This window comes from Haemaphysalis longicornis, unplaced genomic scaffold (assembly GCF_048455015.1).
Source record: "Haemaphysalis longicornis isolate Haplotype H1 unplaced genomic scaffold, Haemaphysalis longicornis Haplotype H1 scaffold_2, whole genome shotgun sequence".
Classification (NCBI taxonomy): Eukaryota; Metazoa; Arthropoda; class Arachnida; order Ixodida; family Ixodidae; genus Haemaphysalis; species Haemaphysalis longicornis.
In genome coordinates, this window is record NW_027526295.1 from 228,213,215 (window position 1) to 228,285,303 (window position 72,089).

The 72,089-nt window shown below is 47.1% G+C and overlaps 2 protein-coding genes across 6 annotated transcripts in view; both read right to left on the bottom strand.

The window, feature by feature from the left end:
• Nucleotides 1–5,206, bottom strand: part of LOC144170047 (uncharacterized) — a 299,096-nt gene extending 293,890 nt beyond the window's left edge. The window contains exon 1 of one of the 2 annotated variants that reach the window (XM_077699564.1): nt 4,802–5,206. The gene's annotated coding sequence lies outside the window, so the exon portion shown is untranslated. The remainder of the gene's footprint in view (nt 1–4,801) is intronic. The other variant, XM_077699562.1, reaches the window with a different exon arrangement.
• Nucleotides 5,207–13,973: 8,767 nt separating this feature from the next.
• On the bottom strand, nt 13,974–55,767 carry LOC144170049 (arylsulfatase B-like). 4 transcript variants are annotated; one of them, XM_077699566.1, is made up of 11 exons: nt 55,409–55,767; nt 46,091–46,314; nt 29,155–29,267; nt 27,492–27,651; nt 26,312–26,424; nt 25,312–25,422; nt 23,883–24,008; nt 21,604–21,730; nt 18,898–19,191; nt 16,477–16,928; nt 13,974–15,832 (listed from the first exon to the last, which is right to left on the bottom strand). In XM_077699566.1, exons 3-11 carry the CDS (start codon nt 29,242–29,244, stop codon nt 15,698–15,700), a joined length of 1,608 nt encoding a protein of 535 aa, XP_077555692.1. In that variant the 5' UTR covers nt 29,245–29,267; nt 46,091–46,314; nt 55,409–55,767; the 3' UTR covers nt 13,974–15,697. The 4 variants fall into 4 exon arrangements, with proteins under 4 accessions (XP_077555692.1, XP_077555694.1, XP_077555691.1 ...); XM_077699568.1 differs by lacking the exon at nt 46,091–46,314; XM_077699565.1 differs by lacking the exons at nt 46,091–46,314; nt 55,409–55,767 and adding an exon at nt 36,178–36,249.
• Nucleotides 55,768–72,089: the final 16,322 nt, after the last annotated feature.

Here is a 72,089-nt window from a genome sequence, read left to right on the forward strand (position 1 = left end):
GAGGTATACAGACATTTCCTAAGGGACCGCAATGAGTATTGAGACACGGCAGTTTTGTGCCTGTTAGGGGAGCGGCTCGGGGTAACATCTGAAAAATTACGTCACGCACGGTAAAACACAAAATAAATACGTTCGCCTATTGGTCAAAAACATAACAATAATCATCTTTTTCGTGCTCCTGCACTCCTTCCGTATCGCAGTAATTGGAATAAGGAACGTGGTCTCTGACATGAGACGACGTTTAGGGAACTCAAATGATGCTACCAACATTTCCCAGCAGGCTGAATCTCAGCAAGCCGCCACTTCTGGTCAGAAGGCTTTGAGTGCAGCGGCGGCGACTTTTCCTACCAGAGAGAAGTTTTCCCATCTTGCGGTTTCGTGAGGCCAACCGCATAACTCCCAACCTTGAAAACATTGGAATGTTTTCAAGGTTGAAAACATTTCAAAACATACAATAGAACAGAACCCATTAATAAATGGGTTCTGCTTTTGATGATGATGATGCTATCTGGGCTGTACCCTCTGAATCGGGTGGGTGTGCACCGAACACACTAGCCAGGACAAACAGCGAGAGAAATGCATGACAAACATAACACCATTGTACCCTAACGTTCCATCTAGCGAAGTTGGTGATGACTTGGCCATGGCTACACCGCAATAATCCGTGTTGGTCCATACAAAAATGCCAGAGACGAGAAAAAAAAAACGCTCCCCATATATAGTAATCGGTGAATGAAAACTGATTTAATCCCGATCTACAAGGGGGAAAAAGAGCAAGAGATGGGAAAGAGGCAGTAAACAGCTAAAAAGAGATAAATCTCTTCAGCTCAAAGATCGTGGACAATGTGCCCCAAAATAGAGCCCGCTCACTTCCGATGCCTGCCGTCTCAAGTGGCCGGCATAGAAGGGCTGCCGCGCAGGCTGACGGGCGCAGACCCGCCAAGTGCTTTGACTGGAGCCGTGCACTGACTTCCGCACTGCCGCCGCAACCCGACCGGGCGCGCGTGGTGGCCTTTGCACCCCGTTAGCCCCGGAACAAACAACAAACGAAGAGCGGGAGCAGCACGAGAAGCACCAGCAGCAGCACCCACGGTAGCAGCGGAGGGGACGCGCTCGCGCATGATGAGGCGCGCTCGGGTGCAGGGGGAGAGGCGAAAAACTCGTTTGGAACCATAATGACTAGGAAGTGTCAAGCTCCCCACGGAAGACGGCGCAGGCATCGAAGCGTGGCGGCGGCTGCAGCGTCGGCCGCAGGCGTACCGCTCGGCGATCTCGGGAGTCAAGGAGCGACTCTTGCGCGACACTGCTGCGTTCGGCAAACGATGTCGGGGACGACGCCGTCGGCCCGCTCTTCTGCTTCTCGCTTAGGGTCAGGCCGGTGCTCGGTTCGTAGATGAACGATGCAGGATACCCCGCGGTTTACGGGGGAGAGCGTACCAGTCACTCGAGGATCACCGGCTGACGCCAGCGTTGACTGGCGTGGGAAAGTAATCGCGATGTTTGCTTTTGGCTGAGACTGGTTCAGTTTATGGGGTTTGAGTATTCGGTGGAATGTTCGGGTTTATCGCGCGCGTGGTACATCTAGACGTTACCTGATGGGTTGTTCCGTGTTGCCCGCCACTTTGAGAGCTGGTACGTGGTAGGTCGGTAGGTGCGGAAGCAGGCGGTTACGTGTTTTACGAAAGGTAATCCGTTTCCTGCTAACGCCCTTCCTTCAACTGATTCCCGGCACCGAACTGCTAGCACGCATATATACATGCGTTCTGGTCATAAATTTTGCAGTTAGTTTTGACGACAAAGTCGCAGTAAGTGTCAATATAAGAAGAGCCAATAAGCCCAAGCAAAAACTTCATGAAGCTCCGCTCTTTGTGGCCGATAAACCAGATGACTATAAATGCACCACAAATTATCGATGACGTTTTATTCGCGGAGAACATGAGTCTATAGATGAAGATGTATCGTGCGTTATTTTGTTCGATTTGTCTGTTCACAGACAACATACGCACAGTGCTGAAAAAGCAATGCAACGATCGTTTTAGCAGACATTTTCAACACGCGATGCCTATATGCGGCTACTCAGCTTCAAAGAGAAATGCTGTTTACGTCACTTCTTTTTTTGGCCATTCCCTATCCGCCTAGTCGTAAGTCGGTGTTGATACTCCGTCAAACCTTTCGGCTTTCTCCTCTAATAAAGTCTTTGCTTTCTCTCTCTCTCAGAGTCCCCTTAAACATATGGGGCAGGAATAGGCGTCTACCTATTATCTGTCTTGAGGCTTCAGAAAACGTTAGAACGTCGCGCACCAATGTGTTGCCTGTCTTTTAACTTGCCCAAGTACTTCGTCTAACTATGCAGCGCACGCTTTATTTAAAATGTACATAAAGCAATGTACATCATTCAGTTATTTGAAAGAACTTGCGTTAGGTAATTCGCTCAACTACATTCCTGCTGCAGACGTAAAAAAGGTTGCTAATATCAGACTCAGTGGTGTAGCCAGAAATTTTTTTCAGTGGTGTTATACCCAACTAGTAAAAAAAAAGTAGAAAAGTTAGTCTGCGCCCAAACAATACCCATTTTTGTTTTTGAACATACATACATACATACATACATACATGCATACATACATACATACATACATACATACATACATACATACATACATACATACATACATACATACATACATACATACATACATACATACATACATACATACATACATACATACATACATACATACATACATACATACATACATACATACATACATACATACATACACACATACATACATACATACAGAAATAAGGGTAGGCAGCCAAGAAAGCCAAGGAAAGCAAAGGGGAGAATGTGGTACGTCATTTTATTATCGGTGAAACAGATACTATAGAATTTTCAAAGAAACAAAGAAAGTGGAGAAAAACACGCCCACCCGGCGGGCATGTTTTTTGTCATACATTATTATGACATTATTATACATTTGTCATACATTAGGTATGGCAAATAATTTACTCTGAGATTTATTGGAGCGTGATGGTAAAACGCTGTCTCAAAATATAATTTTATTCCTGGCCATGTCGCCTACCTACATTAGGAAAATAATAAAGATAGGCAAGGCAGAAATAACCCTTTGGCATGCTGTTAACAGCTGACTTCCTAGTAAGGATTACGGTTCCCTGAAGGAAAGCAGCTGTGATAAGGAGACCGCTCCGTGGCCTGGACAGCTGACAGCAAGCAGTGAATGACGCAGCCATTCCACGAATTATCTCAGGCCTATTTAGGCCTCGACAGCCGAGGTCGTATGTCGCGCACAGAGCGCACGCCACCAAACAAATTTCCGCAGGGCTTTAGGTAAACGTTAATTCGACATTTCGTGGGAGAAAACCGGAGAAAACCCCGAGGAGTGGCGTACTGTTTATTTTTATTTCGCTGCTGCATTGTCCCAGTAAAGAAAAGGTAGTGGAAACAAAAAAGTAAAGCCAGAAATGGCGTTGTTCGAAAGACGGTAAGAAAAGCCTCGTATCGCTATTTAAGACGATTGGTAAATATACGAAAGGAGTCAACGCAAGTAACTTCGCTGTTCCAATGCTTCAGTGGAACAGCGAACAATTCCCCAATTTTGCGATCCACTATAGATGCATGGAATGGCCCTACTCATGTAATGTCTGGAGGTCTAATTGCGGGCTAGGAATTAAATAAAGATATAACAAATAAAACAACTACGCAAAAGTATCAAGCCTCCTTGATGAATTATAAATGATTGGAAGCGTAGTTATACCACAGTGGAACGACTTAGCGATGTTTTTTTGTTTATGTTGACTTAAATTACTGTTACGACATGGCGCGATTTATTTTCTTTTCAATGATCAGTCGTGTGTTATCTGGTTCGTTGTTTAACCAGACAGAAACGCGGAAGTTTTCGAGTGGGCGGCAACAACCATGCTCCAGAAAACGCGGACAGGTCAGTGGGAGGGGATGTCCTCGCGGATGTGTGACTGGATCTTCACAGCCTGGTTTGGTTTCTTTGAGTGCCGGAGAGGAAAGCAGCCTAAACGGGACCGTAATCGAACAATCGCGATAGGACGGAAGATGACCTAATCTCAAACAGAGACGTCAACGCCATCTCCGGAGCGGAAAATGTGGGCAAGTGATGACGCCTTCTTACTTCTCTGAAAGCGGCAATGACGTCTTTATTTTTGAATCTTTTATGCAAATACGAGTGAACACTTACAACTACAGGTTGAACATCAACAAGAATTGCCATTAAGGCAATTCTTATTTAGTTTGTCCCCGTGAATGGGAGCATCAAAAAAGTTGCTGCCTTTACAAGCTTCTATAATAAGAAAACTGTTTTTGGTAACCTGGAGCTAGTAAACTGCGAAGATGTTCCAAGAAAAAAAAAGAAAAGAAAAGAAGTAAAGTAAGCCTACTTGACGGCTACATGGTAGCTTCAATTAATTGTTTCTGAGTTGAAGACATGCATCGAAAGGCATCACCAGGATTATGAGCCCTTTAAACCCTACAGCATAACACTTTGAACTCATGATTTTGTCGAAAGTTTTGAAAGGGTGTAGAAAAGCACTTCCTGGTTGATGCATTCGGGCCCCATTTCTGACATCTCAGGTTGAAATTCGTCATCAAAAGAGACTCTTTCTCGCTGGTTCACCCGGTCTCCCTAGAAATGTGTACCACACAAGTATTTTACCTTTTTTGACTTAAAAACAGATACCGGCTGACAAAAAGCTTTTAAAATACCCGAGAATGATAACCGCATTGAAAATAAGCGCTGGTATTTCGACTCACGTTGGTGTCGGCGATAATCACAGGGTTCTGTCGACTGCGCCAGAAACGAAGCTCCGCACGAACAACTCGGTGTCGAGACCGCCCAGGAAGCGGGGGGCGACGGCGATGGGCACACAATCCAGTGATGCGGCGGGAGCGGCACAAGCGACTGCTGTTCGCGCACCGGCTCAGGCACACAGCGCGGGATTCCGACGACGCACGGGGCGCGGGGTGGTGAGCGGGTAGAACGAGCGAGGGATGCGAGCACCGACTTCCGTACAACACTGCGCGCGCGTGCGTGCGTGCTTCTTTTGTTTTTTTTTTTCTCGCCCGTTTTTTGTGTGCGTTTGTTTGTTGCGTGCAGCTCGACTCCGTCGTCGTCTGGAGTTTTGCAACTTCAGCGGCGGCGGCGGCGCACGATGAGGAGGACGACGTGCGGACGGCCGGCGGAGGGGAGTCAGTGGCCTTCGCTGCCGGCGGCAGGCAAAAACAAAAACAACGGTGCCGGCCACGCGGCGAGGCGAGCTGGCTGCTGCTGCCGCCGCCACAGGTTCCGTTCATGCGAGAGAATTCCCGTCCACCTGGCGGCGCTGCCGTGAAACTCGTTCTGGAGCGAGGACTTCTGCTAGTTTTGCCCCTTCGCTTCCACCTCTTCCCTCCCCCATCGCTGCCCCTCTCTATCGCTGATTGCGCGGGTGGTGAGACAGTGCTGACGAGGAGAGGAGTTCGAGCGGTCTGCACAAATGACTCCGAGTAGGGGCTACTCCGCCACCCAAATGCAACTGACTAACTCATTTCTGCAATTCTTTACGCGAAGGAATTAAAGAAACCCTGCATCACTTTCATCAACTTTTTTTTTTGAAATCTTAAATGCTTGCAGAACGCAGTCACCCAACACACCCAGTAATTAGATTAGCGGGTCGCAAAGTACCTCAGCGAAAAATTACTGCTCTATGCCCATCAGATAAATTGTAAACTCGCACGAAAGATTTTTCTCTCTTTTTCGGTCTTGAAATTCTTCGACGGCTCGAATTACGTCACTAAGGCCATGCAGCGGCTGTTCGTCGGTTTTCCTTCCGTCACAGTGCAGCAATGAACGCTTTTCGATAGCAACTTTGAAAATAAAGCCACAAGAACAAAGCAGAAATAAAGGACGTATCTGGTGCGACGAGCAAATCACGCAGTGCCGCTCTCTGCTGGCGATAACTATAGCTTTCGCAGTGGTTCCAGACGCGAAGGAAAGAGTGAAAGCGCTTAACGGAAGTGTTGCAGGGTCCCTTTAAGTGTCCCATTATGTGAAAATTTGTCGTAGGCGTTGCCCAAAGAGGGAATACAAGGAAATTAGGTGAATTTTGGTCTGGTATTTGAACTCGGGACCTACGGGGTGCAAGTCCAACATGCTTCTTCGGCACAGTGCCCAGAAATTGGCTGCAGCAAAGAAATGGTAGGCTTGGTGAATGCGTCGTGGCCTTCGACTTAGTAACGACAGGCAGGCGTACTGAGGTCTTCAGGAGTAATTTGAGTGTAGTAATTACAGAAGCGGCGATGTTGAATCCAAATCACCGTCTGTCTCCCCTTCTCCACATGTGGGCGTAGCTTAGTCGGCAAGACGACGGGCTCTCTCACTCCGCTTCTCTTCGGCCCAGGTTGGATCCCTGGCGGTGCCAGTAATTTCTGTGGCCTGGGTGCAGCCACTAGCCAATAGTAGCCTGGGAGTTTTCTGCTGACGCGGACACGAAAATTTCCTTGCCTGGGTAGAAGTATACTGGTTCGCAGTTAATATGTGACACGCCGAACAAAGATGTAGGCGCTCACTACAGATAAAACCGTCCTCCCCCGCCGACACTAGTGCAACCATCACTCTCTCATGACGAAAACATCATAGCAGCAAAAATGACTTAATCACTACCGACCTGCCATTAGAGATGCAGGATCACATAGATTGAAATGAAGTGTAGTGATTTTGCATTCCCGCATGTAGGCAGCTTTAAGGGGCCGTGCAGACTAAACACAAGTTTGGTTCATTCGAAAGATTGCCTCGTTAGAATCCTACTGGCACCATAAGCTACATAATTAGGAAAACAAGGGAATGACCATGCGACCCACTAGCTCATTCCCCGTAACAGAACATATGATGCCATATGCCCGGCTGTGCAATTGACTGAGGCCGACAAAAGCAAACGCAAATAAGGCAGGGCTTATAAGCTCGCCGAACGAGCTATTCTCGCTTAAATGTAGGGCACGTTCTTTTTATAGCAGTAAGAAGTGTGGGGTGAACAATTGAAGTTACGAACGAACACGTAAACACCGAAGCAGTTAGTGCGGCACTTTGCCGGCTGGCACCGCTAACACAGCCGTCGGGCGCGCTGGACTGTTTCGGACGCGTTGGTCTGAAACAACACTGACTAACTGACACAAGCGGCACGGTCTCTTACGTGACCATGTTTGTCGAGTCATAGCTTAAATTTTAGGAAACAATTAGTATGAACCGTAATCAAAATACGGCGGGTGTAGAAGTCCGGTAAGAAGCAAAGTGCGAACACTGGCACTTCAGCTAGAGTGCCTCGATGCTTGCGTCGCCGCACGGCGGACGCGCGTGAATCGAGGCACCCTTATTTCAGCACTATTGCAGCACCATCTATGAAAGCGGGCGATGAACAAGATAACCAAACGGGCGCCTGCGAGATGGCAGCAGGTCTGATCAGCAGGCTATATTTAGCTTTAAGGCCCTGCTCTTAATACGTCATTGGCGACGTCATGAAAACACGCGACCTAGCGGGATAATTGAAATTTTGGCTGAAAATGTTTAATTTCTCAGTGAATAAAGTATCGTTTGCTGACGAACAAGTGGTTAGGGCCCTATAAAACACCAAATATTTCGAATAAAAGAAACTTGTATTTTGTCCATATGGCCCCATTAGTGTGTCTCCGAACTTTGTTTTCGAAAGCGAGCAAAACCTGCTTTATGAAGCAGCGGCCATGATTGTTTAATTCATTGGTGTCGGCCTGTCACTCAAATTTATGAGCTTCATATGGGGCAGTAGCTTACATTTTAGCTGCTTAAGGGGAACGTGATGAAAGGAACGCGAATGGGGGCACACTAACACTGATGTTAACCCTGACAACAACACTCGAAATGTATCTGTAAACTTAAAATTAGCCACAACGAATGTAACAGCCCTGGCAGGAAGTGTATATCAGCTTACCGCAACTCGCATTAGAAGTTTGCTGATTATTGTAATCTTTCACAGTCGATGAGTCTACTACCGGAGACAGGTGTACTTTTTTAACCTTGAAGAGAAACGTTCTTGGACCAGTCTGGAAATGCTCGCAATTTTGAGGTGACTTTGCTTGGTGTAGTTTTGTTTAGATACTGTTTTAGGTTTTCTCCCTTTATCCTGGCTTGCAAATTCGGCTTAGTTTACAGCCTTATGGTGCTTTCCGTAAGAAATAAAAAGTAAGCATGACAGCGTGATTTGCCAACTTTTATTTTTCTGCAATTTCGGGTATTTCCTAACACAGCTTCTACGCTCTAAGGCAATCCGCTCGTTCACCTTGACCAAAATACACTCGAGTGACCAGTCCATGCGGCCGTCAAAGCAAATTCAGCGAATGGCAGCAACGCCTATACTATTTCACGCAAAGGTGTGATCTGCGCTATGCGTTGCGTGATGCCACAGCTCAAAGCGAACTTTTGAGTCAAATCGTATACGAGGATTGTCTTTGTGTGAAACATGAAAAAGCTGCGTCAACTTAGAATGCAGAGAGGTGGCTACAAAAAAAGGAAGCTAGACTCTACAGGTATTCATGAAGCAAAAAAAAAAAAAAAAAACAACTATCGCAGGTGCAGAAATATTCTGCCTTTTTCCGGATGGAACATGGGACCGCCGCCCTTATACAGAGGTCACGCTACCAATTCAACTAACGCGGATGGTAGGTTTTCCAGTACGACAGAGAATTAATTCATAACTGTGACCAGGAGTTGGTCGCATATTTAGGGGATTCCCCCAGGGTGAAGTAAATTTTCCCATGGGATAAGGTGACTTCCACCTCAAATGGAGTCAAATGAAATCAGTAGGAACACACTGCACCATCTGGCGGGTATTGGGGATGTCACTTAAAAAAAAACAAGAAAACTCGACCTCGCCTAGGGACTTCCCTATGTATTTGGCTAGCGCTTTTGCCCTCTTACGATTAATTTGCTGTTGTGCTGGAACCGGCTGCCGTCCTGCTTAGCTCAGTTGCTAGAGCTGCAATGTTTGGAACGACGGCGGTACTGGATTGGACGGCGGTACTGGACGGCGGTACTGGTACTGGACGGCGGTACTGGACTTGGAAGGGTTTCTATTCAACTGCAAATGAGTTTTCTGAGGAAGCAGTAGAGCGTTCCTGCTTTCACATTTTGTTGTATACGACGTCGATGTCAATTTTTCTTTCCGCTGAAACTTGGACCACCTTGGGGGCGTTCCCTAATTACAGTAATACCGGCTTGTGAGCTACAAACTTTTTAATTTCGTTCGCTCAAACGATCCTACGGCCGCTCCAGTCGTGCGGCAACTTAAAGCTCCCATTTTCCACCGTTTCGCTCTCCGGTCCGGCAGCGGGCGGTGGAGGAGGCGGGAGTTGTTTCGTTCCTCTGTTTCTCACCTGGCCGCCAGACGGCGTGACTAAGCAGGCCGTCACGTGGTCAACAGTTTGTGTGGCGGGCGGCGGTAGCAGCACCTGTTTGCAGCGCAGTAGTGCGTGCACGACGGAAGGATGACGGTACGTGCCGCTGCCGCCTTTTGTGTTCTTTTTCGGGTCACTTTGTTCCGCTGCGGTGGCCGACCGGCCGCTATTCTTTTATTAGACTGCATGCCGCGGCGAGGGAGGCTGAGTGAGTGATGACACGCCTCTACAGACCAGTCTGAGACGGCGATGCACACCTTGATGGGCCACTGAAGTCTGCTATTGCGATCAGTTAATACTGTATTGAGTGTCTCCCCACAGATTCCAGTAATATTCTTAAGAGAAGTTGTGCACTCCTTTTTCCCTGAACAAGGTTTGGCAAACGAAGGAGAAAATATGGCCTTCATTGTAAAAACCGCTAGTACGCGCATTTTATTTTACCCTGCGCAATGAATTTGTTTTTTAAAATAGTTGTAGCATTTAACAGTCACGCAGTACACACTGAATTGAAGCAAGCGCTCGGGTAAATCTTTACTACCTCTTTAGTTGAATTAAGACAAAACGAATAGTGCCCAACGCAAGCAGAAAACAGCGTAAGAAGTCTTCTTATTATTAAGCTCGTAGATTTTAGACGAAGAAAGAGCGGGCAGCAGACTTCAACATTTGTCATGCTGGCGGGTTCCCGTAGCAAAGGGTGTTTTGATAAGTGGTGATATTTTAATGTGACGTGAGCATCAGGAATGTTTTAAAATATTTTAGTGACACGCAAAGCGTTTTAAAATATAAGGAGCCGTCGGCTGTCACACGCGGCATACGTGGCTGCTGACTTCAAGGTGGTGATATATAAATTACAGTCGAACCGTGTTATAACGTAGTATCGAGGCAGTAAATTAGTTCGTTATACCCGATATTCGTTGTAACCGTATAGGTAGAAATCGACTCTAATAAATCGGCAATCTGGCTCGCGCAACAATCTTAGATAAAAAACGCATTGTTCTAGGCTTCGAGCCCAGTATAAACGAGGTAATCCTTATCTGTCTCCTTGTGGCATTTCAAACTAGACAGACCGGAACGTGAGAACGTGAAATTACAACAGAACAAAGTTCGTTCGGCAAAAGAGGCCTGCGTTCTTTTCTTGTACTTGAAGGAGGATGTGGCCTTCGCCTGGTGGCTTTTCACAGCCTGAGCAGAATGAAGTTTTTCACAATGTTCACGCTAATAAAGGGCCTTTTTTACTTCTAAGGTTTTTCATACTACTGAAACATGGTTGTTTTGTCCCCCCCTTTTTTTAAAATTTTGCTTTTAAATGCTAACTGTTGAGTTTTGAGCCTCGCGGAAACCAAATATTTATACGTTATAGCCGGTATCGCGCGGCTCTCGAGACTTCGGTTTCGTTATAAAAAGAATAGGTGTCATTGGAATGAAGCGTGACCAAACAAACTTCGTATTTAGTTTGCTATATCCGATAATTGGCTGTAGCAGTGTTCGCTATAACGAGGTTTGACTGTACTGTACGTAATATCAGGGCATTCAGTGTTGTGCGGTCACCTATTGGTTCAAGCATTTAAGGTGCCCTAAAAATACGACATATGTTGTTCTGCCTCATTAGATTAAGATCGACCAGTTCACAAGCAGAAGAACATTTGCACCAAGAGCTCTGATAAATTATAAAATGGCGAAACGCAAAACATTCGAAGTTCATCGTTATTTCATCCAAGTGATTTAGCGGGGACAGCACGCAGTGGTGGTGAACGCGCGAATCGTAAAGATTATTCTGTCAGCGGCGTTTAGGCTGCCTTCCAACAACCTTTTATATCCCATTTGATCTTCATGCGAGCCGACATATGATTAACTTACCGCACTAGAGGAACGTCCTTGCCAGCTCGTGGTTTGGCCCGCATTTTTTCTGGTAGCGTGCTTTGCCTGATACCTCATAAGGGTAAGGGGAAAGCCCTCCACACGGCGTTTATTTTTCCCAGTTAAGTTGGGTACCGCCGGTCTGCTTCCGTTTATTTCCTTCTCGCAGAATACCTAACGTAATAAGGGCAGTAATATTCTCGTTACAAAATGACTTTCGTAGTACCCAGCTCATTCCGAAAATTTTCAGCGCACATGACCACGTGCGGGGACGTTTTACGGCGAAACTGTACAAGGCTAGGTTCCGACCAAACCTGCGTCCGTCGAGGGAGCCTTGTAGAAACAGTATTTTGGTCCCCAGAGCTAGTGTAAAATGCCCTGTAGCTCTCAATGTAATTAACACTCTTAAAATTCGCCGCAGGTGGGCATAAATCACCCCAACACTCCAGGACAACCAATCATTGCGACCGAATGTGCAAGTTTGGCCAATGAGGCCCAGCATACGATTAGAGCAAAATATAGTATCTGCGCTGTTACTCTCCAGAACGACCAATCATCGTGGCCAAATGTGCAAATTTGGTGAATGACGAGGCCCAGCGTGCGATTAGACCAAAATCGCAGATATGATTTTTTGCTCAAATGGCATGCTGGACATCGTCATTCACCAAATTTGCACAATTGGCGAATGTGCAAACTACCAAATGTGGATTTGGCGAGCTATCAAATACATGCTTAAACATCGTTAGACACGCTCAAAAGGCCATTAGTCTCTTGGCTGTAGGCACAGTACCCAACCGCTTAATGAGGGTTCTTAAATCTACAATGATGAAACTTCACATCACGTCAACACCCGGACGAAAGGGTCCGGAAGGCAACGCCGCAGCAGACGAAGATTCACGCAAACTCGCATACCGTGCTCCCTTTTGACAACGACTACCACACTTCCCTAAAAAAATGTTGAGAACATCTACCTATCCTCTGCCTAGGAACACCATCTTTCCCCGTGCCACACGGGACGGGGATCTCAACTCCGAAGGATCGCAAACCCTGTGCAGGATACAAACCAACCCATATTCCACAAGTCTGGACGAGGGAAGATATTAGGCAAGAAAAGCTTAAACTGCGATAAATGCGGGGAATCGCCAACTCACTTTACGCAACCTAGTCACATTGAAGGATATGTTCAGGGTTTAACAATTCAAACATTGCATATTGTTACATCGACACATTCTAGGCCGTCCTGGCCAGCTTGTCACCTCAATATCAGCAGGAGCTGATTCTAGAGCTCTGCACTTTGGGTTACACCCTTGGGGTCTACCTTCTCTTTACTCCCTGTTCCCCAAATTCCATTAAACCTTACCCACTAAAAGTCTCTCTCTCTCTCTCTCTCTCTCTCTCTCTCTCTCTCTCTCTCTCTCTCTCTCTCTCTCTCTCTCTCTCTCTCTCTCTCTCTCTCTCTCTCTCTATCTATCTATCTCCGTCTCTCTCTCTCTCTGCGTGTATGTGTTACAAAAAAATACAAAACGTTCAGTCGGGCCACGACGCTAGAGAATAAACACTTTGAAGCGCTGTAGCTGTCATCTTCTTGCTCAAACCGACCAACACTCCGCAGCCACAACCTTTCACGCCCAAATCTTAAGCCACAATAGCGTTAGTGGCCTCTGCTTTCCCTGTGCCGCAGTGTTTAAAAATCCTTGAAGCTACTGCAGCTCTCGTTGCTGAACTGCAGTTCTCGGAAATAGTAAATGGTAGATGCACGAACTCTAATCCAAAACGCTCCCCCCTTCCCCCACCCACCCACAGAAGTAACGCTATCGCGCCATACATCTTAAGGCCTAAACGTAGATGTCATATGCAACTTTTTTTCTATCTTTTGTTTCTGAAAGGCTCAATGGCGAAAACGGTTTTTAAATGCAGGAATGATCGCCGCTCCGCAGGGAACATTTAGAGAGAATTTAGGCCCGCATGAAAAGCCACCCACCGATGTGGCCATCCTATTCAAATAGCTGTGCGAAATGCGTCACACGGTGGGGCTTCAGTCGATATCAAGTCCATGTGACATCGCTGGAAACGACTTGGCGATGCGGAAGAACAGCAGGCACACCACAATGGAACTGTCTGGGCTATACCCATCACAAGACAAGATACCAACGCAATTCTCTACCGCGCACCTAAACAGGCTGTCGTCTTGTATTCCTCTGACCCACAGAATCAACGCGAACGGCTTCACTGGGTGGATCCCGAGCAGAAGTTCTGGCTTACCCACGCTCCTTTACTGAGTCACAAAAGTCAAGAAACCTTGCTACACAAGCTGCGGCTTGGAGTAGAATTTACCCAAAAGTATCTCCACACAATTGGACGTGAGGACAGCCCGGACTGCCTTTTGTATAGCTGTTGAGAGACCATTGAACGTTTGCGTAGTGTTTGCCTAATGTGTACTAGTCAGCGAAAGGACCTTGAGGCAGTAGTAACACTACACTTGGACACGCGCCCGCTGTCCGAACAAAAGATTTTGGCCCCGTTGGCTGACACCACAAAACAAAATATTGCCGCTGAACTGAAGCACTGCTTGTATACCTTCGGGACTTTTCTCTTGATACTCTGCTCTAGGTGGCAAAAATTTATCAGACAGCGGAATAATTTATTAGATTCTTAATGTGGACGATAATCATATGAGGAACATTGGACTGTGATAATCTGATTCGGCATCCTGTTTCATGTGGGACGTTTATTGGTCTCACTGCATGTACATAGTTCGTTAGTCGAGTGCACCGTCATTTCTAATACCTTCTATATTCATTCTTTTCTCTCTTTGTCCATGTACCCTTGCCCCAGTTGGAAGTAGCCGGCCAGGCCGAGCTCTTCTTTTTTCAATGAAATTTTACACTCTCTTTAACTGTAAATAATCCCCGTCTCTAACTTGCTTTAAAAAAATCTCAGAGAATTAATTTTTGCTGTAATAAATACATTTTTTTTTTGTTCTTATCTATTGCGTACTTTACTGGTGTTCTCATATGCCTGTGTTTCCTATTTCGTTATTCACGAATTGGTTGAACTACTTCTTTTGTTAGGTCTGGCTACATTTTTGAGTGTATGTATACGATAGGCTAATTTTCCCTGTCATTTTACACTGCATACTGATCCGATGGCCTCTTGTGCCCAACCGCTGCTTCCATACAATGATCGTATGTATTTATAATCGAGGGTCCTCTTTTAGACTCTTGACTCTGGTACCCTCGTCTGTATACCAATATGTTTGTATTACTTTTATGAAATAAACTTTCACTTTCAAAAAAAAAAAACGATAAAGCCGCCTCGTGATTGAAAATAAAACTTATTGCTGCATTTTTGTCTTGCCTGTACGATTCACCGTAGTACGCGGCGCCAACAAAAAGTTGTTTATAATTGCTTGAAGCGTACCCAAGATGATGTTTCTTTCACACCGCAGAACAGGGATCCGGTATGGTTTGTTTATTGCTGGTTGGTGCAGAACTTATCCATCTGTTTTCTAATAATCTAATTCTAATAACACCCACGTCTTGCGGAAAGCTATACAAAAGTTAATTCGGCGTGACTTAAAATCAGGGGAGCACCAGACCGCATACACTATGCGGTGAGACACGTCGCTTCAGGGAGACTTCGTGCAGACGTACTATTGGAAAGCTAAATAAGAAATAGGTTTGTGAAAGGCACGAACTTCCCTGCACGCACACGGACATCACGGAGCGGTCCAAAAGGTATAGTGCCGCTATGGCCACCACCATAAAATTGGCACTTTCTCCGCAGACCATTGTACGTACCAAAATAATGCCATCACAAATCGCAAATGATGATTGACGAAGCGGGCTGAAAAGCCCTGTGATAAAGAAAGCAACATGTTTGAAGAAAAGCAGCGCAATGAATGTGGCAGTCTTTTGTCTGGTTTCATTCGTGATTGTTGCGACCCACATTCACTGAACCTCGGCTGATGTGGTTGTCCTCACCGTTCAATGCTGCATTCTTGTGTACATTACCCTGAATAAAAAACTGATGGCTTTTATTCGTAGTTCATACCAAAAGTCTTTCACAAAGCATCTTCACGTATTTTTGTTGAAATGGGGCTGTTTGAGCAAATATTGAGATCCACGTTGTTTCTGTCACGTGGGTATTACTATAACACTATTCTCTTCCAGCGTTTAGACCACATTTTACACTGTCCTTTAACAATGTCGAGCATACTCTTGCAACAGTTTGTAGCACGGTTTTTTCATATTGCTAAGGACAAACCGAAAAGCTGTTGGTTGTCTCTGGGTGAAGTGAAAACAAAAATCGGGACAGATGGTGTAACAAGCAACAAGAAAAAGCAACAATAACGTTTGTACAGGGCGCTAAAACATGGCAGTGTGTTCCCTATCATCCAGATCGCCTCCATGTTGTCCAGACGCCGCCATGTTTCTCCGGGTAGGACCGGGGATCTTCAGGCTGGTTCCGGTGGGGAATCATGTTCTGCTCGTGCCTTTGCAGCATGCGAAGCAGGGTAGCAAGAGTCTGAAAAAAAAAAAAGAGATAATTTATACCGACTGTAAATGGCGGGAACTCGAAGAAGGAAACATTACACGACATATACTCTCCCGCGCAAGGAAATGGTAGACTAAACCAAAGGCATGTCGGTTTACGGGCGCGCGGACAAAGACATGCCAGTGTCCGTCACAGAAAGAAAAGCGGGACAGCCAATTGATCTTCCTGTTTTATGTTTTGTCATGGGGCGTCTTGTATCGTTAGACACTGTTTTTCAGTTCTGTTTTCGTCTGTCGAACTGTAGCAAAAATAAACCCACAAGTTACATATATGGGAAGAATAAATGAAATAAAAATGAGTGTCATCTTCCCCTTCCCTACTGGGTCTCAGCGTTTCTGTTCATAACATTCATGTATTAGGTGTAGCCCACGTAGCCATCTTTTCCTCTACCTCCACAGCAACTGCGGTGAGTCCACTACCTCATGGCGTTACATCTGGGGCCATTCTACGGTCAAACAACCCATTGGTGTTTAAGCAGTTGGTAAATATGACTTGCACTAACATCACATTCATCCAATGCTCTTATTTCGGCGAGCGCTGAGAAACCTGGAAATGTTTCACCGCAAATAGTTGTGGTGACGACATCGGTGTGCAATGTAATTGAGATGACGCACCCTTCTCCGTGTGTAGGCGAGGTTGAACATCTCGCACGGGTCGATCTCCACGTCGAACAGATAGGGCGGCTTCTCGGATTCGAAGTTGCTGCGGTGTGCCGGGATTCCGCACTGCACAGTGGCGTCTCTCCGCCAGTACGGACTGGTCGGCACGCGGTTGGAGTTGTAGAACATGCGCAGCGCCTTTGCTGCCAGAGACTGTTCCAGGAGCCGGTCGAGCTCGTCTTCGCCCCTCGCGGGTCTTGCGTGGCCCACTGTGGGCACGTGCGTGTCCATGGAGCCCCTTACGGGCTTCTCGTAGACGATCTTGTGCTGCCCGTAGCGCAGCGCCCCGGATCCTGTCACGGGGTCGATGTTGAGCAGCAGCTCCTTGCGCGGCGAGCGCCAGCCGCGGGACAGAGTGCCCCACATGTTGTAGCCATCCACGTAGCCCAGACCGGATGGGCTGCCGCCTGGCGTCGGTGAGCAAGAAAGTATAAAAGATAATATCAGCCTATAAGTATCTAGTACAAAATCATCACCACCACCATCATCATCATAATCAACAACGACAACCCACTAGGTCCACTGCACATAAAATTAAATTCAAATAGAGTAAAAAATTTTCTCGGGACATTTAAGTTTGTTTGCGTGCTTCGACGGCGAAAGCATTATGGCTTCGCCTGGCGACACTTATCACAGACTTCGAAACTACTGCATGAGGTTCGCGCCTCTTTCACCGCTTTCGTTTCTTGGTTTCTTTTTTTCTGTGAGATACTTCGACGGGTATATTGGCGACCCTTCACGCCACAGCTTTCCCAGAACTAGTGTTCTACGTGACATGGTGCATCTGTTCTACTCACGGGCAGTACGTTCACCTGTCGCCTGATATGACGTCAGCGGCAAACGCATGAGGCTAACTCTTGTTCCACTGTCGGAAGCGTGCAGAAATAGCGCGGTGGTAAAGCACTCAGCTCTGGAGCCCGGGATCAAATCCAATGAAACTATTACGTGTTTTTCGGGCGAAAGTCTCATATGTCTCATTGGAACACCCCGTCATCGCAATGAATGGTACAAAAATCCAGGAAAGGCCACAGTGAACCGAAGCATGCCAGCATTGTATGAGAGATGATTAATGATAACGAAGGGTAATTAATGATTGATTGGTGATACGTTAGAAGGTAGATAAACATGTATTAAGGCGGATTAAGATGAATTAGTGCGGATGAATGATTGCTATTGATTACTACTTGATAGCAATAAGTAGTAAGCTGCGATTAGGGTAGATTAAGACGAATTAAATGCGATTAAGGTAAATTGAAGCGAATTAAGGTTATTAAGACAGATTTACGTCAGTGAAGGTGGCATTAAGGTGGATTAGGTAGGAGTCATATGAATTAAGGTGGATTAAGATGGATTGGGCGGAGTAACGTGGAGAGGTTACACAGACACGAGCGCTCTCTCTACGTCCGTGTTTTTGCGCTGTTTTTCAAGGTGTCATGCATACCCAACTAGCCCAAAGTCAAGCCTTAATGAGTAACGTGGAATAAGGTGGAATTAGCTTGATTAATGACGGTATGAACGGCTCTCTGCAGTGTGTATAAAAGGTACCTGTCAGAATAGTACACCAGGCTTTTGTCTTCAAAGCATCTAAGCAGAATTAAGTGCCCCAGGAAAGTTTTGTTTACTCTTCACAGTGGTGATAATTTTGTGTACTCGACAACGACAACAACAGCGCCGGCTTTTCTCTAAATGTGGCACTTAAGGCTTTCCCTTTAAAACATGCTGCTTCTTTCTTCTTTTATTAAGAAGACTAAACGCTTCGTGTTTAAAAGGCAGTGTCAACTCAAACGCATGCTTGCAGCACAGTTCGTTACTGGGGGATGGAGAGCCGTGACACAACCGACGCGACCGATTTCAGCAAAAAGACAGTCATGAACGTTGAACTACGCTAACGTCACAAGAGACATAATATTCTGCAAACATGCAGTTTTACTAATAGGCATCCAATAAAAATATTTTTATGCGGTAGCCTTGTGGTCATACTAAATTAAGCACACCTTAAATATCGAAACCGATAAAAGAAATTTAAGAAGTACGATCAAAGTAAGTGAAGTATACAGCTACAGCTTCTGTAGCTGTATTATTTACAGCTCGTTTTAAAGCGGCGCGAATGAACTGTACACTGCTTCTAACGCAAATGGCAGACCATCCGGGAAAATGCGGCAGTACCCCGCACACGATCATGTGTCAGTGACAAACGCTTGTTTAAAGATGAATGCTAAACACGTCTCCGAATCGTGAAGTTAACTGTGCAGCAAAATGTATAGCAACCTGCTTTGCGATGCTGTATAAAGTTTCGGCCGGATCTCAGGTGGCAGGGCTTAGCAACACGGGGCATGTCAGCCTGCGTTCGGTGCCTTCAACGCCTTGTGCGCTCACCTGCAGCGGCGAAGAGCGTCGGCAGCCAGTCTGTGATGTGCATGAGCTGCCTGGACACGCGGCGCCTCTTCTGCAGCAAGGGGCTCCAGATGAAGGCCGGCACGCGGACGCCCCCTTCCCAGAGGGACATCTTGGTTCCGCGCAGCGGCCAGTTGAAGCCGCTGTTGGCGTGGAAGCCGTACGGAAGGCCCCCATTGTCGCTGCTGAACACAATGATGGTGTTCTCCAGCATGTTGGATTGCTGCAATGCTTCTGTAAGCCTCCCGATAGACTGGTCCAGGGCATCAACCATGCCTGCAAGCAGGGCCGGCCACGTAGGTTCAGGCATCAGATATTTTGAGAGTGGTTCACGAAAATAAAACCTAAAGAAGCATTGACAGTAGTGGCCGGATCTCAGGCGGAAGGGCTTAGAGACACGGGAAGGGCAACAAGGCGAACACTTACCAGTGGTCCGTCTATTTACATTTCTTCTTTGTGTCCAGTTTCGCGCACACAACAAGACGTGCAACCGCAGCTAGTGGATGGTACAATGAATTGTTTAGTTCGGCCGGATCACAGAAACTAACGCTTGTTCCTTCTTAACCTAATCATTGAACCCCAAAATTGTTCACAAATAATATGGGTAACACACCACAGAAACATTGAAGGCTGTTAATTGTTACGTGTTCATAAATCCCCATCATGTGTTCATGAATCCACATCCCCACGTTACAGTTATAGGTATAGCTTAGTGCAGCGGGACGAATAATTAGGCTAGTTGCAAGTCATTCATCTTGGTTATAAAAGCGTTCACAAAAAACTAATGATTAAATAAACCACACGGCGCAAACTCGAAAATACAGGTTTAATTAAAAAAAAAACAAATATATAATGATGTGACCGTACGTGATACGTTCCTTTCGCCCAAGATAAAACCATTAAAAGACTTTATAAACTCAAAATAAGCAGTCAGAGGCACAGGCGGCCAACAAGAAGGGGTGTGCGTTAAACGAAAAAAAAAAAAACGCAAAGCCCACGAGCGGTGTTGTCTGTTTCTTTCTTCGCCCTTCTTTACTGGTCGCTTTGACCGCCAATATGTACAGGTTATTATCAGCATGTGCAGTTTGAAAAAATAATTCTCATGTTACGGCGAGGACTTGCTCGTTCAAAACCTTGATACTGCTCAACCTCAAAGACAGTGATTAAACAATTTGTAAGCAGAGAAATTGTTATCGCCGTTATTGATCATTGTATATTTTAGAGTGTGTGTGAGAGTGTATACGCTTGAGTTAATATGTAGCTGCGTATTTCATCTTTTCTTCTATCGTAAGTCTTTCACGAGCACCACCCGGCCTAATCCACCTAAGACTACAGTGTTATTATAATGTATTGGAATGCGCGCAGCTCAGAGTATCTTCAACAGCTAGAAAACGTTATTATGCGTACAGCATGCTACAGCGCAGCGACCAAGAATAGGGTAAAGTTCCTTTATGCCGAGTTTCTCCCAGAACGCATACGTTTGCGCAGCTTTAGAGTTATCAATAGTACGACGATCCGACAGATCAAGGCGTATGGGCCTTGCGTAGCCTCTGCACAACACACCTGGAGGCGCTGCTAAAAGTCACCTGACAGCAACCACAGTTCCTCGATGCCTTACACAGTTCAAAATTTCAATGAAGCGTTTTTGAACGCGTGGTGCCATTTTGTATCTCTGAGTCGCGATTCTGGCATTAGGCCTGTGGGGCTGTGCTGCTGCAGCTTACAGTTGCAGTGACGTATCAGGAAGTAATCTTGAGCTGGAACTTCAAAGACGTTTACCAGCTGTCGGGCACTACCCTAATATTTCGTAGCGCTGTGATGTAAAACAACAATATACAAAGGAACAAAATAATATCAACAGGCAAGGAAAAGTAGCGGAGATAATAGCAGACTCTCAAAGTTATAGCCCAATGCCTTTCTAAATATCTTCGTGAAGGCGTTTGAAGGGACGCTGCAACACTTTTTCCAACGTTTTCAGGTAACTTAAATGCTTGGAAAGCGTAGTAAACGAATGCGTCCAGTACTGATATTAGAGGGTCGCAAAGTACCTCAGCCAAAAATTAATGTTTTATGGCCATCAGATAGCGAAACATTTTTCCTTTTACCTGTCTTGGGGATTTTCGAGCGCTAGAATTACGTCATTTCAGCGGTGTAGCGGCTATCGGCCGGCTTTCTTTCCGTTGCAACAATAAACGCACTCGATAGCCGCTTAAGAAAAAGCCAGAAGAGCCAAGCAGAAATATAAGTCGCATCTGCTGCGACCAGCAAATCACGCAGCACCGCTCTGGGTTGGCGATAACTGTAGATTTTGCAGTGCTTCTAAAACACGAAGTAAAGTGTGAAAGCGTTTACCGGCAGTATTAGAGTACCTTTAATTGATTACTTTCATTTAATATAGAGCCAGATTTTCTAGTTCTAATTTTTGCATGGGAAACATTTATTCGTAGTTCGTCAATGTTATACGAGTGGTTGTTTTTTTAAGTCTTACGAACAGCGTTGCCATTTTCGCTACGCGCCAGGCTGGTCATCAAAAAATGAAATGTCTGGAAATACATTCGGCCAGTGACAAAAATGTCCATAGTTTGCTTAAGCCCACTGCACTAGAAAAAAAAAAAAACATCTTGGTTTCGTACATTTCACAGAAAGCACCCGACATCAATTATCATACTTTATACCTGAAGGGCTTACCTGCAAAGAGTGTTCTGTTTGGGTGGCCTATGTAGCCAAACTTCCGGACGTTCTCTTCGGGAGCCTGGAGGGGTTCTTTCTCCGTGGCCGCGTGAGGTGCCAGGTGGCTGAGGTACAAAAACAGAGGCTACTGAAAATAACCAAGAAGCGTCGAGCGTCCGTCAACCTGAAGCTGTATGCTGACTCGCAGCTTGATCTCTTACGGCCAGCGGCCCAGTTGAAACACACGCAGGAAAAGGATTCTATGCGTGTTCTCTGCTTTAACTCAATACACTGCCAATATCGTCAATAATAGTTAAGAAATTTTGCTCACAATGTTGGACTATTCGGCATCAGTGCCTACTATATGTTGAAATCAAATCGTCTGCTAACACGCATCACTGGTGCCAGAAGACATGCCAGAAAAGGCATTTGAACACCAAGACAATATTCCTTTTCCAACATAGTTTTCCTGGTTCTCAATTCATACCGCAGAGGAAAACAAAGCTTATGCCGAAATCTATGCCTACTAAAGCTTTGTACACGATTTGCGTTAAACAGTGCATTTTAACTAACATGCACCGAGTGTCCCTAAGCAAATATAGTTGCCATGTTACCAGCGGACAAGAAATTTCTTCATGTTGCTTAATCATGAAATGGTACTAGGATTGTTAATTTTAAGTCTGCGATAAACTTGCATCCCTTATTTTTTCATCAATGATATAATTCGAGAAGAAGACGAATGCATACGCATCTGCCTACAGGTGTGTCTGATACCAACGGAAAGGACGTGTATCAAATCCTGTTCCGTATGCTCAGTGACCAGGAGCAATTTGGCTGCCTCGCCCTTGCCATCTCATTGCAAATATTGACAAGTACGACTTGGCGGCAAACTGACGCTTTACCATATTACGACTCTCCCTTTGCAGTCATTCCTGTCCTTCTCGATAGCTCGACAGAAGAGTTCTGCTGACTCCAGCTAAGATTATGTTTCTTCCTGTTTTGATATCAGACCTAAATAGTGCTCCTCGTTCGTTACGAAAAGTTTAAGAGAAAATGAGTTGTGGCGTGCTTTCTCGAAGAATTTCACCTCTGAAGAAATTTAAGTCGGAAAGTATGGCAGAACTTGTAAACAGGGATTCTGCACTTCCCCCATGGCCTAATCGCATGTACGCAAGTACGTAAACGAGAGTCGGCATGTCGTACGTACGACCGTACGTGTGCTAATAAGGGTCTGTAAAACGTCCATCCCCCTGTTACAACCATATCCCTTGGGCTCACCAATTTCCTCAGAAGATGTATTAAGTGCACAACTTGTTATGTGTGCATAATCACTTAGGAGGTTAGGAATTGTGCAACACTAAATTTTCTGTCGGCTACGATACCGTTAGGTCGGTGGGTACGGCCACGACAGAGATGCGCAAGTTGATGTTATGCTGAATTGTTGAAATATACTGAACGTGGTTGTGCTGAATGGCGTTTGTTTACAACAAAGTTGCAGGATAATGAAAGAAAAAAAGCTGTTGAAAGAGCTTGAGGGATAATGGACAATTTGAACACAGAGCGGAATATATACAAATCGGTATTATTTTAAATGTAAAACAAAGCCCGAAAACAAAAATCAAATGGCGTTAATTCGGTTCACAAAACTTCTTACGGGATTATTTAAGTAAGAACGCTGCACTGTAAAGTAAAATGCCCCCAAAAAAGATGGACCCTTACGGGTGGAGGTATAACAAGAGAAGTTCTTATAAAAATTTCTTGTGTGAACCATTTCTTTCTTACTCTTTACGTATTGTTTTGCGTTTGCGTGGCTCCTTCGGAAGTGATGGCACCGGGAAAATCGCAGAAATAAAAAAAAACTATTTTCCGGACGTGAGCACGAGAAACCCGCAAAGGCATAGATAGATACGGTGCGGGGTATTTATCTCTTTCTTTTACGCACGCAGTGCTCCTGCTTGGTCGCAGAGGGAATTGTACAGCACTTGCGGGGTGATTAGATCAAAACGAAACCCAAATGATACAGTTGTTGAAAACTACGAAACCTAATATCCACCACGAGGGGAAAAAAGCCGTGCACATTTGGTGTAGTGCCTCTTAAATCTTCTTTTCTTTTTAGCTGTCCCTTGATAGCACTTTTATAAAAGGTCTTTTCTTGACCATTTCTCCTGGGGCTTTGTAGAAATTATTTTCTGTGGGAACGTTTTTCTGGATCCAATTATTCAGCGAAGAAAAGTATAACATTTCGCAGGATGAAACTAATAAAAAAAGTAATAAAAATGGCTTCGCCTTCGAATCACCTGGGATTTGTTGTGATTTTCGATGAGAGAAATGGCGCGATCGGCAAAGACGTCCGTTGCATACCGACCAGTGGAATTGTGGCTAGGAGCCAGGTTCATCCTGAAGTCCAAACCCACGTGTCTTTTCTAGAAGAGTAAAAAAAAGAGAAAATGGGCACACAACCAGTAACCCGCGTTAATTATAGGTCACAAATTGTAAAAAGAACTTCAGTACACTTGGTAGTCAAACAAATATGCAGCGAATTCATCGAAATTCCGTGAACGTTGCATATGTGAAGGCGCGGTCTCCTGATGAAAGCGACATCTCATACGAACCGGTCAATGTAACGTCAATGTAAACTTTACCAACAGTTCTGGGCATTATTTTACCAGCCATATATATACCTACACAGTTAAAATCTCCGCGGGCGTAGTACGGGAAACGGAAGTACCAAAAGATTTCGCAACGTAAGTTAGTTAAGCGATGCACACCGTTTCTGATGAAGAGCAAATCGAGCGTAAAGGGTGATTAATTCTCTGTTGGGGATAAAAGAGGAATTTGACGCATTGCGGCAATCCAAAAGACAGTTTTTACGGGACAGCGGTCGCGAACAGTTCCTGCACACACATCGTGCGGAGGGCTAAATCCTTCAAGACTGCTTCGCTGCCACAGTTTCTTTCCCTGCCCCCCCCCCCCCCCCCAACTTCACATACTCCGCTCCCTTCGCTGTCAGGCAGTTACCTAACCTTCCTTCATGCTCCTCCTCTTCCTCCTAACCTTCACCCCACGTATCGGTCTTGTCTCGGAATCACGCAATCACCGCACCCCCCTTTTCTGGGAGAGCTGGATCCCTCTACAAGGAAATCTCCGTGATGAGCACACAATCATCATAAGCATCATCACCACCACCACCACCACCACCACCACCACCACCACCACCACCACCACCATCATCATCATCATCATCATCACCAACAACAACAACAACAACAACAACAACAACAACAACAACCACAACAACAACGACGACGACGACGACGGCAACAACAACAACAGCCTACTGAGGCCAACTGCATGGCGAAGGCATCTCCCATTGACTTCCAACAGTTCCTGTTCTGTGCCGCTCGACATACAGTGATCCATCTTATTATGCATGTGATGTTGAACTGGCAGCCAAGTTTATCTCCCGCGTCCAGTGACGTCACCGTTTGCTTTAGCCAAAACTGCATCGCTATCACCCAATAAATAAATGCAGCGGCTCTGATACGAATCGGTTGATAAAATTAGCTATCTTTCTCCCCCTGGAGCGAATCATAGGCCAACTTGGCACTGGAGATGCGTTTAAGATGTCTGGTACAAGATGTTGTTGCTATTTTTCTATGTGGATAGTCATGAGGACCAGTTGGTAAAGTAAGATATTTTGTACGTGCCTGCACTTATAGCACTTACAAATTGGTTCCTGTGATGGTAATAGTCGATGAAGCCATTGTAGTAGCCAAAGAAGGAGTCGAAGCCTCGGTACGTTGGCGTGTATTCCTTTTGGAAATAACCTAAATGCCACTGCAAGATACCAAAGCGAAGGCACGTAAATCATTGAATGCTGAAAACATACCTTGTTCATGTGTGAACGCTTTTATAAACATAAATTACATTTAATAACAGAAGAATAAGCGCGGATTTATCGACGGTTAAGGAAACGCGTTCCAAAACTGAGAACCAATTTTATTTATTATGACACAAAATACAAAAAAAAAGTATTTGAAATGGGTTTCTGTGCTTTTAGTGGGTTGCGCCGGCATACTTGCTGCCAAGAGCAGTATGGCTTCAGTATGATTACAGAATTATTCGGTAAACTGAAGAAGTCTGTTTACATACACAACCTCGGAACTGCGACAATTGCAAATGAATACGCTCGCACACATTGAAATACCACACGACCAGAAGGCGCACGTAAGGTGTCATACTTGTCCCAATGAAAATTATATTCTTTCAGCGGTCGGGTTGTTTCAACCACATTAGAGTGCACACAGCAATTGGCCGCATTGGAAGAAGTTGCTGCGAGAAATGCATGTTAACTGTGTTCAGCCATTTGTTCTTTATTAATTTTCTCGCTCTTAAAAATCACCGCAGGTGGGCTTCCCCACAGCACTGCAGAACGCGCAACCATCGTGACTAAATGTGTGAAATTGGCGAATGACAATGCCCAGCATGCGATTAGAGCAAAAAATAGTATCTGTGCTGTGACAACAGCGCAGATGCACGATTATATTTTGCTACAATCGCGTATTGGGCCTTGTCGTTCACCAAATTTGCACTCTTAGTCACGATTATTGGTCATTCTGGGGTGCTGGGATGAAGCTCACCTGTGGCGATATTTAATTAAGAGTGTACGGCAACGGCTTGAGCACTGTTTTCGTGTCTTTTGCGAAAATGCGAATAATGCGCTCACCTTGCCGACCAAATGCGTTGCGTAGCCTAGCTCCTTGAGATACTGCGGCATGAGCTTCAACTCGAGGGGCAATCCCCAGGGCTCGGGGCTTCTGATGACCCAGTGTTGCATGCCTGCGTGAGAAGAAAGTGTCCGAAGTAAGACTTCGTGCGGAATGCAATCCACTGGTCCAAACGGAGCGGCGCATTCTTTAGCACAATGGTGTTGAAAGACCCGAATTACTTTTATTGTTCAGATGGCTAACCGTTACGTATCACATGCGGCGGCACTACAAGGGAACAAGTGAGAACGCGAGCAGAAGACGCAGAAGGTAGCATTTTTGTGACAGATCTGGGCAACAACCACCCCACTTTCATCACAGCTCCTGGGCCAGCAACCCGTGGTCCGTGGCCGCACCACTCTCGCTTGCGAGAGCTACTACGACGACGCGTCAGACAGCGAGGTGGCGCTGTCTGACCGGGCTGCCAGTGTGTCAACACGGTTACTTAAAAATCGCGAAAAAGGAACGCTTCTAGATAAGGCAATACACGCATCGATTATGAAGGAGTACAATAGTATACCTTTCCCTCATGAACCACGAATCGGTACACATTTAGATCGTTCGTAGATGCGCTTACGTAGTGCGCGAAAAATTGTCGCATGGGTGCGTTCTTCGTTTGCGATTTGGGTCTTGGAAGGTTTGCCGATCGATTCGACGTACTTTCAGCAAAGGTTGAACACACTTCTAGTTTTCTCGCTTCCCTCAACTTTCTTTAGGAAGGGACGGTATATAAGTTGTTTTGAACCCGAAGCATTCGTTTCGTGCGGTGTTTTTGACAGCGTGTTTCTTACAAGCGCTCTCTGTGAATGCGTGAGCCGTGTTGGTGATGTGGCCCAGCAGCTTCCATTACATTCACCCCTGGAAAACTCATCAGACTAAAAGCAACACTGAAATCATCACGGAGTTGATTTTAAGATTTGAAGTGAAATCCATTTAATTTAAATTGAAAGTCATGCCATGGGGGGTCTACGGTACGAAAAATATCAGGCGTTTTCGCAGAAATGTCAAACAGCAATCGTGCGCATGCTGCTTGGTCTTCATAATTTGCACCTCATATGAGCGGTAATTTTCTAAGTCTCCTGGTCTGTCCGTGAACAACCACAGCTTTAAATGGCGACGAAGGGGAAATGAGCCGCTCACCGGTGTGTATCGGGTACATGCCGGTCATTAGGGCCGCCCTCGACGGCGTGCACATTGGCTGCACGTAGTAGTTGTTGAGGATGATGCCGTCAGCTGCCAAAGCGTCGATGTTGGGTGTAGGAATCTGAGATGACCCATGGAAGCTGACGTCGTCCCAGCCCTGTTGGCAGGAAAATACGGATGTCGTAATAAAACCGTTATGTTCCCCCTTCCACACCAATCCCACCGTTATGTCATTTTCCGGGTACCGCATTAATCGACCGCATAGGCTATAGCTACATCAAGAGAGCTCAACGCTGACAGTGACCTTCGCTGAGCATCGCTCATTTTATTTGTTGTGGATGCATTTGTATCGGCAGTTATCGTTCGGTAGAAAGAGCTTCATGCGTGTGCAGTTGGCCTCGACGCCGTTCACCGTGCGAAGGTCAAAAGTAAGCACCCGTTCCTGTAACACGCGGTATTATCCTAAAAACTTATCCGCTCACACGGGACCGTTGTGCATAACACTAAAGTATATAAATAATAAATCCAAATACTCGGGTGACGTCGTAATATATGGGAAATTGGAGAAGCACCCATACGCTGTCGCAAATTTTCTGACCAGTGCCTGTAAACCAGAGACATTCAAGCAGACCCAGGAACGTATACGTATATGAGTAAAGGAATTTCCGACACTGTTTTGTCTAATCAGAGTCTTGGTGGGGTTTGTTTTGCCATTACAGTCTCTTTTTGTATGCTACGGGAATCGCAACTATGCGGAAAGAAACAGCAAGCTGCAGGGCGGATGTTTTTTGGAAGCAGTAAAGGGAATTGAAATTACAGGGAAAATGTTAAGACACTATTTGTTTTATTTTTTCGCCAGAGAGCGGGATCGGTTACATAAACACTGTGCAGATAGCTGCATGAAGATTGTCTTTCAATGCTTTCGTGCGGAGAACGGACACGCACGTGGCGTGCATGTAGAGATTTGCGAAAGCTTTCGAGTCCAGTGCAAGCTGCCAGAACGCGCAATATCGCTAAAAGTGCAGTAACACTACAAGAAGACTGCTGTTGTACCGATCACGTTTAAATCGTCTCGGAATAGCCGACCAAAATACAGTTCTTTAATTATTTCCCACACAAATATAAAACTTAGTTTAACACACACAGCTTGGCATGATAACTTTTGCTTATATGAGTTTTTGTGGCGTCATCAGTTTGGAAGACACTTGGAAAATTCAGCGAGCACGGTGCAGTGTCCTGACAAGGGCTGCGGCAAGCGAGACTAGGACAGGCCGCTCCTAACGTGTTTACGGGTGTTAGTTGTGAAGACAACAATGAATTATTCGTGCAAGGCCCCACGTGAAGTTTGCCGTAGCTGGGGTAACTAGCGTAGGCATTTTTTTTTTCGGGTGGGCGCGTATGCAAATACCACGCACTTTGAGCTAAACAGTTTGATCATACGGAACTTCTCTGAGACAACAATATTCCCTGTACGCTATTTTTCGTTTACGATATTCCACTCTACTCTCATTACCACAGAGAAATGCGCATAAATGTTACTTGTATGAACAACTGAAATGTGGGAAATGTTAATTGTGGACGGTGGTTCTGTTTCTTCGAAACTTACACCAACCATGTTTTAGTATCAGGAAAGATATTTTTTGAAACTAGACTTACTTACCAGGTCGTCTACAAGAATGAAGATTATGTGTGGAGGCATGCTTTCGGAGACGGCTACCGACGCCCAGAAGATAACCAGCAGAGACCGCATCTCGAACTTTTACCCGTGTGTTCCTGAAGCAGAAATATTTAAAGTTTCATGGCTCTAATTTTGCGAAATTATTAATATTGCTATAAAATAATCACAAAGCGATTCTTTGCAATTAAGTGCTTCAGAAAAAATAAAAAAATATATGCTGAGATAACGAGCACACAAATGGGAAAGTAGAGAAGTGAAAAAAGTCGCGTTTTGGCCCTGTGCAATGCCTTAACGTGTACCTTTAGGACCATTTTAAAATGGATAGTACTTATAGCGTCAGCCAGTCACAGAACTTGAGAACTTAACCATTGGTGCCGGGTTTGGAGTCGGTTAGCAACATGTACAGAAGAACGGTAGTTTTTTAATAGGAAGTCTGACACTCTAATTACACAGCATTTAGGCTAAACAATTTTTTCCCTCGCAATCTTGGCCATTTCACCTTGAACATTACGGACAAGCCCTGCGCTCGTCTATATTGAATTAACTGCCAACAATTCATGGCTTTTGCATGAATTCAAAGGGCCACTTTTCCGAGTATATATATTTGGACGGTCTTTTTTATTTTTTGGCGATATGACCGCTTAGATCAATTGGCAAGTGAGCAGAAAAGTTTATGCGAAAAAAAAAGATCGGCAGGCATGGGCTGACCAAGTGTTTGCTTATTTGTCACGTGCATCGTTTGAATAAACATCCAGAAAGAAAATTATAGCTCATCGTTTTATTTAAAGAGTAACAAAATTTGTACCACTGAACAATCCTCAATAATGCCTGATCGTCAAGCCGTATCACGTCTACGTGGAAAAAAATGCCTTACATTGCGAAAATTTTATAATGTGCTGAAAAATCTTAAAACTCATTTTCAGCCCATGTTTGCCCGTCAATGGTGCCTTGAAGATAATATAAAAAATATTGCTGTACACATGCAATAGAACACTGTTAGGAAATCCTGTGACTAAGCTTCCCCAGCATGCCATAAACTGACCAATCCATGCAAATATCGATGAAATTTTGGCGAATGACGATGCTGAACATACGGTTTGACTCAGAAGTGTTATCTGCTCTGTGCGCATCGCGCATGCAAGCATGAATTTCTGCATACGGACCGCCGCATCGCAGATGACGTTTGTGAGTTAAAGGATATGGAATTTGCTGTAATTCTTCGTATGCGCTGTATTAGCGATGGATTGGCCAGTCCAGTGCATTGCGGCTAAGCTGAACCACAGGATAAACTTATAGTTTACATTTTATGGTTTTAACACAACATTTATTAAACTGTCCTGAAAGGAAGAACAAGGCTTTCCTTTCAGGTAGAATACAAAAAACAAGCGGCAATGAAGACAAAACGGGAACAGGAGATGATGAGTACGAAATACACGCGTACGTGAGGTTGAGGTGCTCAAAAGTAGGAGGCGCTCTGGTGTAGCCTGCAGGTGTTCCATTATTCTGAAGCCTTCAATTGCGCTGGGCTTCATAAACAGCGGGGTGTGTATCGTAGCGATCTGACAGACTGTCCCGAACTGGCCATACCCATCCATGACCGATGTCAACAGTACAAACTGTGCCTTTTGGTGCCACTGGCTGAGTGAACGCTGCATCTTGTGAATAGGACCCCACATCTAGAACTGTGTACATTGTGTGAATTGTGTCCTTGACCTTTCACCTCACCCTCCCCTGTACTCACTTCCACACAGGGCCTCATGGTCTCTCGTCTTTAATAAAGTGTTGCACTCACTCACTCTGCGGCTCGTTAAAACGCAGTTGTAATTTATAAAGACAAGAACATACAAATATACATATAATTAAAAGCTAGAATCCTTAGCCAGCTGTGTCCTAATCACTGGTGTGGCATTTGGGTATACACTCTAAGTCCTCGTAGGGCGTCTTCCTTATAATTATCTAGAATAGCCAATCGAAGTGGTGTAGTGTGCAAATTCCACGAATGACGTTGCCGGGCATTCAATTTGAGTGAAAAAGGGCATCTGCGCTGGGACATTGCGCAATGCAAAACTCCACTCATGCCTTGAGTGTTGTTCCACTGCACATGCACTTTTTTGAAGTCAAATCATATGTTGGGCTTCATCATTCACGAATTTGCAGACCCGGTCTCTTCAATTGGCCATTCTAGAGAGCTGGGGTGAAGACTCCCTACGGGGAATTCAAAGAGTGCACGTATAGCCTGAATGATTCAAACCAATGCTTAGACATTGCGAAAATTTCAACTGCCACTCTTCTTCCCATCTTTGCCTTTTGATCAAAGTAATTCCATAATCAGACTGCACTGGCGGCAGCATTATTAGGTGTTATGATGCCAAACTATACACTCTCGTGAAGAGCAGTGCAGAGCACGTTCGCGTTTTATTAACCGTGATAATAAAACGACGATACGCTCGTGGCTTCCATCAACGATATTTTATCAGTCACGGTAAGCAAAATTCCCGATCATTAGCCGACAGCATGGTCGGATTAGTTACAGTGATGAAAGTAGAACATCTTATAGCCTAGCGGGCGCTGCTCAGAGGAACGAATCGCCTTTTAGTCTTGCTTCAAGTATCAAAATTTCTGATTAGTTGGCGAGCCATTGTCCCAACTGGGCCACAAGGGCTGATAATCCGCTCGGGTACAGCCCCCATCACGGGAATCAAGCGCAGAATCTTCAGCGCCGTCATTGTTTCCCGAGGGACTGGGGCTCATCGTCCGCCGTCTCGTTCGTGAAGTGTCAGAGAAATCGCCGTCTAAGATCACGCATGCGAAGCGCGCGCGTGGCAAACTGGTGCAAGCGAAAAGGTCGCGTCGTGACCACTGAGGGGTAAAGAATGCCACACGTCTAGGCCATGGACCAAAGAAGAATGGCGGAAGCACGCTCATTTTAATGTGCCGTGAAGCGAAATACAAGTTTGGTTCATTACGAAGACTGCGTCATCCAGATAACCATGATACCGATTTTATCGCTAACTTCAAAGAAATAATCGAGAAATTAAAGAAAACAGTTAAAGCAGTGGCGACCCCACAGCTAATTTCTGGCGGTTCTAGTTTGTGCGATTGCTGACCTAAGCACTGACCGAGAAAAATGACTGGACGATTGCAGTAACGCGTCCAAAAACACAAAACTCATCGCCCCACAAATATCCACACACACATAAGAGGAGACCCAAACGTGGATGTTGAAATTATCAAAATCTTGGGTTTAACCATCCAACTAAACAGATCCAATACCCACTTCATACGCAAACTCGAACGACACGCCACACAAACAATAGGTTTAATTCGACGAGTTACCAACAGACACAGAGGTTTGCATCGACGTCCACTACGTCGATGCAGCGAAATATCGGCGGCATGGTGCCTTCTCAATCGTCTCCCATTGCCCTACCAATCAAGTCGAGCGCAAATTCCTGACCATTCGCACCCCCAACCCAGCCATGCCGGAAGACACGGCAGTAGCATTAGCGCTAATGCAAAAGCCGACCCCCTCCACAGTCATCACCAATCCTAAAACGGCAGTTCAAAATTGCGCCTCCGGCTTCATTTCGCGTCACAAGCTCAAAATTCTCCACCAAGCAGCCCTAACGCCCCGCCTAGAAATCATCTGGGCTCCGGCGCACACTGCCTTGGAGCGGAATGAAGTTGCCCACACTATGGCGCGAGAACTCACCATCCAAGCCTGGGCCAGTTCGTTCCCCTACCATGGCGCCAGATCCGCTGGAAATCAGACGATCACGTACAATGAAATAACCTCCCACTACCACCTCTCTCGCTGTGCATATTCCCCGACACACACACAACTCACCATCCATCAAGAACGCACATGGCGTCTTTTACAAACGAACACCCCCCTGCCCCCCCCCCCCCCCTCTCCCCTCCCCAATCTCTCTAAATTACACGTAATTCACCCACGCGGCGGCCGCTTTTCTGTTGGAGGCGGAAAGCATAAACGGCCGTGTGTACGAGATTTCGGCGCACGCTAAAGATCCCCAGGTGGTCAAAATTAATCCGGAGCCTTCCACTACGGCGCGCCTTATCGCCTGCGTTGCGTCGGCGCGTTAAACTCTACAATGAATGTCCTAATTCACCCAGCCGTGTCCTAATTCACCTAACTGTACTTCCTGCCAGTCCCTCGGCACCCGTCAGCACCTTATGTGGGGATGCCCAAGAGATCCCTGTCAAAAAGAATCACATGTGAGCAATGGGAGCAGGCGTTGCTCTGCCCAGACCAGGAGGCTCAAGCTTCGCTGGTCGCCCGGGCGGCCGCGGTCGCCGCCGTTTTCGTCAACTAACTGTGCTTCCAAATGGTTGGTTGGTTGGATCCGGAAAAAGAATGGCGCGTACCTACTCTGGGGAATTCGCCAAGTCTTATTGTGATTTCACTGCTGAAGAAGCTTGGTAATTAATTTCAAACGAAGGGAAAATAGGGTACAGTGATGCTAACAATTTTGGAACAAAAAAAATTCAATAGTACTGTACCAACAGGTATTTCAATAAACGATTAAAAATTGGTTGATGCGATTGATTAACAAGGCAAGCGACCTCCCAAATGAATGTGTTCCTTTTTCTTCTTCTTTTTCTAGCTACGTTTGGGCGTATCACTTGAATGCGAACGTTCAGTTAACACATTGATAACTATGTTTTGAGTACCGGCCCATATTAAATCGCTCCTTTCCGTATTACGTGTATGTGGGGTGGTTTGAAACATTTTCCTATATTTGTTTCGTTTTTTTTCTTAAGAAACGCCTTTTTCAGCCGGAATGGAGGTGAATGAGTTACCAGAGGCCAGTTCTTGCAAATTAATTTTGTACTTCGCATACATGGTCCTTTTAAGTCGGCCAGAGAGACCAAAGGCAACTGAAAACATTAGTGGGACGAATGAGCAGTAGCATGCGATTAAACAATGGTGGGGCAGTAAATAATTTCGAGGCCTTAGTGCTTGGCCGTGGCTGTTGTTCACGCCTACAAGATTAATGCGTGCGGTCGCAGTTGTATATAGGGTCGTTTCAAGGACCAGAACCGCACTTGATGCAAATGAGGCCAGGATACAACTATAGCTTCCCTAGTCGTATTTCTAAAACGGTTTTGTAGCCTTGAATTGATAAAGCCCCTCACAACAGATCCGCCTGATTAGCACGCGAATAAAATTACGAACAGGCAGTCCAGAGTTCTTCGCAACTGAAAGCTTCAAGTATAATAAGACTGGTGTAATTAGACCAACAAACTACGTACCGCAGTGAACGTTAAGCAAAAGTAAAAACAATGCATTTGATCTAAAAACAAATTACGGAGGTTTAATAATAAAACTGAATGCCGCAATGAATGAAAATATTGTGGTAGATCGGTGCCACCACCGCGGCCGATATAATATAAGGTGCCGTATGTAGACTTTTATGAAACCAACGCCACATTGACTCACCGAGCTGAGACGGCTGGACGATCAAACATTCACGGTGCAGACAATCTTAGGACATCGGGGGTGACTGTAATTCTCGCCGACGGCAAGCAAAGCTTTTTTTCGATTCTCGGGCCATATCGGTCTATGTGAAAATTTGAAGCTCCTGTCAGCCTATAAAGCGCGTAAGCGCCTCCATTCAAATATCCCATTTTCCCGCTCTTTTTTATTACCGTTAGCGGTATACCATACCGTTAACAAACCGGGCTATGCACTTAGGCCTCCTTGGCTTTGCTTTCTGTTTCTCATCCTCCTCTACACCGACAACGGGGCAACGGGGAATTTCCTCTTTATCTACCCGATGGTCAAATTATTTAACCGAGGAATACAGTCCAGTGTTTCAATATATTTTTATTTTACAGCAAAACAATCAAATATACTACTCGTAATTCGATAGTGATATCCTTACACGACGATTCTACGGTTTGAGGTGAAACTTTTGAGCTTTAGATGCCTTCCCGCCAACAGTTTCAACTGAATGTTGTACAGCTTAGAGCACAGCGGAATATAATAAGCACTGTTAGCACGAACATGGGATCATAGGGATCACGCGAATTTGGTACTAACGCAGCAGCTCCGTGGCCCCGACTGCGAGTGTGGCGCACATAGCACGGTAACGATGCTTCGCCGCCACACACGCGCCCCGCTATTACAGCTAACAGTAATTAGGTACATCTGGGGATACGAACCCACCAAAACTAGAGGCTGCGATTCCCTTGCCGCGCGGCGGAAAAGTCCAATTAGTGATCCGCCCCGACTTCCTCTTGTCGTTTGACTGCGCTGAGGCAAAGGCGCGAACGACGTATGAACATGAACGCCACTCAGTGTTCTGCCGCCACCAAGAGCGCACGAAAGGCGAACGAGAAGAAGCTAATTCTTAAGCAACCTAAGCTTTATAATACAGTACCGGTAGGATTGGTCTTCAGCCTCTAAATTGTTGTGAAGCTCCTCTCACATTATTCAGCTAATATTTGTTTCAAATAAAAGGTCCAATCAGCTATCAGTCTCAAATACTATTAGCGGCAGCATGAAGACACTATTGCAAATAATGCGGCTGGCGATCTCGGTATAATCTGAACGCTCAAAGAATGTTCAGCTTGTCGCGCCTCTGGCCAATGGTAACGAAGAGCACTTGTTGTAGAGCCTTGTTATAGAGCAACGTTACTGAATTGACCCGTCGCGGTGGCTCAGTGGTTAAGGCGTTGCGCTGCTGAGCCCGAGGACGCGGGCTCGATTCCCGGCAGCGGCGGCCGCTTTTCTCATGGAGGCAAAAAACAAAAACACCCGTGTGTACGAGATTTTGGCATACGGCAAAGAACCCCAGGCGGTCAAAATTAATCTGGAGCCCTCCACTACGGCGAGCCTCATCGCCTGCGTTGCGTCGGCGCGTTAAACAGTACAATCAATCATCAAGGTTACTGAATTTTTGGCTACATAGTGTGAAAACAATCAATGCTTAGAATGCTTAGAATGAAAAGAAGGTTTTTAAAAAGAAACCTTCTACGTACCGTCCAGTGTGGCAGCCGTTCCTACAGTCACTCAGCTGCTTGTTGACATCGAATGGAGACGAGAAGTGAACGGAAAAGGAAAACACCACCGGGACTCGCATTTGCGCGAGTCTGGCGCCGCCCTCGCGTCCCGCCGCCGGCTATTTCTACCCCTCACCCATTGCGTGTGTACTCGCACCATGGCCATGAGAGTATCGGCGCTGGATCGAAATTGTTCTAGCGAAACCTCGTCTCAGCAGGAACCGGACGCGCGTAATAGCACACGTAGAATGCGAAAAGAAAACTGATTGCTTGGCCACCGCAAATGTCCCGCTATTCGGCACTCTTCTGGCAGGAATCCGAAGCAGCACCTTCCTTTTTCGCTTATTGCGGCTTGTCGCGAGAGACCCCTGGAAAGGCGCCCAACTTTGAAGCGACGTAAAACGGGTGCTTCGACTAGTTGGTTTACTAACATTCCATTCTGTCACTGCACAAAATCATGACTTCTAAGCACTTGGGAGAGAGAGAGAGAGAGAGAGAGAGAGAGAGAGAGAGAGAGAGAGAGAGAGAGAGAGAGAGAGAGAGAGAGAGAGAGAGAGAGAGAGAGAGAGAGAGAGAGAGAGAGAGAGAGAGAGAGAGAGAGAGAGAGAGAGAGAGAGAGAGAGAGAGAGAGAGAGAGAAACGGTCTGTAGTGAAACTGGCGAGGTGCCTAACTTGCTATGCCAGATGTTTGAAAAATAAATGATATAAAGAACCACGATAAATTTGATGATGATGAGGCTGATGCGGATGCTCGTATAGACTTGTTTAGAGATACTGATAAAGCACTGGGACTCCGTACTATAGTGAACATAGATATGATGACAACGCAATGATGACGATGATGGTTATCAAAGGAGTACAGTTCCGGGCTTATGGGCCTGGATATCCCTCTTCAAAAAAACAAAGAAAAAAGCGAAGTTTTCGCAAAAAAAATAACGACGTGCCCAGTTGTCAGGTAGTCAGCTGCTGTTTCTCTTTTTTTTGTGTGTGTGTGTGTGTGTGTGTGCGTGCTCTGTTCAATCTATCCGCTTCCTCTTTCGCCCCATATTCCCCTTCCAGCCCCTGGGTCCTCCTTGTGTTAATAAAAGACATTCACTCGTTCACTCTGTTCGACAGAAGTATAAGGCTGGTTGTATGTATGCAGCAGCAGCCAGGTAAATCGACCAACATATCACCTTGCGATTCTTGCGACTTCGCTAAAGAGACGTATCGTAGATATATCGGTGGTTTAATGAATTTTTAACAAAACAGCCCGAAGCACGGGACAAAGGGAAGACGAAGACTACACAAGCGCTGTGTAGCCCTTTGTCCCGTGCTTCGCGCTGTTTTGTTAAAGTTACGTACCAACTTGCCCAACTACAAACCCTGCTGCGGTTTAATGAATTCAAAGCAGCCGAGATGGCAGAACACTCGGTTTCAGTAGAGGACACTACGGGATCCAGACGTGGAACCCAGGGAAACCTGCGTAGCTGGAATGACATACGCCGCAGAGTTAGCCCCTCGGCGCTGATTGACTGAGCTATCCGTGAAAATGTGAAGGCGGTTCTGGTAAGTGTTCGCCCGGTGTTCAAGCACCAAGGATCTGGCTGCTTCAAAAAGCCTCACGAGATCGGAGGCAACTTTGCTGTGCCGCATCCGAACGGGCTCAGCGAAGTCTACATCTTGGCGTTTCAAAATGGGCCTCGTGTGATAAGCGGACGGCACTGCTCTCAGCCATGCGAAAGTTGGCAGCTCCACACACCTCTCTGGACCACATCGTCTTCCCAAGAGTACATTGCACGCGGCGTAGGGAAATGTCGCGCGATCTTCGATTTCTTCAGGAGACGGAACTGGCGGACTCGTGGCGAAGTGGACATGTTATTGACTTATTAGGCGGCGCTCGGGCGGGTGGAGAAATAGCGGGCTCATCTTTACAGGCTAACACCGCTTGATCCAATAAAACAATCAACCAAGCAACCAACCAAGCAACCAACATTTAATGAATTAAAATCCGGCAGTGCTATTCAGTCTCTCAGAGGTACTATTGCCTTGCTGTAGATAAAGTAAAGTAAAGTAAAGTAAAGTAAAGTAAAGTAAAGTAAAGTAAAGTAAAGTAAAGTAAAGTAAAATAAATAAATAAATAAATAAATAAATAAATAAATAAATAAATAAATAAATAAATTTTGAGGGCGTAATTACGACGCACACTATACAATGAAGTTATAGCCTTTGCCCTTTGCCAGGGGACACACCCCTCATTTCAACTTTATGCTTTTGAAATTCGGAAGCGGACGAATATTATAACACATTACTAAAAGTTAATATATAATTAAGACAAAAGTTAAATTTGCCACCTTTAAAGAGTCATTTAAACGCAAGAAGTGTTAAAAGTTTCAGTTCACCATGCGTTGCCTCAGTTTTTGGGTTAAAGAGACCCTGCAACACTTTCGATAAGCGCTTTCACTCTTTCTTTCGCGTCTGGAACCAGTGCGAAACTTAGCTACAGTTATCGTCAGCAGGGAGCGGCACGGCGTGATTTGCTCGTCGCACCAGATGCGCCTTCCATTTCTGCTTTGTTTTTGTGGATTTATTTTTAAAGTTGCTATCGAAAAGCGTTCATTGCTACAACTGAATAAAAACCGGCCAAGAGATTTCGGCGCACGTTAAAGATTCCCAGGTGGTCTAAATTAATCCGGAGCCCTCCACTACGGCGCGCCTCATCGCCTGCGTTGCGTCGGCGCGTTAAACCCTATAATAAATCAATCAAAAACCGGCCAACAGCCGCTACATGGCCTTAATGACGTAATTCGAGTCGTCGAGAAACGTCAATACCGGGAAAGAGAGCAAAATCTTTTGAGCGAGTTTCAAGTTATCTGTTTGGCATAGAGCAGTAATTCTTGGCTGAGGTACTTTGCGACCCCCTAATATAAGTGCTGGAGGCGTTGGGTGACTACGTTTTGCAAGAATGTAAGAGTTAAAAACAAAAAATTGAAAGAACTGTTGCAGGGCCCCGTAAAAAACGGCTCCACAGAAAGCGCCTGAAGGAAACCGAAGCCGACGTGGGAGGCAGGGCTATTACAAATGCATACTCCCAGATAAAATGACATTAATTTCGTAAACCGAGCTGAATTATCATCTTGATACCCGCTTTGTACACAAAGTTAACAGTAGCTAAGGTTTAAATGGAAAAAGTAGTGAATTTTAAATTACGTGGCTTCTTTGTAGCTGTGACGTCCTGACGCAGGTGGCGCAAATTCAGGGTTTGATGAACGGAAATTACTTTTTAAAATAACGTACGATTCCCTTCTTGTGTTAATGGCAAATTTTGGCATCAATTTAATTATATAATCCTATATTCAACGTAATAATATTTATCCAGTCAATGTTACAAGGAACAAACCCGCGAATTTCAACACTCCAGCTCGTCGGACACTGACGGAACGGTAAATAAAAACACGTCGTGCGCTGGAGTGACATGATCATCGGCCTTCGACGTATTGCATAAAAAATACAATAATAAAGGCCATTGCAAGATCGATGTCACGCCAAGCATAGTAGAAATAAAATATAACAGAAATAACGCTTCAGCCGGTTGCCTGGGGCGTGTTTCGGGGCGCTTGCCTATCAATCTCATCGCAGGCTGTAATAATGATGTCACATGAGTCCGATTACGGCTTGTAAACAATACCCGGCGAGCAACGTACGCTCCACCAAGGCCAGCCACATTCAGGTCTTGACAGAAACAATGACACACGCTCCAGCCATATTTACATCTATCTCGTAGAAAGCTATACATCTTTTATAATGCCTCCGGCGTCACGCTCAATCATGCGTTTAAAGAAAGCGTCCGGAACGCTTGTTTTCGCAAACATTGATGCTAGAAAATTGCCAGTTTCCGGCCCGATATCGCTCAAGGATCAGAAACCCAGTGTATCTTCTTATTCAATTTTCGCTGTTTGTATTCTTGGAGCCAGACGTATTGGTAAAAAACACTAAATTTGTCGTACAAAAATAAAATAAAGCACCCTGACAGACCCTGTACGACGGCATATAGCTCTTCGAACCTAGGGGCCCTCGAGCATAACTGGAGCACCAAACGTAATGTGCTAATAAATCTTTGGTTGATACACTACCCGTTTCCATCAGTTATTCCTCTCAATATCCACGATTAGCTCTGCAGACGTCATTGTCAATCGGAGAACTACGAATAAATAAAAAAGCCATCCCAACGAACGTAACGCATCCTGTGGTCACGTACCTGCGTTGTGCGATGCAAGTAGCGCCGGTGCGCGCTGCGCGAAACTCGGCGGCGACACTTCTCCGCCCATCGCTTCGGGGCTAGCCTTTATACGGGCGCTTGTCAGTCGGTGCGCCCGGGGCAAGGTTGATGTGGGCAGCCATTTCTCGCGCGGTGCGAATTTAGATCACGGCGACGAGTGGCGCAACACCTGGGGGCCCCCGGCACGAGGAGCGGGCGTGTGGCGCCCTGGACTTCCCGGCATGCGTCGATGTGGATGCGGCCGCCGACAACGTACGTGATCTTTGTTCCGGTGTGCGTACATGCATAACGATGATGTTTAAATTGCGTTACCCACGCAAGGATCGGGCAATGCTGCTTCGCTACAGTCGGTCTGCTAACCGGAGCGACATCACCACGCGGCTGTCGCTGCTGTAGGGAGCTAGTGGGTTTGTCACCACGTTAATACGTGGCATCAATGTGTGGCGCAAGAGCGAATTGAGCTTCCGGGTTAAATAACCGCAACTGCCCTGCAACTTGCACCGTCGAGTTCACGGAATCACTGGGTTGGTCAAAAGGCACCGCATATGGAAGTCCGGCGAAAGCTATAGTTACCGCCAGCGCAGAAAAGCAATCCGTAATTGTCTTGCCGCAGGATATACCGTTTTGCATATGCTTAGCTCTCATTACGATTCTTTTTAAACACGATATCGAGTGCTTTTATATCACTAGAATTGAAAAGAAGCCTGCCACAAACGACGGCATTGATTATGTGGCGTCGCACAAGCTCTCAAAGAACGCTCGTTCCTTCAAGAACGACGGGAAGAGAGAAAAAAATTAGCGAGTTTCTAAGTTGTTTAACGAGCGTAGAACAGTGATTCGGGTATCTCACAGTGCCGAATCTAAAATCCGCCTGCGGTTTTTCTACGTTTTCTAAAAATGTTTCAAATGTAGCGAAAAATCGCATTGGACGATCGGATGCCGATTCATTGTGCGTGAACAAGCACGCTTCTTACTTTGAGCCCATAAAAATCAAAAGGTAATCTAAGCCACTAGCTTGGAAACGGATAAATAACTTGCGCAACTAGATGTCGTTTTCAGCCAACTTGATTCAAAAGGCAGGTCTTCAGACATCGTCATAGAAATTATAATGACCCCCCGCTAAGTTGCCAAAATGCCGACCTTGAACCGTTGAATGGCAGTGACAAATGCACATCAAGGGAAATAAGCTTTCACTAGTGGTGCACGGCTAGAGAAACAGCAGAGCTGGCGGTTCCTCTCCCTTCGTCGGAGACCCGGTTGTTCAGAGCCAACGCTATAGTATACGAGTAACCCAAAGTAAATAATGCTGTGCTCCCGGAATGTGATGGTAGCTCCAATAATAATAAAAAAAATATATACGGTAGCTCAATCAGATAGACACCGGTTTCATAACGCCAGAGACCCAGATTTGATTTCCACCACGGGAAGCGTTTTTTTTCTTTCCAATTGGGGGTTTCCTGTTCGCGTTGGACAACTTACGGCCGGGTTATAGAGGTCTGCTGTTGGAAAATCGGGGCAGCTTGCACTAATGCTGCAACGCTGGAGAAACAGAAGAGCTGGCGGCCCCTCTTCCTTCGTACGCGACCGGGCTGTTGCGCCTCCCATTATTTTTCGAACTTGCCGCCGAAAGTTCTCCGTGACTGGCAGGCCCGGATCGTTTCTTCCGCAGCCTTTCACATATCTCCCAAAGTGGACCGCGCTAACACGTGCTAAATCCCAAGGCTACGAGGATGCCAGCACCCGCGCTACGAACCCAACGGAAATGCTGTGCGCCCTGAATGAGATGATAGCTCAATCGGATGGAAGCTGGTTTCTTAACGCGAGATACCCAGGTTAGATTCCGCCCATGGAAAGCGTTTTTTCTTTCTTTCCAATTGTCTGCACATGTTATTGTTCCCTGCCACTGCTAACCCCGCACCCCTCGGTTATTTAGGGTGGCCAAGTGGTTAGGTTGCCGGTTTCACGGCGTAAGGGTCCCGGGTACAATTCCCGAGACCTCCCTAACCACAGTTTTTTCTTGAGGCTTCGAGGTTGTTTGGAGCGACGGCTGGGAAAGGCTCGGCATAAGCAGCTCTGCTGTTAAAAGACAAGTTAGGAAGCGATCGAGTGTTTACAAGATTCGGATTAGTGGTTGTGCTATTCGCCAAAACTGTAGTATCACTCGTTTGTGAGGGCGACGACAAAACGCAATGGTGTGCGTCCAAAGACCAGATTATTGAAATCCCTGTTGTAATGACTTTAAGCTGTTCTATATTAGCGAATGTACAATAAGGTCCTAGGTAGCCTAGTCTCCCTCAAGAAGGTACTATAAGATAACCGCCGCCGTGGCTCCGCGGATAAAGCGTTTTACCACTGAGTCCGACGTTCCGTTCATTCAATTAACCCGGTCGGGACGAGCGGGTGACGAGCGACACAGAATTGTCATTCTGTACGAGAGGAATCACGCTCCAGCAGCATACGAGTGGCAGCGGATGTGCCATTCCAATCATCAACAAGCGGCACACACTGCAGTCTTTTATAGAAAGGGGGTTGCGCTCTCTTTAACCCTGTGCATCAGTGAAGAGCGAAACAAGCCCCTGTCGTGAGCGAGAGTCTGCTCATTATTTTGCAGCTTTACGTTGTAGAGAGCGCAGAGCGGTGGTTCAATCCCGGGTTAGCGAGGAAGAGAGATGACTTCATGGGGATGGCTATGAGGATGCTTCATAGCCTATACAGGCGGCCTCTAAAAATTCACAGTAGGTCAGCTTCGCTCCACCGATGGAGCACGACTTTTGGGTGCGAAAAAGTGTGCAAACTCGGCGATTGACGGGGGAGAGCCTAGGATTTGAGTGAAAAGTAGAATCTGCACAGGGACAACATCGTAAGGCGTTCATTGAAGTATTGTCCCTGCGTAGATTTCATTTTTAACTCAAATCCTAGGCTGCGGCTCATCATTCGCCGAATTTGCATAGTTTTTCGCACTGAGAAGTCGTGCTGCGCGGTGTGGTGAAGCCTCCCTACTGTGAATGAGGTTCTCAACTTTGTTGAATGCTTTTTAGATTAACCGCTGCGCCTTACCGTGGGGTATACCGAGTTGCCGAAGGACTTGGAGACAAATTGGCGTACAAACTGATGCACTAATCTTTATCTGACGCCAGGAATAGATCACATTCCGTTGTAAAATAAATTGTAATAATGCAAGTTGATCCGTGTACAACGGCAGAGCCGTAAACAATTGGGCTGCTTAGGGTGTAGCTTTAAAGGCTTGTGTTATTCGCCAGTGTACAGTAAAGGACAAATAAAACACGAACATGGACATATGAAGCAGAACATTTAAATAGCGGGTTTCATTGAAAACACGTTAAAGTATCTTATGGCATGGTTAAAATAATGAAATCTTGCAATACCACTTCCTCGATGGGCCAGAAGTCTGCCATTATGGGGCCTCCACGGACTCCACTGGAGTAGACCCTTGATTTCCCGAAGCTTGTTTTTACGAATCCCTCATTTTGCGAAAAAAGTTTTTGTTTCACAAAATTTATTCATACAGTTCATTGCATTTGGGAATGCGATCTTACTAACAAAACTGAACATCTATTCTGACCTTACAAACTCTCTTGCGAAAAAAAAAAAAAATGGCCGGGCATTTGCTCATTTCACTGCAAATGTCGTCGAAAGACGATACTGTTCTGCAGTCTTTGACTCTTAACTGCCTCTTTTCTTTCTATCACCCACCTCTCATGCTCTTCCTCTCCCTTCCGATTCTTCCACGAACAACACGGAGGTGGTTTGCGAAAGTACATTTAATTTTCACGCGTTCCACTGCTGGCGCCATCTTTTGGAACCTTTTGTTACTAGGGCTCTCGATTTACCATCTCGGACTCACCGCGGATAGTCCTCTGGTAGTCTGAGGATTCGCCGAAGCCATAGGGATACGTGGGAAAATCGAATGCCGGACTGCTTCTCGGGGAGTCCGCGGTGAGTCCGAGACAGTAAATCGAAGAGCCCCAACGTTCAACTTAGAACACTGCCATGAGGTCCAGGGTCGCGTAAACTTTTTTTGTATTTTAGCGACAAAATATTGTTATTAACGCGTATTTTTCATTTGCTATCGCAAAAATCAAGCAGCCATGTTTTTTTAAGTAAAAGAACACTGAGAATACCAGTTAAGCATGGATATTTTGCCTGAAATATGCCTAATGTTTGTTTTTGCTGAACAATGTTGAAAATTATGAAGTGTGTTTTCGAATTTTGTGGTTGGATTCTTTAAACCTTTCGTTCGAGTATTCTTGTATCTTTTGACTGGAAAGCTGAAGCGAGGGACAGACAGACGGACAGACAGTCTGAAACCGACAGACAGACAGACAGACAGACAGACAGACAGACAGACAGACAGACAGACAGACAGACAGACAGACAGAACACATTCGAAAATTTCGAGTTTAATTAGCCCAAGAAGGACTGTCGTCTTTATAAGTACGCGGTAAAAATGCAGAAATGAAAAGAAAAACGACGCCGTGCAGGGGGGAATGAACTTTGGCGGCTACTTTAATTAAGCGATGGTGCCAGCGCAGATGCGGATGCTACCGACACCCTTGAGGAGCCGGCAATTGCCAGTGCAGCGGATGTGTTGGGAGCTGGCGATACGGACGCTACCGATAAGTGCCAAGAGCTGGCGAGGCAGGGGATTCCGTCGACTTGCTGAGATGATCTGCCGGTTCCTAGCTGTAGCGGCCACAGCAATCGCAAGCTACGAGAAGTGCGTAGTGCTTTGTTTATGAACCACGCTCAGACACAAAAGATCACAGTGTTTTTCACCAGGAAATAAATTTTTCGTTTTCACTAGGAGCTCTGTAATTTTTTAAATTTTACGAATCTTCCGATTTTGCTGAAATTTTTGCATTCTACGGACACTTCGTGAAATCGCGGTTAAACGGTTTTCGAATTTGCGAGTTCGGTTCGGTATTTTTACGTTCCAGCTTAACTTGTCTATTATTTCACCCAGGCATGTATCTTATGCTCATGGGATAGGTTGAGTTTCTTGCAGCGCTCTCATAAAAATGAAACCTAGGGCGCGCGGAGCAATGCAAGGCGGCGCATACTGTCCAAGCTGCTGAAGGTCATTGGGTGTGTTCACGTTGCATTGTTTCGGGCTTTCGCGTCAAAGAAAACAATATCTGGGGCGAAAGTTTTAGATTTTCGCTTGAAATGCTTCTAGGACAAGCTGGTATCCTGTTGTCCAAAACAGAGAAACGCAGAGACATAACTAGGGGTGTCGAGACAAAATTAGAATGATAAACTCATGCTGTCGACAACACTCATTTCTCTGCTAAAAAGATACGAGAAAGAAAACGTAGCGAAAAATTCGAAAACGGATGCAAGCAAACGCTGCTGTAAGCAACAGTCCTAGAGCTTAACTTTAAAACCTTAGTGCTCACAAAGCTTTCCGCGCAGTGTGCCCAAACTGATCCTTGCTTACTACGGTCGGAAGCCTCCGGAACTCCGGAAGGGCGCCCGAAAGACTACTCCTGCAAACGCTCGTTGCAAAAGACTGAACCCCGAAAAGGAAGCCGAAAGGAAAGTCATTCCGCGACTGGTGACAGCGAAGGGCGAGGAGAGCGTTAGGAAAAAGTAGGAACCGGCAGAGGCTATTACCGGTTCCGGTGCTGCTGCTGCTCCAGTGGCGAGAGATTTCCGTTTCCGGTTGACGTCGTTGCCGTAGACGCCAGCCCTCTTACGCCGTCACGCCAGGGTTTAGCGGCAGCGCTGGAGTAGTCGCTGGCGGCCAGTCCGGGGAGGCTATCCGCAGCCCGGCGGGGGCGCCGGCCTCGGCAGCGGCAACGGATCGTGTCGCCAAGGCACGCGGTGGGACGCGCGGGCTGCAAGGGAGTTGAGAGGCGGCGCCCGGGGTATCGTCTCCGTCGATGCGTATGTGTGACGCGAGCCGTCACGCGTACTCGATGGAGTACGCCGATTGAACCACGGTAGTTATCGAAGTCGACCCATTTAAACTACATCGAAACGATGCTGCCGCGCTATTCTAACCCTTTTCATGCTTGCACTACTGTCCTTTGTTTTTTTCTCTCGCGTACTACAAAGATTGCGATTTGGCTAATGCCCGGTTTCCGAGAGCTTGAGGGCAGCTTTCTGCATTTGCATTCCGACCAAGGTAAACGAAGGTGCATTAAAGTGTCTCACGCCAACTGGGACACATTTGTTTCGAGAAAAGAGTGCCCATAAAGTTCCGCACGGGAGAGGCAGGCCTCGCCTTTAACGAAACGCCGGCTGGGCCAGCCGGGGTCTTTAAAGCGAGGGCCGCGTGTGCGCTGTCCGCGTTACTCCCCGAAGCGAGTCCATCGACGAGTCGCCCTTGAACTTATGCTCAGCAGCTTCGAAATGAGGGAGGAGGCAGCGTTGTTGCGTCTGGGCTGTTCCAATTTTCATTGCGCTCGTCATCCCTTGTCGTCTGGTGTGTATGTGTGTTTGCGTGCCAGACAGAGAGATGGGGGAGAGGGAGATGGGAAGCGTGTAACGCGGGCCGAAGGGCTGCATCATGCAGATGGAAAGACATGCGTAACGTGAAAAAAGTCCGCCGATATAAAGAACTTTACGAGGGTGATAAAAAATAACACAAAGCAATCATCGGCCCATACCCAGAGGCGAGAATAGACGTAACGCGAAGCATTCACCGTGGCGTACCTGGGCTGCAATTAACTGGGTTGGGCTTCGTGCAGTTGCTGATTATTCAGAACGGTGAGCCGTGGCAAGGGCGTCGAGAAATTCGAGATGTAAGGAGAACAGTTCAGAGTTTTAATCTCCCTGGAGAAGACGCCACCAGCTCCAAGTGTAGAGGACGTGATACACACAGGCACTGGGTTACCCAGGCAACACCCCTCACCCCCCCACCCCTCTTCGGCAGCTTCCACAGCCTACCCTATACGGGCGCGGACCCAGAAAGTGAGCGTTATCGCGTTATCTCGTGTAACTCTGCCACGTGCTGTCCGTTCCCCCTCGCGAGTCGCTTACCGGGATCCGCGGGCTCGATACTCCGCTGTTGGGGTGTAAGATAAGACCCAGCGGCGCACGATGCCAGAAAGCAGCTGCAGCCCCCACAAAATCTGCTTGGAAAGCCAATGAAAGCTTCGCCTAAAAAAGATACGAGACTGCGGTGAATGTGGATAAACTGACGTAAACCATCCATAAGCCCAAGGTAGCTTTGCTCCTGCTCGACTGGAAAATTGCTCGTCGAGCTTGCTCTCCTAATTCGCCGTGCTGGAAGAACGGGAGCCAAATACAAGACTGTCGATGTTTGTCCGATGAAGAGAAATAAATCCTGTGAAGGGGTAATATTATGCCACGAAGCCGAGACGCAGATGAAAGCCGCCACGACATATATCAAAACAGCACCGGCCTTTATGCCCACATCAAGGACACTAGCCAAGCCTCTGAGGAAAAGGGTAGGTGCAGTGTGATTCAAATGCTCTCAGGACAGGCTGTGCAAGCATACAAAAAAAAAAAAAAAAAAACACGTGTTTACGCATTTCAACCAGTTTCTTTTGACTCGGCGGGTGCGAAGGCAAAAATATTGGCCGCGTATCTGCTCACTCCGCTGAAAATGTAGTGAAAAGACGATATTCTGCCGCTCCTGCCCCATAAATGCCTCTATTCTCTGCGCCGCCAACCTCTCATGCTCTTCTCTTCCCGTCTCGCTCCTGCCGCGAATAAGCACTGTGGAGGTTTGCTAAAGTCAATTCAATTTTCCCGCGTTCCATGGCTCGCGCGCAATCAATTGGGTCCTTTCGTTAAGGTTGGGCTGTTGTTGGAATACCGCTACAAGGTCTATGCTCGGGCGCGAGGTCTTGTATTTCGGGGTCAAAATATTGTTTTCAGCGCGTATTCATTTATTCTCTATCGCAAATATCAAGCGGACATCTACATTCAATTGCCGAGTACCAGCTATGTATTGATGTTTTGCTTCAAATATGTCAAATGTTTTCTTTTTGATTAACAATGTTTATAAGTACGCAGCACGTTTCTAGATAGAGTGGTCTGGAAAGGTGTTGCCTATATAAACTTCTCGTTTCAGAATTCTTCTGTCCTTTGGCCGGGTGGCTGAATCGAGGGAAAGACAGACATATAGACAGACAGAAAGACAGACAGGCAAACAAAATTTCCGAGTTTAAGTAGCCCAAGGAAGACTATCGTCTTTATTAGTGCCGATACGATAGCTGAAGCTTTAAGAGCCCAAGTTTTCTTTATGAGTAGGCTGCGCTGCAACAAATGATGTCAGAAAGCCAGCTTTACAAAAATTGGCTGGTGATTACGATACTTCCTAATGCGATATTTGGGCGCAGCAGCAGTGCGCTGGGGCAGCAGTCAGTCGTGGGTTCTCTCGACGGCAGCGATGATGAGCCTCTGCATCGGCGGCGCAAACTGCGTCTCAGGAAGAGACGACGAACTGCGCCTTGAGCGAACGCACATCATAGTCACGCGCACGCCCTCCTCACGTTTTCGTCAGATGTCGCGCCGTCGAGCGCCTCGTGCAGGCACAGCATACTCCCCCCTCCCCTCCCGCACCGCACACTTTGGAGAGCGCTGGCTCGCGCCGCCACGGCGAACCGCCCTCCCCTCCAAATTTTGCGACACTCTCCTTCTTTGCTTTCTTTCGTCGTTCGCTTTTTCTTTCCCTCGTCGGTCTTGCCATCGTTCACTCGGTTACACGGACAACGCGGCTCAGCGCAGACACGGCCGCCAAGGGGCTGCGCCCTAAAAAAAGGCTTGCACAAGTTTAAAAGCAAATCTTTAGTGTTCTCACCGATGCCGTTGTACACCAATACGCCCTGTGGGAAAGCCAACTTTCTCTGACGATGGTGATGAATGATCGCTGGTGAAGTGAAAAAAAAAACGAAAAAAAAAACGCTTCCCGTGGCCGGAATCGAACTTGGGTCCATCGGGTTACGAAGCCGGCGTCTATCCCATCGCTCCATTTCGATACTTTTTTTTTCTTATTCACTAAAGAACAGATGGAAACGTCAGCGGCACAACCGCAAGCTTCGCAAACGCATCGCTACGATTAATCGGGACATTGAGAAGCATAGTGCGGTGCTCTGTAAGCAACAGTGGCATGCGGTCTGCCAAGAGGCGGATGGCCAAGTGCACAAGAGCCGCACTTGGCAGCTGCTACGCCACTTGCTTGACGAAAATAAGACGAAAGGAACGCAACAGCACGTCCTAGCACGCACTCTATACAAAGCACAGAAAGCGCTTGGCGAAGCAGAGGTCTGCAGACGCCTAAATAACAAATACCTCCCGTCCACCCCGCCGGACCCTCTCCCGAACTACACGGGTGCCTCAAATGCTCAACTGGATGCAGACATCGAGGAATGGGAGGTCCGCGCAGTGCTTCAAACAATCAACTGCAAGTCGGCACCGGGGCCGGACGGGATAACGAATAAGGCGCTACGCAACCTCAACGACGCTGCGGTGGCGGCGCTGACGGCATACTACAACACATGCTGGCGCACCGGCAAGCTACCCAGAAGCTGGAAGGACGCAAGAACAGTGCTGATTCCGAAGCCAGGCAAACCACCGAACATCGAGAACCTGCGACCCATTTCTCTAACATCCTGTATGGGGAAAGTGTTCGAACACTTGCTAATGAATCGCTGGCAGGCGTTCTTGGAAGCAGAAGGACTCTACCCAGATACGATACTCGGCTTCAGGGCCAAGCTCAGCACACAAGACGCCATGCTCCTCATCAAGCATGAAGTCCTCGACCGACCAACACACACCCTGGACAACCGCGCCGTGCTGGGCCTGGACATACAGAGCGCGTTCGATAGAGTTCATCACTCAGCCATTCTTCGACAAGTATCACAACTAAATATGGGAGAACGCACCTTTGCCTACATTAAAGACTTCTTAACGGACCGTACTACAACCATCATTGCTGGTGACATAGAACTCCCAAGCAAAAGCCTCGGAAGCATCGGCACGCCGCAGGGTGCAGTGATCTCGCCGCTGCTGTTCAACCTGGTCATGATCGGGATAGCTAAACGCCTCCAAAGCCTCCCGAACGTCAAGCACACCATCTACGCTGACGACATCACTCTCTGGATGACAGGAGGCAGCGACGGCGAGATCGAAGCATCGCTGCAGCAGGCAATAGACGAAATAGAAGACCAACTCCAGGGCACGGGACTCGTATGTGCACCGGCTAAATCCGAACTTCTCATCATACCACCACGTGGACCAACGGCACATCATGGCCAACCAGATATCAATCTACGGACGAAAGACGGAGGAAACATCCCGCACGTTAAAACACTCCGAGTGCTTGGACTCCACATTGAAGCTTCACAACATAATGGCACTACCATTGCAAAACTCGACACGAAGATATCCACGGCCTTACGACTCCTGAGGAAGGTATCCACAAGACATGCAGACATGAAGGAAGATACTCTGCGGAAATTGGTGCAGTCGTTCGCAATCAGCCACGTAGCCTACGTCGCGGCCTTCCACAACTGGAAAGCGGCGGAGCGCCGGAAGATTGACGCACTCATACGCAAAGCATATAAAGTAGCATTAGGCCTCTATTCACACACAAGCACCGAACGACTCCTAGAACTAGGAATACATAATACACTAGCTGAAATCGCAGAAGCACAGCGCACCGCGCAACTTGCTCGACTAGCACTCACCAAAACAGGTAGATCTATACTATTCAGACTAGGACTATGCAGGGGGCTGCGGGAGAGTGGGGGCAGGTCGCCGCTGCCGTGCGGGCTGCTGCGCTCTTTGCAGGTCCCACCGGTTCCACGACACATGGACCCAGAAGCGGATCGGGAGCGCCGGCTGCGAGGGCCAGGACTCTCACGGCCACACATACATCAGACACGGGCGCCTACTATGTCGATGTCGCCACCTACCCGGGTCGGATGCTGCGGCCGTGATTGCGGCGACTTCCGGGAAGCTGTGCACGGCTGGCAGCGTGCGGGCACGGGACCCAGTACAGGCCGAAGAGCTAGCCATAGCGCTGGCGCTCGCGAACCCAAACTGCACAACGATACTGAGCGACTCGAAAAGCGCGATTATGAACTTTGCCAAAAACAACGTGTCTCCATGCGCGGCCAGGGTGTGCAGGACCCTCACACAAAGAGCAATGCCGGTGGTGCTTAAATGGTTCCCGGCGCACATGGGACCAATGGATACAGGAGAGAACCGCAACGAAGGGGCAGATCGGGCGGCGCGTGCGCTCACTAGCCGCAGCGCAGACCACACCCCCCAACCCGCGGAGGAAATCAACGACGAAGACATGGAGCCAATTACCTCATACAAAGACGTGATGAGCTGGTACCGAGAAGGTAGGCGGAAGTACCCGCCGCCTCACAAACAGCTCACCAGGCAAGAGGCAACGATGCTACGGCAACTACAAACTCGCGCAATGTGGACACCTGTAATCGCAAAGCATGTGTGCCCGGACTTATACACAAGCGACGTATGTGCGGTGTGCGGTGCCGATCGTGCCACTATGGCGCACATGTTATGGAACTGTGCAGTAGAAGACAGTGCTACGGACGTGCTACCGCCACGCCTAGCAAGTGCTGTAACACATACCGATCTTAACGCACAGCGGGAGGCTGTCCAGTTAGCGCTGGCGGCCCTCAAACGCCAGCAGCCGACGGCACTGCCCCCTCACCGGGGCTCGGGCGCCTGTAGGTAAAGTGCAGGCCTTAATAAAGTTGTCTCTCTCTCTCTCTTTATTTCGATACGGTCTACGCGAACGCCAAGCAGCAGGTACCTATTGGCGCCGTACACCCCAAATCAAAACGCTAGGCCTACGGAGGGCACACCCTAGAATTGCCGTGGGTGTTCTAGAAAAGTGGTGCGTACCTCCAGAGTAGCACATACTCGCAGTGTGGGGTTGGCGAACCAAATAAGCGATCACGCGAAAGCTTCCATTGTCGTCCTTAGACGGAGGGGTGATGATGATGATGAACAAACGTTTATTATAGAGCAAAGGGGTAAGGGAAGGGGGTGTGGTCAGCCTCGTATGTCCAGAAGGCCCCATAATCTTATTTAGTTTGCTTCAATACATTACACGAATGCATAGCAAGAAAGACATTCTTGAATGAAGTACAAGCAATTATTCCGAAAGAAAAAGGCCCTCGAACATATGAAGGCCCGTTTAACAGCCGCAAACTAGTAAAGTAAGCACGACACTGTTCTAGCATACACATCGAATTTCCTGAATAAAATTTGGTGAATGACACAGATACCAAGAAACCGTCGCTATGAACCATAGGCGGTATCTCAGTCGGCGTATTCTTGCCTGCCGAAAAGTGACCCGGCATCGCGGTCACTTAAGTGTGCATTTATACTAAAATTAGGTTTGTGTGAAACGCCGCTCTGGGTAGACGTTACCAGAACCTAGTGGTGAATTCACCAAATAAATTCTCCCAGTAACATTACTCCCCAAATTAATATTACCCACGTAGTCTTGAAAATTAACGCATGTATTGGTAGGACGTTTAAATTATCCAATGATGGAAGACGGCATTTCTAGGTGGCGCTTATTTTAGTTAGTGTTCGTACATTTTGATCACGCTGGGATGTAAAAGGTAACTATAGAGAAGGTACAAGTCATTAGTGCCGCGTGTCAATGATTGCACCGAATGCGCCTGCTCGCCAAAAACTAACTACCGTAAAAAATGACAAGGCTCACTTGATTACGCCACCTTTCTTATTGCGCTCGATTAACGTATAAAATCAGGGAGTACACAAACTTCAGGGAGTACACATACACACACACACACACACACAGCTAAGACAGGAGTTCGCCCAAACACAACATCTAACAGCTTCAAGGACGTTTCCTTAAACGAGCACAAGGACACACGGCGCGTCCACTCATGCGTTGCTGCTAAGCCGCTGCACAAATGCAACGGCTTAGGGCAGCACATCCGCCAGTGACAAATTGGAACTGCTTATTCGGCTGGACAGGCAACGAGTTTATTCTGGACGTACCGTTACACAGCGGTTAAAAGGATCGCTAATGCCGGCCGCACCCGCATTTTCAACGCTGGAAGCCTTTCTGGGAAGTCAAAGATTTGGCGTCTGTATCTGCGTCTCCGGCCAGGAGTGGGACCACACCCCTGTTAGCAATTAAACTTGTAGCCTTCTAGCCTAGTAAGGAGAAAAGCAAAAAAAAAAAAAAAAACAAAAAAAAACACCGACTGTCGCTCTAAGGGGACGGTCATTTCTCTTGCCTGTTTTTAAGTTAGTAAGAAGGACCATGAAAGGACAGCTCATGCCCAGCAGACCAAAGTGTGGCATTCATTCCATGCCAAAACCAAGTGTTATTAAAACTGCGATTAGTGCTATTGCTCCAAGGGTGAAAGTGCCAGCACTTTTGACTTAAGAAAATGCTTCCTCTAAACATGATGTAGTCCGGCCTACACAGGTGAAAAGCTTCATTAATCCTGGAACTGTCGTGCTGAGAGTATCACGATGTCATTAGCCCTCTAATTCATCTCACACTTACAGCTTGAGAAAAAAAAAAAACGCAATACCGAGTTTGGATGAATGAGTGCACCACAGGGTTGAGTCATTCAAACAAAAGAATCGAATGGGCTATGGAACGAGATTCGTAACAGAGCACGTAGTTCAAGCTCTTTTTCCTTGATCTGGTTTGCCCAGCAATTTCGAGTGGCGTACCAGCGTATTACAAGGTGGCGTAATTTACAATTACTTCGCTTTTAAGGCAGCTGAAGGTAACCCGAGCCACTTTGTTTCTTCTCCGTGACGGCCTTCGCTTGGCGATTTCAATCGCTACCACGCCGCGAATGCTCACGCCGGACTGCGAGTACGCGTTGTCAGAGTTCGTCGGCTCCCTCCCAAGCTGTTTCCTCCTCGCCGACGTCGTTGGTCACGATTTCGTCGCTGTCGCTTTCAGCGATTGTTTTCAATGTTGCGGAACTTGAAAATCATTAAAGTGACGATAGTATCCAAGTGACAGCGCCAGTTTTCGTGCCTGACAAAGTTCGCAGCATAAGCGAAGTAGGAACGAAAAAAAAAAAGGAAGCGTGAAATAGTTACGTGACCGATATCACGGAGCTGAGCTGAGTTTACAGCTAAAATAAAGATAACTATCCCTTCCACCCAGGGCCGTAGCCAGAGGGGGGGTTTGGGGGTTCGAACCCCTCCCGAAATCTTTTCCAGGCAGCGCATATGCAATACTTACTGTTGTTTTCTGCAAAACTACCGTCTTCCCAAAACCCATAACCCCCTCCGAAAAAAAATTCTGGCTACGGCCCTGCTTCCACCATTTAGCTTTTGGGGCTGCGTTCCAATAACTAGTTCCAGCAAGGCCGCCGATCTTTCCAAATAACTCCTGACCTCCGCGTGACCAAGCCGTGCCCGCCGACCACGGTTTTTTTCCATCCGACATCAGGGCACATTAGGTGCACTGCCTCGGCCGCACGTTAGCCTCACGCTGCGGTAAGTCGACTGAAACTGCAACGTGCAGCTGTCGGTTTACTCGTGAAGTCGAGTCTGTGTTGCCCGTAGAAGCTACTCAAAGCGCCCGTAGAAGCTACTCAGTGCGCGAGTATTTCTTTTAGAGGAAAGCTCAAGTGCAGGATAAACAACAATGGTTGGACTTGCTTTGCGGCCTAGTTAACAGTTTCCTATCATAAAAAAAATACATCGAAAAACTAGGTACCGAAAGGGTATCAGTTTAAGTAGAACAAATATATGGAATACGAAGTACCCAACTACGGATTGAGCCACACGACGAACATACACAGAAAAAAAAAGGCAGGGAAAATAAAGGAAAACACCATGCGGCAATCTCCGGCTCCGTGCTACTACATCAGAAGAAATAGGTCATTGCGGCCGATCCTGGTTGCGACTAAGCACGTGGGAGATATACAACGCGCGCGGCAAAACAACACTCAAACGTAAACTCACCGGTTAGCTACAGAAGGCGGCGACGTCTTGGACGCGCGCTGCCTTTTCGCCGTGGTCGTAGTTGATCTCCTTTCGACTGCAGGCCGCTCAGTGAAACCAGTCGATAGTGACGAAGAGAAAACGAACAAGAAGGGGTGAACCGACGGTCACGGGGGGCGACCGGCCGTCTCGTGCGCACTCGCCGCACCACTGACTGGAGGTGTACTGGGCGGCGGCGTAAAGAAAACAGCGCTGAGCGGCGGCAGCGTGTAGCACGACGCTTGTGCAATACCGGGAACAATTTGGCGCTCGGCTAACCTTGAACCTCCTGGCCGTTCGGTTACACTGCGCGTGGCAGAGCCCGGGACGTTAGCCCCACCTTCTCGAAAACGACCGGCGGACTGCGTCCGCCCATCCGTCGGTTAGGGCGGAGACGCTTTTTCTTTCCCCTCCACCTTGGCAGGAGTTGAGAAGGGTACTGCTATTGTGTGCTTTTTGTGACGTCGTTGTAAGCAGTGGTCGAACCTTGATTCGAAGAACTAACCTTGCAGCGTTTTTTTTTTTCTCTTCTTTTTGGCACTCTCACTTTGACTTCTGCGTGTGCCTGCAAGATGAGGTGTTGGTGGCCTTAAGCACGCGCGAGTGCGCCCTAATTGCACCGCTCTTGGGGAGCAATTACGCTTCGCGTTTGACTGTAGGAGTAGAAGCGTTAGGTGCGGAACTAGAGGAAGTCAACAACAACATTAGGGAAACGTTTCGCCAAGCCAAATGTTTCGTGGACCCGATTTATAATGCTTTGCGATCAACGCAATGAGCGCTACTTATTTTTCTTCTAGCTGGATTAATTGCCACAACACACTGATTTTTGACAAAACTGGTACACAACTGTTATGTTAGCAAGGGCTAGTAAAACAAAAAAAATGTAAAAAGTAACCAGCGAGTTCTTTGGCCCTAAAGCGACTAGCGATGTTTACTTTTGAGAAAGATTTATCAGTAAACAGAACTAAAAAAATTCCGGGCACTCGGGTGTTTTTGGGTGGCTTGAATGCGAAAGCTCTATGGCTTCCACTGGCATTGTAGCGTCCTGGGCTTTAGCCTTGTTTGTGCACTTTAGTGGTCGTACGAGCATCGCCTAAGTGGGAACTGATGGTACACACCGGCCGTTAAAGTACTTCCCGTCCCGAAAAGCGCTGCAAGTAGCTCCGACAGCTCCAACGAGCACCACGGACACTAACGGCTTCCCGTGGTGCGCTATGGAGCAACGAGTCACTCGCGCTCGTTTTGTAACCTTTTGTGTCTTTTGAATGTTTTGGTGTTTTATTTCCTCTTTTGGTACCTTCTCGTTCGAAAGGCGTGTACTACGATCGCACGTGGAATTTTGGGGTCATCCGCTGCTCACAACGCCTGATTTAAGCCTCATAAGCATATGGGCTTTTGCCGTAATTTATGGTAAGATGCCCCGAAGTAAAACCGCAATATGCGTGAGCGAAATGTTCCTTTACGTAGCCAAAACAAGTTGCATTTTCCTGACTGCAGCACTTTATTGAGTTATTGGGCAAGAAAAAAAGACAAGAAAAAATGTACATGCCTTCCCGTACCGCCGAAGTACAACGTGATTACGCACATGAAATAATTTTGACAATCCACATTTTGAAGTAAAGGCTGTAAAGAAGCAGTGTGGTGCACAGGTTGACCGTAATCTATGAAACTTGATTCCACCTGGCCCTATGCGGATGGACTTTGTTAGACGACTGCCGCATGATTATAATCATACGCCGAGATCGTTGCAAGTCTACGCACGCGGAACACACCTATGTTGGTCAGTGCTATAGCTCGTGTTACTTTCGATCTAAGGGAAGCAGAATCTCTTCTTGCATGCACATCACGAATATAGCGAGTCGTGTTTCGTTTCTTGGGCAGCAAATGTATCGAGGTTAAAGCAAGGACCAAGGCTTCGTGAAGTTGACCAGCCCATTGTTTTGTATAGGTGCTGCCACTCGGCGCTTTGATATTTCCAATTCACAATAAGACTACAAGCTTAACGCACCTGCCAAAGGAACGTGCAGCATAAAATGTTGTTGTTGATGTAGGCGTAGCGGGACTTCATTATTTAGGTTGAGACCTTGGATAGCGGGCGCGGCTATTATCCAACGCCCAAGGTTGAGTGTTCTCAATTTATTATAGAACTCAGACTGTTTACGATCTTATCTCTACATGCAGTTGGACCTTGCATTGAAGGCTGATCGAAAACTCGCGTTCGTTCGTACCACTGCCTTTACAGTCAGCACGCAGCTGAGAATCTAGTTACCGCAAGAGAAAAGAAAAATATGCCAGACTGAATCTATTTATGCGGCCGAGAAAAGATGGAAAAGTTAACATTTGTGGTGGTGGAAGTACTGAACTATCCGGTATTCTCCTCATGTCGGAAATTGGGCATAAAAGCAACGCAGACACAATGCAAAATGACACACGGAAAACTAGACTCAACCTTACTTTAAAAAGTCGTCGAATGCATGGAATGCGCTGACGCGAAACTGTTTGAGAGAAAAAAAAAAGAAACGGTGAAAAAAAAAAAAAAGGAGCAGAACGATGTTTTCTCGCCAAATAACGCACAAAATGGTAATTTTCAGCCGATTGATGGTCCTGGGCGACTTAAACATGGTCCACTCCGCGTGGGATACCATAGAACCAGAAAGGCTTTCACATGCATGCTGCAGAACAACAGGCTTATCTGAATCTCTGGTAAGGTCCTCAGTACCCCACGCGTACAAAAAACAGCGCTTCCCGTGACATACCTGCCGCCCTTACGTATAAGTATAATAAAAAACAGGCCACATGGACACGACTTGCTGACACGCTTGGTGGCGATCATCATATCTTATCATTGACCGTCTCTCACTCCCGACTCCCCCTGCGTAATGGCCAAGCCAAACTCGCGAACTCGAAGTGCTTTCGCGAAACTGCGCCCCCCACCCTCAAAAAAAAAAAAAGAACATTAAGTGACAAAGAAGTCTGGAACACACAAGTACTCTTGGCCTTCGGCAAAGACACCCGGACCCTGCTCCTTATTGCAGACAACCCTTCGGTGGATGCGCACCTCCTACATTTGTGGGAAGGACGGAGGGGGCTTGTGCGCAGACAATAATATCCTTAAAACTCATCGCGCAAACACCACTACAGGCAGCGGTCTAGGCGAACATGAGTTCCTACCAGAACTAGGCCCAGCTCTGCAATCGGCTACAGGGTACCCTTAGTAGATGGATCACCTGGAACATAATACGCTCCGTGTAGTACTGACACAGCTCCTAATCTTCGTCGCCTCATCCGCAACCACTCCCCTACTGAAAACCAGCTACTCCCCCAACTCTTTACGGAGTGTGTTGACACAACCACACTCACCGGCCAACCCTGGTTGCGTTCGTATGAAGGAAAAAAAAAAAAAAAACCTGGAGTTATTCAGCCCCTTCACTATCGTTGAATTAGACCATGTGCTCCAATCCTCACTCGCAACACCTCCCCCGGCAAATATTGTACTCATAACGAGCCATAGCCAAACCTTGACCCCGCGAGCCCTTATGCTCGGTTAGCACATAAATCGGTGCTGAACAACCAACTAGTAAAGCGAAGCTTTCTATACCTGACTTGATAGCGTTGATGTGCGAAGAAAATACACTACAGAAAAGCCAACTTTACCCAATGGGTTTAACAAAGGGTACATCAATCATCAATCATGCCCACCTAACGGGCCTCTCGTAATATGCAAGAAATATAGTTAACAGTACACATGGTTAGCGATGGTGATGGTAAAATACATTCTCTAAGCAGGGCTGATATTCATAGAGTTTCATACTAATATATAAGAGGGAAATCTGTCGCTGCAGTCGCGGGCCGCCGTGGGCGGCGCCATTGCCGCTAGCGACGTTCCTCGCCTACTTGGCTTAGCTAGCCATATGGCTTCTTTTTTGTCTCGAAGCCAAAAGCAACAAAAAAGGGTAACATTTTTTCTTGTTCATCGTGCATGAAGCTTATACGTAACCACTGAAAAATTATTCTTTCTGGAGGTTCAATTTTATAATAACAAAACAAATTTGATGAACCTTTTGCAGTAATATTGTTGCTTTTTTACAGCCAGAGAAACTTTTCAGCCTGTTTACGAGCCATGCCAAGGACAAGTGGAATGTGTCTGCCCGGTACATGACGGAACGCTCGCTGAAGCGCGGCTCCCCTAGACAGCGGCGCCAGATATCCTTCTAGTGTATATTAGTATGAAACTCTATGTTGATATAGGGCCTTAGGCTTTGGTGATGTGGGGTCGGAGGTTGGCTTTAGTGTGTTGGAGGTTGGCTTTGGACTTTGGCTTTGCACTTTGGCAGTGCGGATTTTGCACTTCTAGAGGGTGGATTTTGTACTTTGGCTGTGACTCAGATTCCGTGGGAGAAAGCTTCACGTTCTAACCATCTTCCTCTTAAGAAAGGGGTTTTGATTTATTGCTCATCCCCCCCCCTCCCCGCGAATGGAAAAATGCCTTGATCCCTCTAATACCCGCACAATTAAGGTAAACCAATGAGCTTCGAAAGTCTATGACACATTTTTTTTAACTTTCCGCGTGGGAAAGCTTTACGAGCGCCTCGTCAAAAAACTACTTACCGCACACGTGGAAGATGGCAATTTCTTCCTCAACACAAATTTTGGACTTCGCCCCAAACTGTCCGCGTAGGTTGTCCTCTTACGGCGCAAAGAAGTACTCGATCATCTGACCCCGCGAAACAAAAAGTCCATCTTTGCGCTAGACCTAAAGGCGTCCTTGACAACGTCTCACACGAAGCGATGCTTGAGAGTCTCCAGACAACTAATTGTGGCGCAAGGGTGCACCAATGAGTTTTGAACCTCCTGACCGACCGCACCACTACGCTCGCCCTTAGCGACCGACGCTCGGTCCCCGTCTGGACTGGCTTTGGGATTTCTCTTCTACATTTTTGCATAGCTGGCCTTCGACTCCCTCCCCCTCTACCTTCTTTTACTGACTATTTTCAAAATATGACATACAACGTCGCGGTAATCGATCATCATCGAAACGAATTCACTCCGACCACGATATTCACCATCTTAACCACGCAACCACCGAGAAAACCACTAACTCTCTACAACCACCGCCCAGATTCTCTTACAATTGTGACCGACTGTCGCGTCGCGATTTCCGGACAAGCCGTTTCACTCGTCCTTCCCTTTGCATTTTCGTGGCTGTTCAAGTTTCCTTCAACTTGCACCTAATCTGTACCCCGGGACACGCGTCCCTGGAGGCATGTCCCCGCACAGATGAGGCGGCCAAAATGACACGGCACATGCCGCAGCCCGCGCGCAAGTCTTCCGGGCGTTCTCTGTCACCGCCGCCTCGCCTTCTGAGGAAGAAAACCATGCTGTGCCCCGTATTTTAAATGCGAATGCATTTCTTAGTCGGGGGTTGTCGTGCTCCGTCGGAGTGCGCCCGCAGGTGTTATCTCTCCGCGCTCCTCCTCGCCCCTAGCAACAGCTGTGGCGCGCCTAGCAACCGGAGCCGGAGCAGGTGGTAGCTCGGGCGGGAGTAGCGGAGGGCAAGGGGAGAGGAGGAGCGCGCGCGGGTGTGTGAGGGCGTTCGCATCGCGGATCTCGGGCGGAGTAGCGGAGAGTGAGTGGAGAGGAGGAGCGCGCTCGGGCGTGTGAGGGCGCTCGCATCGCGGAGCTCGGCGGAGAGAGCTCGTGCGCGGGGCTGGCGTGTTGCGCGGGTCTCTCTGTCCTCTCCGCGTACCCTCTCTCCGCTCGCTGCGCTCGGAAAAATATATATAAATGCAGTGGAGCGCGCGCCTCTCTCCGTGACTGCTTGCCGCAGCGCACTCATCGGTGCACCCAATGCATTCGCATTTCCGCACGATCCCCTTCGGGGAGGTGGGGGGAGTTTTTTTATTGGCACCTTCGCTCATTATCGCCCATGCCGCCGTACCCTCCAGCCACCCGACTACCCACTCACTAAAAAGAGTTATGATTATAGGCGCCTCCAAACTAATGCCTTTTCCCATGGAACTCTGGCGTTTTTCTCCGGCACTTACGAGCCGGTTCGCTCTACTTCAGATTGGCGTTTCTAAAGTTTTTGGTCTGGTGCGCCGCTTCTTTCTGCTTTCACTCCTTGATCATGTGAACATTGGTTCAATTGTTTTGAACGGCGTATGATATGATGACTGTTCAACCAGAGTAATTATTAATGGGCGCCTCTTGAGGTCTGTGCCGATGCGATCGTCGGTAAAACAAGGGTGTCCTCTGTCCCCACTTCTTTTAGCAGCGAAGCTGTTCAGCACAACTTTTGGCGTCCGCAGTTAAAAGTATCAAGAAATTGCCGAGCGCGTGCACGTGAGCGCGGACCACGCGGTGACCACCCGGAAGTTAACAAAACCAAGAAAATGCCTTGCGCTCCTTTGTGGATTCCTCGCGACGACCGCCCAGCGTCCCCGGCGCACGTTTGTCAATCCAAGCATGCACATTTAAGGAGATTGGCGAGATTGCCGCGACCTCCCGGCAGTTAATAAAACCAATAAAGTGCCTAGAGCTCGTGTGTGCGCGCCTCGCAGCGACCGCCTAGTGTCCTGGCGCAGGTTTGTCAAGCCAAGTATACCGGGTACACTTAGAGAGATTGCCCAAGATTAGCAAAAAAAATAAAAAATAAAAAACTCTCACGTTCACCGTAATCGTGGCAACACTGGCTCGGAGTGAGAAAGACTGCAGCGTTCGCCGTAATGGTGGCAATACTTTCTCAGAACGAGAAACACACGTCATAGCGTACAGCCCTCCAAGGGGATGTCCAATGATTATCCCTTGCAAAGAAATGAAAGAAGCTTACACCTATAGCAACAATGATGGAGTAAAGGTCGTTGCGGCAGCGAAGAAGATGCAAATCGGCTGCAATCGGGAGCTTAAAACCTTCGTGATAGTAGTGAAGATTGCGAACAGCTTCGCTGCCGTCAAGTCTTACGCGTTAGTGTGAGCTGCTTTTGCCCTTTATTTAGAACCACTATGCTTGTCATTTCTTTAATGCCCCAGCGTTCATGGGTTTAATGTCTTGGGTAATAAACTAACGGTCTTGGCATATGCTGATGACCTCGCCTTCTTCTGGGCTGATAAGCCGACAAGGTGCTGTCGTTGACAGAAGAATTCGGGGTTGTTTCGGGCGATAAAATTAACTTTACTAAGAGTTCTAGCCTTTGGTTTGGCTCATGCATACGCGCTCACCCCATGCCAATATGCTGGCACTGAATGACCGCCGCATAATTGGAGACCTGGCTTCAAGTGGGCCAATCCTTCCCGAGACGACTTGTAGATCCCGCCACCGCTGCGTCGAGTAGATGACGAAGAACTGAGGGAAGTTTACAATACTGAGGATGACTTTGCATCCACCACTCACCGCAAAGAAGACGGAGACCTCTTCGATGCATACGACGACGATTACTAGAACCGCAACTATGCAAATAAACGATGATGTGTCCGGAAATGCTCACCTACAACAGCTTTGCCATTCAAGACTTGCGTGTGAGCGCAAGCTTCGCTGAATTTTTTAACAGCCGAAGCGGAACCACAACTGGGGGAAGTTCCTGCTAGGACATCTTTCAGAGGTCAGGTTAATAATTTCGTGATCTACGCAAGTGCAAATGAAGATGTCTTTACAAGGCACTAGAACCAGACCACAAATTCTTAATTTATGGTTAAGAGATGCTTCGTTCGACTCATCATGGCAGGTTCACGCCATGATCCCGGAAACGACACTACAGAAAACTTTACACAGTAAGCTTTTGACATACAGGAAGACCTGAGCTCCCGAAAAAGGTTTCTATAGATGACAAGCAGGTGTGCTTAGGTTCAAAGCGATACTAAAGAAACGCGCTTCGCTGCACGTGTTCCTAAGAAAGAGAGAGACAGGGGAGAGGAATGTTTTTGAGCAGGATAATGTTAGGACCTCCACCCGTGAGTGGCGTCTTCTTAGTAACAACTGCATCGAGGGGAGTGGCTTCGCTGGGAGATGGAGCCGTGATTTAAAAAGCAGCTCTCTAGGAGCACACCAGGCTCCCCTCTGGCTCGCTCAGCCCCGCTTGAGTACACGCAAAGATCTCACGTCTCGATGGCCGCGTAAATCGTTTTCCGTTGATGGCAAGGTCAGTCTCCCGTCCAGACTTGCTGGCCGCCGAAGGCAGATAACACTCTCGTTTTCGCAGCGTACCGCGTGCCTCAGTGCGCACAGCCACCTTGCCCCAATTGACACTCCCCCTATATCTCTCCCCGCGCACCGGCTGGAAGCGGGAACTTGCAGCAGGTTTTCATTCTACCTAAAGCATTTGCGTCGCAAGCAAGTCGGAATTGCACGCGCTGTTGCTGCAGCTGAGTAATGACGCGCACTATACTGCAAGGCTAGCGACAAATTTAGACCGACTGGGTAACTTTATCGAGCGAAGTCTCGTACACACTTGCGCTTGTGTATTCCCTCTCCATTAGAGAAACATTCGGTGCAGCCCAGGCTGAACTAGCTCCTTCGTGCTCAGCGACATTATTTTCCGGAGAAAAAGGTTGGCCTTGTCATGCCGTAAAGACAGTGACTCACTTTCGCCTTCCAAGTTGGGGTTTTGTGGAGTGAAGCTACTGTTGTGGGCTATGAGGCTGCCGTTTTATGCACCTACAGTTGGTTTTGGCCACTGGAGGTTGAGTTTCCGTTACTCGCTTCCGGCAGAAAAACAGCCTGCAGCCGACAAAAGATTACTGCAAGAGAATCGACATTTCGGCAAGTTGTTATTGGTTTAATATCTCGAAGGTCAGCGTAGTAGGCGAACACACGACAAAAAAAAAAAAAAAAAGAAAAGACGGCAGGATGACGCTTAACTGGCAACTAATTTTCTTGAAAACGCAACACATACATCAATACGAAGACCCAGCCCACGCGCCAGCACATCATGACGCCTTACTTTTATTACAAACACGTCGTAAACTGAACACAAAAGCTCGAATAGAAAATGACTGATTATTATTAATTCGTGGACTGAGTGAAAAAGGACAATTTTTTTATCATACAGAGTTATCGAGAGCACGCTTGCACACAGATTGCGTTTTTTCCTAAGACGAAAAAGAGCGATGTGTTTGTAAACTATATAAGTACGGTAGTTTGGGGGGCAGTTTTGGAAGTGTTTGTAATTTAAGTATGTCGTCATGATGTGCTGGCACGGGGGCTAGGTCATAGTATTTACCATATTTACTCGCGTAAGGATTGCACTATTTTTTTTCCAAAAATGTGATGCAAAGTTACGGGTGCGATCATTACGCCAGCTAAATTTTCCGGGAAAAAGCTTTAGCGCAGAAAATGCCAGTTGCAGCTCAGAATGTTTACGATAAGTCTCATGAACATAATAAACATAACAAATAAAAACACAATAAAAACTTCACTGACCACCGAATGACCACCGAGTGATGCAAAATGCAGTGTTTTAATTACGGAATTACGGAACGCGCCGGAACAGGTTTGCTGTGAGGTAAGAACCGGTCGACCAATTAGTGGCTGCTGGTGTCACAGTGTGGGACATCAAGACACGGCTGCCGACACAGCAAGTCGAGCACGTTTTTTTTATATGTTTCGGGAGTAAATGATGTGCATTTAATGAGATTCTTCCGCACCAATAATGAACTCCCGCTTGCCGATATCGCTAATATCATCAAGTCCGCGGCAATAACGTAGCCATGTCCGCTTTGAAAGAGGAGGAAACTAACGTAAGAACAACCACCGTTGTCTAGACTTGGCACACATACGACATATGGATGAGGCAAGTTCAGGGTGCGATCATTACGTGGGAAATAAAAAAAGTAATATTTTGACGACAAACTTCAGGGGTGCGATCATTACGTGAGTGCGATCATTATGCGAGTAAATATGGCATGTATGTGTTGTGTTTAAAAAAAAATCAGTTGTGAGTTCAGCGTCGTCCTGTCGTCTTTTCTTCTCGTGTGCTCGCCACACTACTGTTTCGGGATGTTAAGCCGACAAAAGAGCCCGCAGACTGGTGCTCAACGAGCCAATAATGCTACATTTTTAAAGACGATAGTCTTTCTGGCGCTACTTAAACCGCAGAAATTTTGGTCTGTCCGTATGTCGTCATGTCTGTCTGTGACTCGATTCAGCCACCCGGCCAAAGTTATGCAGAAGCTGCGCAATAGTCTTACATAGCCACAGCCAAATGTAGACGTCCACGTCCGGTGTCAATTTTCGTACTTGTCAACATTGTTGAACAAGAACAAAACATTGCGTAAATATGAGGCAAAAAAAAATCAATACATAAGGGATAATTTCAGTGTTCCTTTGTAACAAATTCACGGATGCTTGATTTTTGCAATAGCAAATGAAATACTACATCCACCGCATTCCTGCCGCATTCCACCGCATTCCACCGCATTCCTGCCGCATCCACCGCATCCACCGCATTCCGCTTTGTCGCCTGCTGTCGCCCGCGCCACTATAGTTTTGGCGGCATTTTACGAAATCAGACGGCAACAGTTACGAAAGGTTCCACTAGATAGGTTCCCCGTTCCGCTTGGAATGCCCGTGGAGGAGGGCAACGTGGTTCTATAAACGTTGAAGTATGGTGCCTTAATTCACGTGCGTCTCCGCCGTACGGCAGCGCTGGCATCCGGGCACACGGCCTGGAGCAGAAGAACGCGGTAAATTTAAATTGACTTGAGCGGGCATGAGCGGGCTATATCTAGAGTGCTTACCTTGGGAGGAGCGCGACGGAAGAGGAACAACATGAGGGGTGAGTGGGAAAGCGAACGGAGGCAAATGTCGATGGCAAATGTCGACGAAAGACTATCGTCTTTTGTCGACCTTTGCAACGAATGGAGCAGACACGCAGCCATTTTTTTTTGCTGTAGTGACGCAACAACAAGCCATTCCTTTTGCTTGGTCAGGCAAGCTCACGTGACATTGACACCATGTTGGGCAACAATAAGAACAGTGCGCGTCGAGTAAAGCCGAATGAGTCGCTGTCCGCCTGGCCCGGAGTAACATCTGTTAAATTTGCCGACATCACTGCGCGCTGTGATGTCGGCAAATTTCATCACCTGATAATGAATGGCATAATGAATGGCATAATGAACGGCATAATTCTCAGATAATGAATATCAGCCTACCATTGTCTCTTAAGAAGAAAGAGTATGACAGCTGCATCTTACCGGTATTCACCTACGGGGCAGAAACGTGGAGGCTCACTAAGAGGGTTCAACTTGAATTGAGGACGACTCAGCGCGCAGTGGAACGGAAGATGATAGGTGTAACATAAAGGGACAAGAAGAGAGCGGAGTGGGTCAGGGAACAAACGCGTGTTAAGGACATATTAGCAGAAATTAAGAAGAAGAGATGGAGGTGGGCAGGGCATGTAATGCGAAGGCAAGATAACCGTTGGTCATTGAGGGTAACAGAGTGGATCCCTAGAGAAGGCAAGCGTTGCAGGGGGCGGCAGAAAGTTAGATGGGCAGATGAGGTCAAGAAGTTTGCGGGGATAAAGTGGTCGCAGTTAGCACAGGACCGGGGTAATTGGAGAATAATGGGAGAGGCCTTTGCCCTGCCGTGGGCGTAGATAGGCTGGTGATGATGCCTAACCTGATTCAGCGTTAAAGCCTTGGGGATCAGAAAGAGATATCTTTGGGCGCCGTAGAAGGCGGCCACCGGTACCGAATCTGAAGTCTGCCATCTGCGCGGCTTGACATTGTTTATTCAGCGGAACGATGCAATATTATGTATGCATCCCCAGTAACGCGTACACAAGGTCCTACTCGCGTCGAATCGAGGACGAGGAAAACTTTGTTGTACGGAAGAAGAGCTGGTAGATGGGCGGGGTACTTAGTCCATGACTCCGTGCAGTATGTCAAGGATATCTTGCAAGTGCAAGTATTAAAGTGAATCGTAATGATCCTCAGAAAAAGGCTCTTATAATACCATAAATATTTTATGGAAATTAATGACGGTATTGCATCGGCTATGCTGCCTAGTGTCGAGGTCATGAAAGAAGGCTCATGAGGGGTTTCCATTTCATTGATTAATGGTGAATATGACAGGAACTCGCGCTCCAATAGGCGTTCTTATCGATGTCTGCCAAAAGTTGGGAATGCAGTAACCACCCTAGCGCATAAAAAAAAGGTTGGCAGAGACACTTAAGACTGCTTTAGTATAGGAATGCTAAAGCCGAGCAACGCGCCAGGGTACCGCCGCGCTCCCCAATTAGCGTATTTACTCGATTGTAACGCGAGTCCCCCCCCCCCCCCCTAATTTTTGCTACCTGAAGTCGACCCTCGCGTAACAATCGAATGCCGATCGTCAATTTCATTAAAAGTGCAATAAAATACCCATTCCTCATCGACTTTTTTTTTCTTTTTCTTCCCTTTTTTCTTTATTTATTGCTACAGTTCCATCATGTACATATGTATTTGCAAATGTTACTGCCATTTTATTATGAATCTGCTCACGTGTATGCCTGCACTATCGACCATCACCAATTGTGGAATTTTGTACTCCCCCCCCCCTTCCCCTTGATGTAATACCCCGCAAGGGGTCCTAAGGGTACAATATATGATGATGATGATGATGGCTACAGTTTTGGCCATTTCCCTATCTATGTTAGCAACATGTGCCACAAGTCAACAACGGCTGTCTTCGTTTTCTTGTTTCTTTTTTTCTACGATGGTGTTGACGGCGTGCGGAGCCCCCGGGGGGTTTTCGTTGCCCGTAAGTGTTTCGACTCCTCTTCAGCTTCCCTGGCGATTGCAACGTGCCGTGCTGAGTACGACGCCAATTTTCCACAACGACGCTGTTTTGATGGCTGAAGAAATCGCCAATTCAGCTGCTACCCGAAGACTTGACGTGAACGAATCGACCACCCACGGATGGCGGCTCCAGCGGGAGCGCAAGCAAGCCCGACCAAAAATTTCCCCGCATGTCCCCGAGGGGGAGAATGTGAAAGTGCGAATGCACGGTTGTCGGCCCGCTTGCGGCGCTTGTGCTCGGCCCCCGCAGCCCACCGCCTCGCCGCCTTCTCTTCCATCTCTTCCATCGGGTTTGTATCACGTGTACACCACGCAGTTATCAAGCCGCTATAACGCCGCTGAGTCGCCAACGCACGCCGCTGACGACGTAGTTTGAATGCGTTAAAGATCTCCCTCTGCAACGTTGACTACAAAATTTTTGCAAAAATTTTATCTAGGCGCCTTCAATTTGTAATCACCAGTTTAGTGGGATCCCACCAAACTTGCGGTATTCGGGGTAGGAGTATTCACACAAATATTCATATCGCTCGTTCTGTCTTGGAGTGCGTGTCCGATTCGGTAGATCAGATGGCCCTAATACAAATTGACCCTGCAAAAGCTTTTGATCGGGTTTCTCATGATTTCTTATTCGCACTTCTGGCAGCAGTCAACTTAGGTGATGTGTTATATAAGGGCATCAAGCTGTGCTATGATCGGTGCAGTACACAGCTTATCGTCAATGGTATTCTGTCTGAGCCGATTGCGATCAAGTCGTCTGTCAGACAAGGTTGCCCCCTGTCACCATTGCTGTTTGCATTGTACCTCGAGCCTCTTTGTCTCAGCATTCAGCAGAGTCAAAGAGTAAAAGGTTTTTGCTTACAATCGTGCGAAGTTAAGGTGCTTGCTTATGCAGATGATATAGCGTATTTTTGTGCTGACAAAAGGAGTGTCCAGGAAGCCCTTACAGTGACTAAGCAGTTCTGCGATGTGTCTGGAGCGGATGTTAATATGGAAAAAACTAAGGGATTTTGGATCGGACAATGGGGAACAAAACCATCTACATTCGCTGGTATTATTTGGGATAGCGCCCCACTTCAGTACCTCGGCGTGCCGTTACATCAAATACGGAACACAGGGCCTCATTGGTCATCAGCGCTCACGCAAGTTAAGCGCGCATCGCAGGCATGGAATGGGCGAGACCTCTCTGTGTTTGCACGTGCAAGAGTGTGTAACGTCTTCCTTGCCACAAAGCTCCTTTATGTGCTTCAAGTGCTTCACTGTGCGCGAGCAAAAGTTCAGGCCCTACATAGAGTTTTTGCAACATTTGTGTGGGGCTCTCAATGGGAACCTATGCGCAGGGACAACTTGTTTCTTCCTTTAAAGGCAGGGGGTGTTGGGCTCATGCATTTGTTTGTGCACCAACTTGTGTCTCGTTTTTTCTTCTACAAATTGGTTGATCACCCACTTTTACTGACTGTACTTCAGCAGCGCATAAGTTTCCATTTGCCTTTTTTGCTTGTATGTACGGGCGAGGTCAATACGAAGCCTCCATGGGGATTTCTCAAAGAGGTCGTGGAGTCATTTAACTTTCTTACCGCGCGGTTTTCCTTGGAATATCTGTTCAGCATGTCAAGGAAAACTATGACGAACACTCTTATTGAAAGTCTATTCCCGGTGCCTGTTTATCGCCAGCCTTACTTAGGCCACCAGAAAAGCAATGTTTTAAAACGCGTAATGAGCATGTGTATCCCGCCAAATGCAAAAACATTTTTCTTCAAGCTTCATTCTTCCACACTCCCAGTTAAGACATGGCTGCGCGAAAAAGGAATGTCTATTCCTTGGTCGGACAATTGTCGCCTCTGTAATCAACCAGAGACAATTGATCATTGTTTTGTGTTGTGCCGGGACGCTGTGTTCTTCTGGGACGTTTTGCAGCGGACACTAAAAAAGGACATCGACATCACCCCGTACACCATTCGCTTCCTGCCATTTGAAGATGTTAATCGGGTGCCATATGACGTTTTCGTTCTCCTAGGATTGTTTAGCTTGTGGAAGTGCCGTATGACTGATCGGCATGCGGAACCCCCTAGGCCGACCAAGTGCATTTTTCGGGAACAGGCGGCGTTGGTGCGGAGCGTGTATGCTGCGCAGAGTGATCCACCAGAGTGGCTGCCTCTTTTGGATGCGTGCGTTTGCTTGCCTGAGTTTTGATCTTTGTTCGACTGTCTGTTAGTGCTTAAATTGTGTGTTAAGTGTCTCGTCTTTTGAAGTTTTCTAACATTTCCATGCATTAAAGAAAAAAAAAAAAAAAGTCGCCTCCGTGGCTTGGTCGGTAGAGCGTCGCGCTGCGGCCGCAAAGTCCTCGGATCGAAACCTGGCGCCGGATGCTGTTTCTTTTTTAAATATAGAGGAGCACTGCGGACGCCAACGCCGCCGCCGCCGCCGCCGCCGGCGGTGGATGGTTTGGGGTCGCTTATAAAGTGCATTAGCAATTAAAAGGTTTTCGTGGGCCTCGCCGCAGCCGTCCCGTCGAATTAGAGAAGCGTGTTGACAATTTCGCCACAGAACAGCGCAACTCAAAGCAACCAATGTCGCTCGGCAGATGGGAATCCTGCGAACGATGTTCAAAGCGTCACAGGTGGGCGACGAGTCACAGTGTTTGAAAAATAAAATGTGCTTTCCATGCTTCCGCTGGCCTCGTGCGAGTGCTTCCGCGTTTCTTTCTTTCTTTCTTTCTTTCTTTCTTTCTTTCTTTCTTTCTCTCTTTCTTTCTTTCTTTCTTTCTTTCTTTCTTTCTTTCTTTCTTTCTTTCTTTCTTTCTTTCTTTCGTTTCACGCAACAAGGTCACCACTCGCGTTACTTCCGTGGCTTTATTATTTCTTTTTGGATGCTATGAAAAGTCACCCCTCGAGTTACAGCCGTGGTCGCGTTACAATCGAGTCAATACGGTACTCATTCCCCCTTTCGGCGCTCGCTCTGTTCTATCACACACACCTGCACGTCGAGCATCAGTCAGCGTACTCCATGGCTGGGGTGCGTCTGTTCTTCTCACGTGCATTTACGTGTTCTCTTTACGCAGGCACTAGGCACACCTTTACTCCACCAGAACCGGGGAGCCGTTATGGCGCCGAAAACCAGCTCCTCTCGCACAACAGAGGCTAGGATTCGATTCCCATCGAGACATCAACGAAGCAAATTTTTCTTGCAAAGCCATTGAAATTTAATTCGCTCACATGAACCTTTCCGAGAAGTTTGACGTGAATCCGTCTATTTTTGACGTATTGTACTCTTTTCGCAATCGGCCATTTTTTTACCCATCTTTTGCAGACCGCGAGAACGCCCGGTAGCCCATAGTCGCCTCAAAGAGCCATGAAACGAAGGCTGACAGGTTTAGCACCCGGGGACAAAAAAACGAGCCTCCTGGATCAGAGAGAAAACACAAGTAGAAGATATCGTAGTTTAAATTAGGAAGAAGAAATGGACTTGGGCTGGCCATGTGACGCGAAATGACAATGGTTTATCACCAGGGTACCAGAGTGGGTACCGAGAGACGGGTCTAGATGAAGGGGAAGGCCAATAACCCGATGGAGGGATGAAATAAGGGAATTCGGGGGTAAACTGTGGACTCGAGCGGCGCAGGACAGGGGCGCGTGGAGGTCAATGGGAGAGGCCTGCGTCCTGCAGTGGACCTAAGTAGGATGATGATGATGATGATGATGATAATGATGATGAGTGCCGTAATGCCTTTGCATAAAAAATCTCACCAAGGTTAGTTTTGAAGCTGGGTAGGTCACGTACAGACATGGAGAAATGAAACGCGATAACGAAAATATGACCCAAAACGCATAAACAGCGCGCTTTCTTTCCGCGCAAGTCAAGGTGACGCTTGGCTCAACTACAGTAACATAGT

Coding starts and splice junctions, on each gene's coding strand:
- LOC144170049 (XM_077699568.1), bottom strand. CDS start 29,244: ATGCGGTCTCTGCTGGTTATCTTCTGGGCGTCGGTAGCCGTCTCCGAA. Junction 24,009..25,311: donor ACCATCACAGGAACCAATTT/GTAAGTGCTATA, acceptor TTACTCTTCTAG/AAAAGACACGTGGGTTTGGA. Junction 19,192..21,603: donor AAACAGAACACTCTTTGCAG/GTAAGCCCTTCA, acceptor CCCTGCTTGCAG/GCATGGTTGATGCCCTGGAC.